General features: G+C 43.0%; 2 protein-coding genes and 1 pseudogene across 4 annotated transcripts in view; all 3 read left to right on the top strand.

The window, feature by feature from the left end:
* The first annotated feature begins 13472 nt into the window (after positions 1-13472).
* Positions 13473-46920, top strand: LOC140909025 (MFS-type transporter SLC18B1-like). 3 transcript variants are annotated; one of them, XM_073337348.1, is made up of 14 exons: positions 13473-13694; positions 16009-16148; positions 17529-17624; positions 19511-19584; positions 30639-30786; positions 32941-33097; positions 34781-34917; positions 36429-36530; positions 38359-38450; positions 39783-39878; positions 40776-40850; positions 42292-42385; positions 42491-42540; positions 42818-46920. In XM_073337348.1, the coding sequence occupies exons 1-14, from the start codon at positions 13649-13651 to the stop codon at positions 42882-42884; spliced, it is 1374 nt and encodes a 457-aa protein (XP_073193449.1). In that variant the 5' UTR covers positions 13473-13648; the 3' UTR covers positions 42885-46920. The 3 variants fall into 3 exon arrangements, with proteins under 3 accessions (XP_073193449.1, XP_073193448.1, XP_073193447.1); XM_073337347.1 differs by having other exon boundaries at positions 16003-16148; XM_073337346.1 differs by having other exon boundaries at positions 13473-13700; positions 16003-16148.
* Positions 46921-47005: 85 nt separating this feature from the next.
* On the top strand, positions 47006-61271 carry LOC140909026 (pantetheinase-like; annotated as a pseudogene).
* A 4890-nt stretch (positions 61272-66161) lies between these two features.
* VNN1 (vanin 1) overlaps positions 66162-71696 on the top strand; it is a 10109-nt gene continuing 4574 nt past the window's right edge. Inside the window, exons 1-4 of the mRNA XM_073337344.1 lie at positions 66162-66413; positions 66487-66617; positions 69225-69417; positions 70252-70543. Coding sequence (XP_073193445.1) covers positions 66201-66413; positions 66487-66617; positions 69225-69417; positions 70252-70543 — 829 coding nt within the window. The 5' untranslated portion in view covers positions 66162-66200. The remainder of the gene's footprint in view (positions 66414-66486; positions 66618-69224; positions 69418-70251; positions 70544-71696) is intronic.

The following is a 71696-nucleotide window of genomic DNA, read 5'->3' as shown; positions in this document are numbered from 1 at the left end:
CCTTTTTTAAAAAAAGTTTCAATTATACTGTATGTGTATATTATGAAAGGCTTCTCTCTCTCTCTTTCCACCGCCCTCCCCCCCGCCCCGATTTTCTTTTTTTCTGTTTCATCCTGGTTTTAATTTTTGGAAGATAAAAAACCAAAAAATTCAGGGGGTTTTTTGGGATAAAAACTGAAAACATGGAACACTAGTTACAATCTTAAAACTGCTGGACATTTTGGGGTTGCAAATACCTTAGCCAAGCTAAGAAAGAACTTCTATTGGGTAAAATGCAGGCAGGATGTAGAAAATTGGTGCAGGAAATGTGATACTTGTATTGCAAAGAAGGGACTCCCTAAAACTGGAAGAGCCCCTTTGCAGCAGCATCTTGTGAGGGCAGCAATGGCGAGCATTGCCATTGCCATTTTTGGGCCACTGCCTGAGTCAGAGACTAGCGATCAATACTTGCTAGTAGCTTTGGACAACTTCACAAAATGGCAGTAGCAGGAGCCCTAGTGAATGAATCCTCCACCAGATTTGGGGTCCTGGATGAGTTACACAAAGGAGATACTTTGAATCCAAAGTGTTTCAACAGGTCTGTGAGATTCTAGGGATTCACAAAACTTTCACCACCCTAACAGACTCAAGTCTGATGGGAGGGTGGAAAGGTTCAATCGGACTTCGGGAGTTCAGTTGGCTACCTTTGTGGAACAGAACCAAAGGAACTGGGATCAGCGTATCCCATTCCTTTGGCTTGCTTGTAGAATAGCTGTCAATGAGAGTATAAAGTGTTCTGCACTCAAAGTTGGGTATGAGCTAAGGACCCAGCAAACCTTTCATATGGAGTTCCTGAAGAGGAACAAAGGGATCTGGACTATTTGGAAACCCTAGAATCACACCTTAAAAATTTGAAGGTTGCCTCTGACAAAATGGAAAGGTTCTATGATGTAAGGTCACGTGGGGAAACTTAAAAGAGGGGACTTGGTCTTGTTCCATAATCCTACAAGAGCAAAGGAAAGGAGCCCTAGATTGGATAAACTGTGGGAAGGACCCTGTACGGTACTGACCTGAATACACAAAGTGGTGTAAAGGACCCAGTTGGGTCCCAGGATGAAACCCAAAGTTATCCATAAAAGCCACCTCAAGAGGTATCGGGGGGTGGGGGCGGGGACGGGACAAGATATAAGCATGACAGCCCCCTGAAACTGAGAATGTAGCTGTAGAAGTTGAGGCTGGGAAAGTTGTGAGGGAGCTGTCCTAGCCATCCAGCTCCACAGAAACAAATGACACACTTTAAGAACACACTGTAAGGAAGTCCAGGAATAGAAAAGTCCCAAGAGATTTGGGTGGGAATAAAAGTATTTTGAGCTGGGGATGTGAAACAAGCCTGACAGAAACGCATTGTACATAGTTGTAGATCGTTAACCTAATATTTTTAATTTGTTAAATAGTTTTTTCTCTTTGTTTGGGTCGTATAAGGTGTCACCATTTTGAGCACTTTCAGGCTGATGGGTGGAGTTACAACAGGGGGAGTGGTTATGCTGAGAGGTATGGTGACTGCCTGGATCACTAACCTTTGAGACTGGGTATGAACACACCCTTCAATTAGGGTAAGGATAAGTTAATCACAAGCCAAAAGGGGTTGTAAACTTGCCTGGGAGTTTTGGGCCAAGTGTCAGGCAAGGTTTTGCTGAGTATTGATTTAGATAAGGGTGCCTGTGTGTAGGCAGAAGAGAGAGGATCAGAGCCACACAAAAAGCCTGAAGGAGAAGCTGGAAGCATAGTGTATGACCCTGGAAGAAAACTTAGAAGAGTTTTTGGATTGGGGGGCAAGCTGAAAAGAGCCATGAGCAAAAGACATTGTTTCTTGCTATTTGATTCTTTCTACATTTAGAGAGAGACAGATGTTTGTACATCTTTGTAAATAAACAAAACTGCATCAAAGAAATCCCTGACTACCACCAATATTTCCTCCTAACTGAAACAATTTACTAATTTTTGGCTAGCCACTAAGGTTAAAAGGAGTGACAGTATTTATAAAGAGCCTGGGGCACCAAGACATGAGTTTGACATACCCTCATGGAGGTGGGTGGAGGTTTTTGTTTGTGCTCTTTCTTTGTGTTTGTTTTTCTCTTGGGACTGAGAGGGGCCAGACAGAAATCCATCTTCTCCAACCCATCCTAATCCATGTCTCCAATATTGCAACCAGTATAGGTAAGCCAGGCAAGGCAGATTAGTTTATCTTTTGTTTTATGAAAAATTTTCCCTGTGTTAAGAGGGAGATTTATTCCTGTTTTCTGTAACTTGAAGGTTTTGCTCAGAGGGGAATCCTCTGTGTTTTGAATCTGAATACCCTGTAAAGTATTTTCCATCCTGATTTTACAGAAGTGATTCTTTTACCTTTTCTTTAATTAAAATTCTTCTTTTAAGAACCTGATTGATTTTTCATTGTTCTTAAGATTCAAGAGTTTGGGTCTGTGTTCACCTGTACCAATTGGTGAGGATTTTTATCAAGCCTTCCCCAGGAAAGGGGATGTAGGGCTTGGGGGGATATTTTGGGAAAAGATGTCTCCAAGTGGTCTCTTTCCCTGTTCTTTGTTTAAAACGCTTGGTGGTGGCAGCATACTGTTCAAGGACAAGGCAAAGTTTGTACCTTGGGGAAACAACCTAAGCTGGTCAGAATAAGCTTAGGGGGTCTTTCATGCGGGTCGCCACATCTGTACCCTAGAGTTCAGAGTGGGTAAGGAACCCGGACATGGAAGATGGATGGAAAGGAGCTAGTGTCTGAGAGAGATCACTAGACCGAGGTGGGCAAGGAATGGGGAGAGGGCTGGCTTGTAATCATGGGGGCCTTTTGATGTAAGGAAGCTACAGCTATAAGGGGGGCAGTGATGGTATATGGAAAGTGTTAATCATATCCCTGAACGGATTGTTTTGATTGTTCCTCTCTGCCTTAATAATGGAGGCTTGGTTTACTGTTTCTTCCTTTCACAGCTCTAATCCCTCTCTCTGCAGCTTTCCCTGATTTCCTTATATTTGTGCCTCTTGCTCCACCTATGCCAACATTCTACCCTTGTCCCTTAGCTGAACTGAGGATCACCGTCAATGCCTCTTCCCACGTTGTCGTCATGTGGTTGTTTGAGGGGCAGCTTCTACAACAGAGTTTTTGTTTTTGTTTTTTGCTTTGCTGGAGGCGGATATGCAGAGATCACGGCTGTTCAGAGGAACCTTCTAACCTTACAGCTTAAGGCTCCTCCAACTCTATAGGAGGAATGCGATAAGGGTAAAATAATATCACTGCTCAGTCCCTGTGTGCGGCATAAGATAGGCCATCCAAATACATAGCTGGAGGGACAGATGCATGACTTTTTTGTTCTTGGTGACTGGGAAAGGATTTTAAAGTTTCTTAATCGCACTATAAGAAAATCATTCTATTCTAATCTGTTATATGGGGTTAGGGTTGCCAACTTTCTAATCACACAAAACTGAACTCCCCTGCCCTGCCCCTTCTCTGAGGCCATGTCTCTGCTTGCTCCATTTCCCCCCTCCCTCAATCACTCGCTCTCCCCCCACCCTCACTCACTTGCCCCAGGCTGGGGCAAGGGGTTGGGGTGCAGGAGGTGGGTGAGGGCTCCAGCTGGGGATGTGGACTCTGGGGTGGGGCCAGGGATGAAGGGTTTGGGGTGTGGGAGAGGGCTCTGGGCAGGGGTGTGTGTGGGGGTGAGGACTCTGGCCAGGGGTGCTGGTTCTGGGGTGGGGCCAGGAATGAGAGGTTTAGGGTGCAGGAGAGGTTCTGGGCTGGGGCCCAGGGGTTTGGAGTGCAGAGGTGGGTGCAGGCTCCAGCTGGGGGTGTGGGCTCTGGGTGAAGCCAGGGATGAGGAGTTTGGAGTGAAGGAGGGGGCTCGACTGGGGCAGGGGGATGGGGGGTGGGGGGTGAAGTCTCTGGCTGGGGGTGTGGGCTCTGGGTGGGGCTGGGGATGAGGGGTTTTGGGGTGCAGGAGTGGGCTCAGGGCTGGGGGAAGGGGTTGGGTTGTTTGGGGTGGGTGGGTGGGATCCGAGAGGGAGTTTGGGGGTGAGGGGTGGGATTCGGGTAGAGGTTTGGGGTGCGGGCTGTGGGGTCCCCGTGGCGCTTACCATGGCTCCCAGGAAGCAGCTGCCAGGTCCTTGCAGCCCCTAGGTGCATGGGCAGCCAGGGAGGCTCCATGCACTGCCCCTGCGCCCGCAGGCACTGCCCCTGCAGCTCCCATTTGTCGTGGTTCCTGGCCAATGGGTGCTGAGGAGTCAGTACTAGGGGGCAGGGACAGTGTGCGGAGCCTCTCTGGCTGCCCATGTGCCTAGGAGCTGCAAGGACCTGGTGGTTGCTTCGGGAGCTGTGTGGAGCTAGGGCGGGCAGGCAGGGAGCCTGCCTTAGCCCCGGGTCCCCACTATGCTACTGACCAGACTTTTAAAGGCCTCCAGGGTTCCTTTTTGACCGGGTGTTCTGGTCAAAAACCAGATGCCTGGCAACCGTATGGGTGGTGGTGGTCTAAAGTTAGATACTGGGAACATTTGTCCTTACATTGCTCTACTGGGAATCTTAATAATGTAGTTGTTGCCCAGATAGTATTGGTGATTGTGTATTAAAAATACCTGCTAGGCACATCAGACAGAGCTGGATGCTTTCTTACAAGCCTTCTCCTGCTATATTTGACAACCTGCATTGAGTCCGTACTGCTGAAGCAGCACTGTGGAATCTTTGGCAAGGACAGTGACCCACCACCACATATATGCCACTCACTTTCAGTGAGATTGGCATAAAGAAACAGATACTACATCATCAATCTCTAGTCCCCTTCCTAATTCCAAACTGCTCCCAAAGAACTTGGAGCAAATGCTGATATCGATTCTCTACTGCCTGGCAGGTATCATACCTTTCAGGTCAGTCAATATCTTCTTGGAAAACCATGAGTGAGAAAGGTATCTTAAACAAAGCCTTGAACCAAAACTGACTAGATTAAGTTTTAAATGTATGTTGTCACTTGTATTTGCCTCATAACCATTTCTAACTTCATTTCTTATACTTGAATTCACTTAAAACCCTACCTTATTTTGTTAATAAACTTTTATTTTTAATCTATTCCAATCCAGTGCTTTGTTTAAATTGAACCATTTGGTAATGCCAGTTAAGGTATCAAACTGTTGACTATTAACTCTGTATAGGAGCAACAAACCTTTAACATCTGAACGGTTCAGGAGAGGGCAATGTAGAACACACTTTTTCTGAGAAAATTCAGGACTGGAAGTGAGTTGGGATCAAGCTGCAAGTAGTAACACAAGCTGGTGGAAGCCAGTGAGAGACTGGTGTGTGGCTGACAGGCTGCTGGGGTCAGAGCTGCCCAACCAGGGCTGCAGCTATACACGGACTCTCAGTGTAATCTGCATGCTGGTAGGTTGTTTGTGAGGTTGGGAGCTATGACAGTGAAGCATTGCAAGGCACCCAAGATTGTGCAACAGGAGGTGACAACCCCTCACTGGTCTGGATTGCACCAGGGTATGTGACACATCCCACTTCAGAGTCTAAACAAATGCCTCTTTTGGATCACTTTCCCTTCTGGTCCACTCATACCCTTAATAATCTCTTGAGTGGAGTAATGCAAATGGAGCTCCTACAACAGAAGCGACCCCAGTATTACCTCCATCTCCACTCACAGGGGAATGGGGAGCCTCAGGTGTGGCTGTTAAACTGCCTTTTTGGCTCTCCATTTCTGATGCAGCCTGACTGTGGCAAAGCTCCACTGTACCCCGGCCCTCCTTGAGACCCCGTGCCTGAAGGTCAAGCCCTGCGAGCTATTGCCTCAGTAAGAGGACCTAGTCCCATACCCAGGGCTCCTTTTGGCAGCTGCTCCCCAGCAGCAGGGAGCTGCGAAGGAAGCTCTTTTTCCATTTGAACATGTACTCCTATTGCCTGTCCCTTCACTCCCTGCACTGCAGATACCAGGTCACCTTTGGCCTGGGGGCACACTCCCCACCCCTCTTCCTACCCCAGGAACATGGCTCATAACATTAGCTGATAGCATCTTTGGCCTGCTAAACCCAGGGTTGTGAGTTCAATCCTTGAGGGGCCCATTTAGGGGTCTGGGGCAAAAAATGGGGATTGGTCCTGCTTTGAGCAGGGGGTTGGACTAGATGACCTCCTGAGGTCCCTTCCAACCCTGGTATTCACAGATCAGTGAATCATAGAATAGTAACCTCTGCATCAGTCTCCAAACTGCCTCTTCCAGCATCATGTCCAGAGAACTTATGGGAGTGTAGCAAATTAGTTAATTTTATCATCCATTTATCATTGTATTATGTGGTATTATGGTCAGTTTATATGCTATTTCATATATAATCAATGTATGCTAAATAGATTTAAGTTGTAGGATTATAGACGTATAGGAGTGATAAGTATTTAGGAGCAATATGTATGAAATTCAATGTGGATAAATGCAAAGTAATGCACATTGGAAAACATCCCAAATATACATATGAAATGATGGGGTCTATTTTAGCTGTTACCACTCAAGAAAGAGATCTTGGAGTCACTGTGGATAGTTCTCTGAAAACATCCACTCACTGTGCAGCGGCAGTCAAAAAAGCAAACAGAATGTTGGACATCATTAAGAAAGGGATAGATAATAAAACAGAAAATATCATATTGCCTGTATATAAATCCATGGTACACCCACATCTTGAATACTGCGTGCAGATGTGGTCATCCCATTTCAAAATGGGTATATGGGAATTGGAAAAGGTTCAGAAAAGGGCAACAAAAATGTTTAGGGGTATGGAACGGCTTTTGTCTGAGGAGAGATTAATAAGACTGAGACTTTTCGGCTTGGAAAAGAGACAAAGGGGATATGATAGAGGTCTATAAAATCATGACTGTTATGGAGAAAGTAGATAAGGAAGTGTTTACTTCTTCTCATAATACAAGAACTAGGGGTCACCAAATGAAATTAATAGGCAGCAGGTTTAAAACAAACAAAAGGAAGTATTTCTTCACGCAACGCAGAGTCAACCTGTGGAACTCCTTGCCAGAGGATGTTATGAAAAGGCCAAGACTATAACAGGGTTCAAAAAAGAATTAGGTAAATTCATGGAGGATAGGTCCATTAATGGGCTATTAGCCAGGATGGGCTTTGATGGTTTTCCTAGCCTCTGTTTGCCAGAAGCTGGGAATGGGCGACCGGGCATGGATCACTTGATGGTTACCTGTTCTGTTCATTCCCTCTGGGGCACATGGCACTAGCCACTGTTGGAAGACAGGATACTAGGCTAGATGGACCTTTTGTCTGATCCAGTATGGCCGTTCTTACGTTCTTATGTGATTGTGTATTAGGTATATAAGTAAAACATGGCTGAAATGCAAGGCCTATCGATTGAGACCTGTAAGATTTTAGCTTAGCCATACTAGGTCATAGGTTTAAGAATGCTTAACGTGAGTGACCTAGGAATAATGCTATGCCTGTAAGGTCACAAGGTTTCTGCATAAGATGTTCTAATAGGTGAGGTTACGGAAAAATACATTGCAAAAACTGGAAATGTATTGTCTGAGACCATGAGACACCTGATTGTAACTTCTTAAAATGTCTGTCCTGACCATGATACAAAGCATGCATAAATGCTAATGAGAATAAGAGGAACTATGAACAACCTATGAAAAACAGGGTACCCCTGGGATTCATGGGGTGTGAAAGTACAGATAAGGGAAAGAAGGCTGACACCTTCATGCATACTCATAAGGTGTTAGGCATGGTCAGAATTACAATTACAGAATTATGCTGGCTGGGTAAGAATGGGAAGATCCAAGGGATAACCCCACAGGAAACCCTAGCAGGAACCATCCCTCTGGCAATGATGATCTATTGAGAGGTCCATCTAACCCTAGAATATCATTGAGGATGGGAGTATGACTACAATTATAATTATTGCATAGATTTTTATAGGATTTCTATATCCATGGGTAGTTGTCACTTTACTTATTGCTAAATTACATTTATGTCATGGAAGTCATGGAATCTGTGACTTCCAGAGACCTCTGAGACATTCTCTGCTTCAGCCCCAGGGACTCTGGAGCTGGCAGCCAGCAGGGTCCTGGCAGAGTTCCAGTGACAGGTGACAGCAGCGACAAGTGATGGGGGGCTCCCTGCAAGGTTCCAGCGACAGGTGACAGACTCCTGAGGGGGCCTTCCTCAGGGTTCCAGCGACGAGCGACAGCCTCGGTTGGGGAGGGAAGACGGTGGTGCCTCGGGTGAGCGGCTGGGGATGTCCCATTTTCTCTTTGGGATATATGGTCATCCTGCAGCTTCCAGCTGCTGCGGGCGGAGTGGGAACCCCACAGCTCCCAGCCACCATGATGGTGGAGGAAACCATGGAGCCACAGCAGCAAAAGTCACAGACAGGTCACAGCTTCAATTAATTTCTGTTTTATTGCCTGTGACATGTCCATGACTTTTACTAAAAATAACCAATACAAAAATCTTAGCCTTACTTATTGCTTTAACACCTGTAGTCAGTGGTGAGCTGGAACTGGTTCGTGCAAACCAGTTAAATTTTGAAGCCGGTTTAGAACAGGTTGTTAAAGGGGTGGGCAAACTCTGTCCTGTCCGGCCTGCCTGAGCTCTTGGCGGCGGGTCCTTCACTCGCTCCAGGTCTTTGGAGGCACTTTGGCAGCGGGTCCTTCAGTGCCACCGAAGACACGAAGCGGGTGAAGGACCTGCTGCCGAGGTGCCACCGAAGACCCAGAGCGATTGAAGGAACCGGTTCTTCAGCTTTTGGCAGCTCATCACTGCCTGTAGTACAGATAAGACTTTGCACTTGTGATTGTGTCCGTAGTCCTTATCCTTGGACTTCATGTGTTCCTAGAGCCACTAAATCTGAGAGAAGCATCAGATGCAGTTTCACTCTTGAGCTTGAAACTGTAGCAACTGGAGCTAAACCCAAGGTGGTGTAATACACATCATCACCAAATTCACTTTAAATAAAATAAAAGGATAGAGGAACACAAAGCCTCCTTCAGTCCCACCATCTATGACTGCAGCCATCTTGACAAGAAACAGAGGTAAGAACTATTTCTCTCTAGCTCCCCAACCAGATAGACTTTTGTTTTGGACTTTTAAGTTTTGGGAGTTTGGAATCTGGGTCCTGAGGTAAGAGCCATTAACCAGTTTTCCAGGTGTATGCAGTTCTGGTTGCCCCATCTCAGAGAAGATATATATTAGAATTGGAAAAGCAGTAGAGAAGGGGAACAAAACTTAGGGGTATGGAACAGCTTCCAGATGAGAAGAAATTTAAAAAGACAGAGGTTCATCTTAAAGAAAGGACTAAGGGGGGATATGATAGAGGTCTATAAAATCATGACCTGTGTAGAGCAAGTGAATAGGGAAGTGTTATTTACCCTTTCACATAACACATGGGATTCTATGGAGCAGGATCACCTAATGAAATTAATAGGCAGTATGTTTAAAACAACCCTAAGGAAGTGCTTCTTCACACAACACACAGTCAATCTGTGGAACTTGTTGCCATGGGATGCTGTGAGGGCCAAACATAAGTGGATTAAAAAAGAATTAGGTAAGTAAATGGAGGATAGGTCCTTCAATGGCTATTAGCCAAGATGGTCGGGGTGCAACCCTATGCTCTGGAGTTACCTAAATCTCCAACTGCCAGAAGCAACAGGACAACAGGGGATGGATCACTCCAAATTGCCCTGTTCTGTTCATTCCCTCTGAAGCATCTGGCATTTGTCACTGTTGGAATACAGGATACTGGGCTGGATGGCCCATTGGTCTGACTCAGTATGGATGTTTTTATGTTACGTTCTCTATTCATGGGGCTTCCTTAAGAGGGAGACATACCTGTGTTAATTAGTGTGTTGGTTTCTCATTAGTCTGATCTGAACAAGCACACTTGTTGATACCGAGGTAAGATAAAGTAGGGTGAGGTGTAGCTGCAATAGCACACCTGGCTACAAAGGAGTGCATAGGGTGACCCACCCCTGTATACATAAAAAGTTTCCATCACAATGTGCAGTGAATGATCATAAAAAAAAAAAAATCTACACAAATGCAAATGAACAAATAAGAGGGAAAAATAAGCCCTGAGAATATTGGTTTACCCTGTTATGTCATATTTACTTCCTGTTTAACACAGTTACTCTTCTGACTATATTGTGTGTGTCTCTGTTATTCCTTGGGAGTATCCAACTATCTGGCAAGTAACTCAAATTCTAACCACAGGGTAACTTTTCCTTCCAAGCTGCCTTGCTGATCTTGCCAGGAAGGAGAGAGGAGAGTGGAGGCACTGCCAAATAACGTTATCTGGGAAGAGAATAAGGAATTTAGCTCCTGCCGCTCTGGAGGCGGGATTCAGATAACCCCAGGCCTGTCCATCAAAATCCATAAAGAGATTGGCATTAAATGAGGTAACCAGGCGCATAGGAGCGCTACACAGATAACACCCCAGCATCCATCCCCACCCACCCAATATGCCCAGGTTCCTCTCTTCTTTGGATATCTTCTAAAATTCTTCCTCACTGCCATTGTTTTAGCAGAGGGAGCCAACTGGCCTGTTGCCTCATATGTGTCTTCATGGGAGCTGAATAACTTAGGTCTGCTTCTCAAAATACTGCTGGAAACTTTCGGGAGACTAGGCAGCCCGTGTGACCCCTCTGTTTAGCAGTAGATCATAAAAGCAGTTCAATGCTAGGCATGAAGTGCCCCATACTCCACCACATAGAAGAAAAATCCAGACCTTCTACCCAAATCTTGGCCCAGAGAAGTATGAACTGCCATTATTCATCTTAATGGGAAGTTGACTCTGAAACCTAATGATGACAACGTAAACATCAGTGTTAACCACTTCACTACTGATCAAAGCATACAGCAAAAAAGGTAGAATCATAGTTTGAAGATATACAGTCTACTGAAAATGACATTTCTTCTCAGCATCATGAATGGGTAAAGCCAGGGGTGCTGGAACAATTTATATAGAGGGGGTGCTAAGAGCCATTGAACTAGACTGTAAACCTTGTATATGATGGAAACCACTTCAAGCCAGGCGGTGTGGCAGCACCCCTACTTCAAACACCTATGGGTAAAACTTGACTTATAGGCAGTTTTTCTAAGTGTATCACCAGTTATATTTTTTTCCAGTATGACCCTAGGCTCCAGCTCGCTGAAATGTCTAAACCTCAGAGAACCTTTTTGTGAACATGGGCTGAGGTTCGTTGCTGGTTTTTGTTTTTTCATCATCATCAATCATCATCATCATGTTCCTATTATGCCTCTAACGTTTAGGGCTGTGACGAAGCTCCTCCACTCCTGTTTGTTTCTGGCAAATCTTTCAATGGTTCCCCAGCTGTGCCCCAGGTTTTTCAGCTCAGCTTCTACAGCTCTCTGCCATGTTGTTTTTGGGCAGGCTCATTTTCACTTGCCTTCAGGTGTCCATCTTATTGCTACTCTGGTGATGGAATCAGTTTCCATCTGAAGCACATGACCGATCCATCTCCAATGTCTCCTGGCAATGATGGTGCTTGGATCGTCTTGGCTGGATTGTGTCAATAGATCTTGGTTTGAGATTGTTCTGGGCCAAAAGATACAGAGGATTTTTCTGAGGCAGGTTGTATGGAATGATGACAGTTTGGATATGTCATACTTTCTCATTCCCCGGTATTCTGCACTATAAAGCAGTGTTGAAAGTGTGCAGCTCTGATAAATCTTGAGTTTGGTTTTGGTGTTGGTGTTGTATTTAAGCTCCTGAAGGTGTTCCTGGCTTTATTGATTTTGTTCCAGGTGTCCTGGCTTGTTCCACCATTCTGGCTGATGGTGGTGCCCAAGTATGTGAACGTTTCTACATTGGTGAGAACATAATCCTCTATCCGTACTGGTGATGGTGAGGCAATATTAAAGGTCATGATATCTCTTATTGCGGTTGATTTTTCAATCCAATTAGCTGGCTGAATGCATTGAGTCGAGTTTTTTCTTGTATACGGTGTTGCGTATGTGATAGGAGAGCGACATCATCAGCGAAGTCCAGGTCTTCAAGGGATGAGAAGAGTGTCCATTTAACACCTCTTGGCACGTCTTCTGTTGTACGCGGCATTATCCCGTCTATGGCAATGTTGAAGAGGATTGCAGATACGACACACCTCTGATGTACTCCTGTTTTGACTTCAAAAACTTTACTGAGAGAATTATACATCTAGTAAAGGAATTGCTGCTGAAAGGTGTTGTCATTACGATCTCCTATCAGCAACTCAGGGGGCTTTTTGCTATCAGAATTTTTCAGGGGGCTGGCAGGCAGCAGAAGAATATGGCTATGACTTAGTGTTGGGATACTTCATTGTAATCATAAAGAGAAAAAAGGTGGTAGGGGGAGCATAATGAGAGCTAATGTCTGGAAGCTGAAATTAGAGAAGATAATTTTTATTTTTTTTAACCAGGGAAGGTAATTAATCATTGTAACTATTTATCTAGGGATGCAATGAATTCTCCATCACTTAGTCTTTAAATCAGAATTGGATATCTTGCTAAAATATATGCTATAGCTCAACTGGAAGTTATGGTCTTGATGCAGAAATTTAGGGTTTCAATTCTTATAGACCAGTGGTTCCCAAACTTGTTCCGCTGCTTGTGCAGGGAAAGCCCCTGGTGGGCTGGGCTGGTTTGTTTACCTGCCACATCCGCAGGTTTGGCCGATTGTGGTTCCCAGTGGCTATGATTCGCTGCTCCAGGCCAGTGGGAGCTGCTGAAAGTGGTGGCCAGCACGTACCTCGGCCCGTGCCGCTTCCCGCAGCCCCCATTGGCCTGGAGCAGCAAACTGCGGCCAGTGGCAGCTGCGATCAGCCGAACCTGTGGACGCAGGCAGGTAAACAGGCCAGGCCTGGCCTGGCCCTCCAGGGGCTTTCCCTGCACAAGCAGCAGAACAAGTTTGGGAACCACTGTTATAGACTATTTCCCAGAGTCCTCCCTAAATGCTATAAAAACACCAGGGCAGTGGTTGAACATATTTACAGGTCTTGGCTCCAGACAGCTCCAGCTGAATTTAAGTCTGGCAGAAAATTACTGGGTGACGTTCTGGGGCTTGTGTTATGCAGAATGTTAGAGTAGACCATCATGATAGTCCTTCAGATTATAAACTCTATGAATCTTGTGTCATGGTCACTCCTACTTTGCTACATGCTAAGCACGCACCCTCCTCCCCGCAGCTCCCACAGGTTTGTCTGTCGGCTTGGGACACTGAATGGCAGAATAACCACAGAACATTTCCACCGGTGTGATTCCAGTGCTCAGGTGTAATGTCCCTCTTTTGCTGTGACGGTAAATTCGCAGCTGTTCTTTGTCACCCTTCACAAATTCTCAGGGTAGAAGAACAACAAATATGTCCTACAGCCGCTGATTGGCGGATTAAACAATTAGGGTGACGTAGCCTGTGTCTGCCCGTGGAAAACTGGGAGGGAACGGCCGTGTCAGCTGCTCCCCCGTGCGGCTAAGGAGCGGGTTTAGCGTGAGCTGGGCATGCTCACGACTAACAAGCGAGGCTGCTGCTCCTCTCGCAAGTCTTTCCCTATTCCCGTGCGAAATACCAGGATAGACATTTTTGTCTGGTGAAGCTACATCGGCTGCGGTATTCAGGACTCTTCGCAATGGGCAGCCAGGAAGCAGAGACCCAGGAGACTTTGCAAACCCCAGGTGGGAGTAAGGGAGTTTTTGGTTCTTTCGGATCCTGCTCTCTTTAACCTTCTTTAGTGTGTCCGCGGTGCTGTTTTCTCCGCCCCCTCCTTCCCCCCGCAAGGCAATTGGGCAATCGCTTCGCTCACCCAAGCAGTCTCCGAATCCTTTCGAGACTCCGGGCTGGCTCCTTTTTGTTTCGTTTAGTTATGGGGTTGTGTTTGCTGCTGAAGGAGTTTTCGGGATCACTTTGCAACTTGGGAGGGAGAAGATCTTCTCTTCCCACCCCGGTTATTTTCTTTTCCTGTTGTTGTTCTGCCACTAAAATGCACATCCGAAGAATTTAGGACTACTGTACAAAGATCTCTGGCACGTCTCGCCGTTCACGTGTAAACCTCTCACTGTTGAAATTAACCCATAGCATTCTGTTCTAGGGTAATGTGTTCAATTGGCTATTTCTTTTTATGGGACAGCTAACTGAAGCGCAACAGAAACTTGGTTCCTTTAGTAAAGGTTTATAAAACGATGACGTCGAAAGGTTTTTTGCTGGGTATTTAAAAACTCTCTGAAGCTAATTGCGACCCTAGCCAACTAATGAAAAGCCTTACTAGAGGGGCCTGAAGCCAAACCTGTTAAGTAACCATCCTAATTCACCTTGGATAAAGACATCCCTCCCTCCCTGGTAACCTCTTCTGGCCTCAACCTCACCCTGGAATACAGCAGGAGACCCCTCTCTCTGCCCACTTTTTAAAAAAAGAACAATTACTTTACCAAGTATGTAGCAAACAGAAAGGTTCAGGTCTTAATTCTTGTGTTCTGTGACCATGGCAAAAGAAAACAGTACAATTAAATACTATCGATTACAAAACTTTCTTTGAAGGATACAAAGAGCTGGTAGATGGCCTACACCTGTATTTTGAAAGTTTCTTACATGTTTATTTGTAAGCTGATTATTTCTGGGTCTCTGGGCTATAAAACAAAGTGTATGTGAGGGGTCAGGTGCAGACTTTTTATGGCATACGTAATGATCATTAATACTGTGTAGACAAAAGACTACAACTTTATATGCTAGAAGTTGTCAATTCACTTAAAGGTGCCCTGGGATCTGATCAGGCACTCAGTACTCCGGTGGGCAGTTCTTAGTCCCGCAAATAATCCCGTGGAGCTATGTATGAGTCAGGGCAACGGTGTTGGATCCTTTTGTCATTGATGCTGCAAGCTGCTCAGCTGTAAAAAGACACTGGGACTCTTAGGCCTTGGCTACACTTACAGATGTACAGCGCTGTGAGTTAAACCCCCCTTCCCTTTTCCTGAGTAGGGAAAGCGCTGCAGTCTGTCCACACTGACAGCTGACAGCGCACTGTCCTGGCCACATTTGCTGCTGCATTGGGAGGGGTGCATTGGGAGCAGCTATCCCAGCATTCAAGTGGCTGCAGTGTGCTTTTCAAATGGGGGGCGGGGTGTGGAGTGTGACAGGGAGCAGGGGGGAGAGAGAGAGAGTGGGTTTTTTGGGGTGCTGAGTGTGTCAGCTGAGCTGTCTTGTAAGTACAGACTTCCCCCGCCTCTCTCTCACTCACTGAAAGCATAGGGCAGCTGTTTCTTTTTTGCTCACAGAGGAGATAAGCAGCTGCTCACCGAAAGGGACCCCTCCCCCCCCCCCCCCGCCGCCTCTCTCTTAAAGCAAACATGAGCTGTGGGTGCTCCAAACGGGGCGCCCCTGCCTGCCTCTCACTCCGTCAAAGCAAAAAGTAGCTGTGTGTGTTGTTTTGATAAGCAGCCCCCAGGGCTTTGAGCGCACATCCGCCTCTGGAGTTGACCACAAAACAAGTTAAAAGAATCATGGCGTTTCCGGAGGTCAATCAGTGCCTAATAACGTTTCTCCCTGTTTACACTGGGGCTGGAGTGTCTCAGCCAATGCGCAACAGTTGTTAATCCTCTCCGGGAGGTGGAGTACCAGGAGCACTCCAGCCAGGGAGTCAGAGCACTCTATGTGCCTTGCCAGTGTGGACGGGGAGTAAGGTAGAGCGCTCTGGGAGGCTTTATTGCGGTATAACGTGCAAGTGTAGCCAAAGCCTGAGAAGTCAAAGGGACTCTGGGTGCCAGGGGCAGGCTATCTGTACAAATTAGGTTGCAGGGTTGGGGGAATCTTCATTTATGGTACAGTAATATATTGAGAAAATGATGGGATTAGGGCTCTTACTGGCAATTACCTTTTCCTGACCCATGGGTTTAGGTTACTAATTCCAAATTCCTGGAGGGCACATCTCTTGTAAACAGACAGCTTGAAATTGTGTCCCAGTTTATCAGAGCCTAATACAAATATTTGTAGTTTTAGAAAATGGCAGACCAGAAGTTCCCAGTGAAGAGTCAAGCAGGTTTACCAGAGATCAGCTCTTCACAATGGCAGCAACAGCTTGTTTGAACTTCAGTTCGATGATTTGCTATTCAATCCTGGGGCCCTTTTTTCCAAGAGAGGTAAACAATATACAGCTCTGCAAACTATTCAGATTTAAAAAAAAAATGGGAAATAACTTTAAAATATAATCCGATAATTTATATTGCAGCATCATCCCTAGAGGCTACATGTGAGCTCAAGCTCCTATTGTGCCAGGCGCTGTAAGAGACTGTTCCTGTCCCAAAGCACTTGCAGCCTATTTTAGATGAGACAGACAAACGGTAGAGAGAGGTGAAGTGATTTGCCCTACCTCACGTAGCAGGTCAGTTGGAGAACCAGGAATAAAACCCAGGTCTCTTGACTTCCATTCCAGTGCCCTATTAGATCACTCTTTTCTCCCCTGCCACCTCCAACTCATCCACTTAAGTCTTCCTCCTCAGCCTTTCCCACGCAAACGTTTGGCAGGCTGGCAGATAGGAAACCCACCTTTACTGTCACATTAAATTGAAAGAGTTGAGAAAAAAAATGCATGTAGAGCCCCATGACACTTCAGAGTAATCTTTTTAGAACAAATCCATTGCTGAGAGAGAGAGGCAGGCCCTGGTCTGTTGGCCAGATCAAGGGTTTTCTCCTTGAACATTCCAGTGTTCCACCCACCTGCCGCATGGAGTGATCTTCAAAGCTTGCCCGCAAATGGTGCATAGCCACCAGGATCTGTGAGAGGCCAGTGCTCTCTGTGCAGAGGCCTTGTACCTCTGTTCCAGTGCTGGAGTCACCCTGGTTCTTTTCCCCCTACTTTCTGAGCTCCACTGGCAATGCAGCTCCAGTGGAAAAGAAAAATACAGCTACCAAACCTATTACCTCTTCCCAGATAACTTCTGTAGGGCCAGTGGGGAGATGATGTCATCTTTCCCCCCTGCCCAGTCCACACTCCCTCCCCTGCATGGATCCCAAATTTGCAGGGTGTCCTCTGTGGCATCCTGGGATGTGGGGGTAGGGGAACTATGCTGTGGAGACAACACATTCCTTCATTAGCTCCTTTCTTGCAGGGGGGATGAGGTCTGTGCACACCAGGTTCCACCTGTGTACAGACTTAGGGAATGCGTTCTGTCCCTGAGTAAGGTCCAATTAGCTGGCCTGTAGTGCAACAAAGCAACTTAGAATTTCCATCCTTCACACCTGCTTCCACGTGGAGTAGATGCTGCTTCTGCTCCTAACTACAGAAATACTGAATTGTGGTGCAATTTTAAATTGTTGTCGAGTTACTGCTGAATCTCCCATTCTTTAAAAGAGAAAATGTTTTATGACCATACTGACAGGTACAATGAAAGAAGGATAAAGACGGAAGACTTGATTAGAAAGTATTGTCACCAGATGCTAACATTGTGTATGGTGCTTTGTTTTGTTTTTTTGTTTTGTCCATGTTCTGAATCTGGCTGTCGTGATGTTTCCTTTTACAGGCAGAGAAAAAGGGTGCCAGTGATGCAGTTGTTGGACTGATTTTTGGATGCTTTGCTTTATTCAATTTCTTGACTTCTTTAATAGTAGGCAATTATGTAAGTATCTTTAAAGTTTTCAGTACTGACTTAATTATGGAATAGGACCTAACAACCTTACTCAGAGCCTGGTCCAGACAAATCAGTTTATGAATGCTAGCACACACAGGCTTGCTTTTTTAGAGAAAAAGAGATGGGTATTTAGTGGATAGGGAAAGCTAACTTAGGCACTTTGAGACTCACTCCATCCTCTAGTAAATGTGTTTAGGTAGTCTTCCTATTTTCCAGTTGCTTTTACAGACATCCAGCATCCTCCTGGCAACGAAGAGCCTGGACACCTGTAAATTAAACTAGAAATAAGGAAGACATCCAGCAGCATGAGATCAAGTTGCTCTGCTGACCATCAGCAAGTGCTCCACAGTAGAGAAACCACTTTTCTAACAGATGGCACGTTTTTCTCTGTCTGAACATTCAGACAGTTAGTTTTGAAGCAATAAAAGTCTTTGTGCTGTTGTTAAAATAGTGGGTGGTTGCAGACAGAGCTCCAGCAAGAAGGGGTCAAAAACGCAACCAGAACACACTGTGATCAAAGCTCTCCTTTCCACTCTTTTTGGAGTACTTTTTTTTTTAAATTGCACTTTTGCTGGTCTTTTGGTACCTAAAGATTTGAAAAATGCCCACTAGTTCTTCCAAAATTGACAACCTCCTTAGGCACTCTCTTCATTGACTGCAGTCTGGCCTGTCATTGGGGATGGAGCTAAATCATTCAAGGAAAATGTTTTAAGGCTAGAGAATGTCTTCTAGGTTCCTACGCTAAATGTGGCTATCAAATATAATTCTTAAACCTATGTACAGGTTGCTTTAAGGCCACAGCTTGACTTTTTTAGGATTTTGAGATTAACTTTTCTGCTCTCTCTCCCCTTCCTTATCTAAAGAAACAAGGAAAGTCCTCTAGTCTTTTCAAGGAAAGTGGAATTAGACCTCTGGTGTCTCCCTCTAACTATACCTTCCAACCCTCTCTCTCAAAAAAAGGACACTTACAACAGACCACTGATGTATGGGAGGGAAAAGTGGGATACCCTGCTGTCTTCTCATCACTGCTGTCCTGTCTAGCATATTTACCCTATTGCCATGGTTTGAGTAGAAGGAGTTAACAAGTGCAAGTTCTAAGTTTACCTTATTCCTTTCTCCCCTCCATCAGTCTACATCCACCACCCTTTTCTTCCTGTGTTTCATATTATTTTCTCAGTATTCTCTCTCTCCTGCTACCTCCCCCACCCACACACACAGCTGAAGATATTCCTCTGGCTGAGCCAGGAGGCTGCCTCAGAGCTAGCTGTGGCTGGAGCTGTAGTTTTTGTGTATCTTGTCACTAGTCGGGAGTACATATGACTGCTTACCTTTCTGCTGTGAAGTCGGTGGGAGCTGTGGAGCAGTTGAGGCCTCCACTGGAGGTGCTGCTGTGTGAAACACACAATTCATTACCAATGCAATAGACAAGTGGGTAGCCCGTTGCAATGATTGGACATCTCAGGGTTTCACTGAAAGCTGGACAAACCACTGGTTTCAGTAAAACAGGCTGCTCTTTCTCTAACCCTGAACAATCCAAAGAAACTGAAATGTCTGCTCATGCTAAGGCAGGGTTAGAATGCAATTAGAAGCCCCACAGGGTTATATTGTTGAAGGTGACCTGGCCATAGGCTGTGCCCCCAGCCATCCATTTCCTAGCTGGCACAGTCTGTAGTGAAAGCAGGCCATGCTGTCTTGCCTCTGGCATTTCTGAGAATGGGGAGAAGTGAAGTGCATTCCCTTTGTCCTGTCAGTGATTTTTCTAGAGCGTGCACACAGTGTTTTGATTTCATAACAAAACTCCCCAAATAAGTTTCCTTCATAAAAGTGGACTTGAAATAATTTAAAATGTAATATTTATTCTTTACCAATTGCAGCTTGTACAAATTGGAGCCAAATTCATGTTTGTGGCTGGGATGTTTGTCTCAGGATGTGTTACAATTCTGTTTGGGTGAGTGTTGTTTTCTTGCATCTTATTTCTAGTGTGAAATTTGCATTGTGGTGTTAATTCTATGAAAAACAGATGGTCTTGCTATTAAAATTCAGGGCTAGGAGTCAAAAGACCTCAGCTCTGTTTCTGACCTTGAGCTGGTGACTTAACCTCTTTGCCTTAGTTTTCCTTCTCTGTAAAGTGGGAATAATACTTACCTAATTCATGGGGTTATGAGGCTTCTTTAGTACTCTGAGATCCTTGGCTGGAAGATGCCATCAATGTAATTTGCTATTATAGTTGTTGGAAAAACCTCAAGTAAGTATGGTAATAAGTGCATACAAAATCTAGCTCAGAAAATGGGATTTTAAATTGTTTTAAATCCACTTGGAAATCAGAAGCTTTGCCTGGCAATTGTAGGGGTTAAGGCACTAACTTGTGCAAAATGTTACTTTTAAAAAATAAAGCCATCTAGTCCTCATTGGGCAGCTGTAAAATCAAGTCTGCTTCGTGCGGATGCTTCTTGGCAAGACTATGAGGAGCAACAGAGGAAGGCACTGGAGTTCTTCACAGGGAGAAGGACCCTGTGCTGGCCACCTGCCCCCAAAGGATGGGGGAAGCTGGAGGAGGGCTAGAGACATTTCCCTCCCCTTCCCAGCAATAGGTGGTAGAAGATAAAATGCTCCTTTTCTCTTTCAGGTGGTAGGGGTATGTCTGAACTGCATTGTCAGCTTGGGACTGTGGGACCCAAGTCTCCAGACTAGGTATTTCTGAGCCTGTCCTTTTGCATGCACACTGCATAGTGAACATGGGCTTACAATTTCTGGAGCTGGGTCTCACAATCATGCTGACGCATCTGTATTGCACTACACAGACCCAAGTCAAACCTTGTGATTCTGGGGGCGTATCCCAGGCCTCTTAGTGAAATATCCAGCTGAAGGGACTTCCCTACACCCCCATGTATTTCCCCATCACCCCTACCCCCAGTGGTCAACTTGTTACATGCAGTGTTGCCAATTTAATCGGTTGGAAATTTGAATTTAAATTGAAATATTAATACACCCTTTAAATGCATATGCAGCATATGATAAAATACTTGTATCTGAAAAAAGCATAATAGGTTTGAAAAGTGTGAAAAAAGACTAGCTTCCTCAAATAGCTGTATTTTTTTTATGATCATGTCAGCACATTTGTTTTGGTGGTGACGGCTAACCTAATAATTTCAAATTATGACTTGCGAGCAAGGTCTCAATGAGCTCTCCCTGACAGCTAGTGATGAGCCTGGGGTAGGAGGAGAAGGATTCAGGACCAGACTGTATTTACATGAACACACCTACTCTACCTAAAAAGAAAAGGAGTACTTGTGGCACCTTAGAGACTAACAAATTTATTTGAGCATAAGCCTTTGTGAGCTACAGCTCACTTTATTGGATGCATGCAGTGGAAAATACAGTAGGGAGATTTTATATACACAGAGAACATGAAACAATGGGTGTTACTATACACACTGTAACAAGAGTGATCAGGTAAGGTGAGCTATTACCTCTTCTGCTGGTAATAGAGGTTGGGGTGTGGCAGGGGGTTGGGGTTCAGGGTGCGAGCTCCAACCTGGGGCCACTTACCTCGCAGCTCCCATGGAACGGGGAACTGCAGCCAATGGGAGCTTTGGGGGAGGTACCCACTGGCGAGGGCAGCATGCGGAGCCCTCTGTCCCCTCTCCCCCGGGGCTGCAGGGACCTGGTGCCGGCCGCTTCTGGGAGTGGTGCGGGGCCCCTGGCAATCCCTCGGGCCGTAGTTTGCCCACCCATGGGTTAAACGCATGCGGTGCAACAGTGAAAGACTCAGGAGTTGAAAGAGTGAAGAACTCTCACAACATTCAAAAAAAATGTGTACATGGCTGATGAATGCACTGATGCAAATGGGCATCGAGTATTAAGTCATTGTGTACGCTGATGTCAGTGGTAGGTCAATAGATGCATTTCTAGATGTTCAGGTTATAGAAGATACACATTGGCTGCATCTGTGACAATCCGCATCTTAGAATTAAATTCTTGTAAACTGAACCTCAAACAAATGGTTGGTTATGCATTTGATGGAGCTGCAAACTTCTCTGGAGACATAGTGGAGTACAAACTTTGCTCAGAGAAAAGTATAACCCTAATCTCTCCTATACACACTACAGAGGCCATCCACTCCAACTAGCAATAGTACCAGCTGTAGAATCTTCAAGACATTTAAAAAGCCATAAATGTAATGTCTTCATTATACTTGTGATTTAAAAAAAAAAGTCCAGAAAGACTGACCATCTTGGAAAAAATAGATACACTGGGACTGGAGTTCAAATTAGTCCAATCTGGTAATGCCCGCTGGCTTTCTCATGAATGACCTCTGGCTGTTGTCTTAATTACTGCAACAGTTATTACTCTCTTTGGAAAGTATCTAGCAAGGTAGGACCGATCTAAGTGGCGAGGCTGGTGGACTACTTTTGCTACTTTGTTCAGAGAAGACTATCACCATTCTCTCTTTTGTAAGTCTACTGTTGAAATCACTTAAAATTGACTGGAAATGTGCTACAAAAATAGTAGACCTTTGTCCAGCAATAGAAGCTACATTTGGATCAGTCAGAATGATACATTGAAAACATACCGGAAGAAGCAAAGACTTCAGTCCAGAAGTTGACTAATGAAGGCACTTGTATTGAATCCTTAAGTGAAGAGGACAAGATGTGTTTAAGCCAGCTGAAAAAGTATACAGACTTGATTCTTACAAATCTACAAGAGCTACTTCTGGTTTCTCTTCAACCTCTAAGTAGCTTTTTACAGATGACTGTCTTATAAAACACTGATAGTTGAGTGGAGTGGGGCACTACCAGCAATGGGGCTGCCTTCTGACCTGATCACATTAGAGAATTTGAACCTAGAGTGGAATATCATAGGATGAATGAATGAAGATTTGACTTCAGCTTCTTTATCATCACTCGTGGCTCAACCCAATCTTTGTGCTATGTTTCCTGGGATGAAAGAAGTAGGAATTTGTCTCTTGCTACTCCCAGTTACAACAGCTACAGCTGAATGTTCTTTTTCTTCATTGAATAGAAATTTTGTGTTCCGAAAGAAGTCACCTTCTACCTGATCATGTGAATGAACTAATGAGCATATCAATGGAAGGACTGGACCTGTGAGAGTCCGCCAAAGATGAACTTCTCAAATGCACTGCATTCATTAACAGAGTTGTGCAAACTTACAACAAGAAATCAAGAAGGATGTAGATGATGTGCTTCATACAAGGCTTGAGTAGCCAACTTTAATTTGTGTGATTTTTTTTTTTAAACTTGAGTTAAATCTAATAGAATGGTCATGAAATATTTTGCAATTTTTACTATGATGCCATACAGCCCACCTTTGCCCTCATGGTCTCACCCATCGTCAACCCTCACCCACCCTGTAAATTCAAACACTCCAACACCTCCATTTCTGGGGAAAACACTATTCCTGGGGAAAACACTGGCTGTAGCCACTCTAGGCCTTAGTTCATGGAGTATGAAAACTTGACTGTTCATTCCATGGCACTTGACCAGAAGTTGTCTCAGCCTGCCAACACACGCAGTGGAGCCATCTTTGCGTCTACACACTCCCAGCAACTGGAGCCACCGAGAAGGATGAAGCGCCTTTGGAAGAACTTGTCAAGCTTGCACTTTCACATCATGAGCAGAGCATCTATGAGACACTGGTGGACATCTTGGCAGCCATTTTTGTCCTATCAGAGGGACTTCTTGGAAGGGAAAACAGATGTAGCAGACTCCAACTAGTGGCTGTTGCTCGTGACTCTTGCTGTAGCCACAGATTTCCCATATGTAGATTGGTGTTTCTGGAGCAGGGCCATGAGCATAGACTGGGGGGAATCACATCATCATGCAGACCTGGGATGCCCAGCAGTGGCTCCAGAACTTTCACATGAAGCAGTTGATGTTTGTGCAGCTTTGTCAACCGCTTTACCTGACCCTGCAGTGTCAGGATGCACACATGAGGGAGGCCATGCTGGTCCAGAAGCAGGTTCCTATAGTCATCTGGTAGCTGGCTATCCCTGACTGCTATAGGTCTATAGCTGTCCAGTTTTGTGTTGGCAAATCAGCTGTGTTGGCAGCAGTTTGTGAGGCAGTCAGAACTGTGATTTACTCAAAGGTTAGTGGGCATAAACAAAGTCCCTGAAATAATTGCTGGTGTTGAGAAAATGGGCTTTCCAAAGTGTGATGTGGTCATAGGTGGGACTTGTGCCTTTAGTTTGCCCTCCTCGAGGAACATTTGAATGCACAAACCACAAAGAATTCTGCTCCATCATTGTGCAGTACCTGGTTGAACACAATGGCCAACTGATGGACTCTAATATGGGCTGTACTGGCAAAGTGTGTAATTCCAGGATTTTCCATAGATTGGGACTTTTCCTTCATGGACAATCTGGGACACTCTTCCCACCAAGTGATGTTGTTATAAATGGGTAACTGTCCCCACTGGGGGACCCTGTGTTGTACCCCCCTTTTGCCATGACATTTAAAACCGTACCCTGAGGTCAGAGCGTCTGGTAAAAGATGGCTAATTACATTCTCAGTAGCTGTAGAATGTGTAGTTGAATGTATTTGGTGGATTGTAATCCTGTTGGCGCTCTTTGCAGAACCATTTGAATGCCAAAGTTACCAAGGCCGTCTGCATTATTGTGACCTGCTGCATTCTGCATAATGTCTGTGAGGACTGAGTTGAGCCATTCCAACAGGAATGGACTCCGGATCCTGCTGGATTGCTTGACTGGTACACACAGCCAAAAAGTGCACCTGTCCTAACTGGAGCAGGATCCCTACATGCAATGGAAATCAGGGATGTTTTTTGTGCCCACATTGTGGGCTTGCACAACCCCAAGGATGAGAGTGAATGTAAGTGCATCATAATATAAACAGTGAGCGAAATACTATCTGTTACGAGATGGGTTCCCTTCACATATCTCACCAGGGATGGTGGTGTGATGGGTTATATCACAGAAACCCCCTTGGGGCTGCCAACTGATGTGCCAAGACTACTTCTGCCTCTGCTTTCGCTGCCAGCGTGGGACTCCAGCACCCTGTCTTGCTAAGCCAGACATGCCAGTCTGCTCCGACACAGACCCAGGATCTGAACCACGTGCCCCAAAGCTACAGCCTTAATTGCAAGCAACTTAAGAAGTGTTCCTGTCTTTAACACTCAGATGCCCAATTCCCAATGGGGTCTAAACCCCCAATAAATCCATTTTACCCTTTATAAAGCTTATACAGGGTAAACTCATAAATTGTTCGCCCTCTATAACACTGATAGAGAGAGATGCACAGCTGCTTGTGTCCGTTCTGCCCACCCCCCGGTATTAGTACATACTCGGGGTTAATTAATAAGTAAAAAGTAACTTTATTAAATACAGAAAGTAGGATTTAAGTGGTTCCAAGTAGTAACAGACAGAACAAAGTGAATTACCAAGCAAAATAAAATAGAACATGCAAGTCTATGTCTAATACAGTAAGAACTCTGAATACAGATAAAGATCTCACCCTTAGAGGAATTCTAGTAAGCTTTCTTTTACAGACTAGACTTCTTCTAGTCTGGGTCCAGCAACCACTCACACCTCCTGTAGTTGCTGCCCTTTGTTCCAGTTTCTTTCAGTTAGCCTCTCCACCCTCAAGGATGTCTCCTTAGCCAGCTGAAGACAAAATGGAGGGGTCTCCCACAGGCTTAAATAGACTTTCTCTTGTGGGTGGAGACTTCCTCCTCTCTCCTATGCAAAGTCCAGCTCCGAGATGGAGTCTCATGGGCAAGTCACCTGTCCATGCATGACTCAGAACTTAAAGGTGGCAGCCATGGTTCACATGCTTGCTTGAACATCCTCAGGTAGATTTCTCATGTGGATTGGAGCCTTACAAGATTCATTGTCCTTTAAGTGTTTCTGGAGTGGGCACCTAATTTGCACATTTCTTTCTCAAGAAGCTGACCAAATGCTCTACTAAGGCTGCTTAGAAATCAAGCCAGTATTCACAACTTCAAATACAAAAAGGATACATGCATACAAATAGGATTAATAGATTCAGTAGATCATAACCTTGACATAGATATGTTACAGGGCATATGTAGCATAAAACATATTCCAGTTAAGTCAATCAGTCATTCAGTCTATATATATAAAAAGCATATTTCCATGGGGTACAAATCATAGGTGGTTCTAATGAATTTGAACTTATGGATGCAGTGGAATATATTGCTGTGCATTATTTATCTTTATTGTATAAAATAGGCATGTGATTTAACCCACTGTTTGTGGATTGCTATGTAGGTCAGCTTTAGTAAAGATAATAAACCGTTCCCATGACTCCACATTTGTGTGGAAATAAAATCACTTTATTTCTAGACATGCATCTAGTAACTGACTACATATAAAACACTCCAAGCTCTGTTTCACTAATTCTTAGTGTCCTGTGTCCCTCTGCTCTTTAGCTCTTCTAGTGTGTGCTGCGTGCACTGGCCTGTGCTGCACCAGAGTAGAGGAGTGAACAGGGTACACTTGTCCTCTCCACGTAATGTTTATTCCTTGTGGCATGGACACCCAATCACAGAATTGTGCAATTCTCTGATATGGTGGCACTGTACCATGGTGGGGACTCATGGAATGGGGTAAAACAGGAGGGGCTGGAGTCATGGAGTTCGCTGTCATGAACACAAGCAGTCTCTCAACCAGTTATTTCTGCTGTACTCTAGTTTCCTCTCTCAAGCGCTGTTCGTGTTCCAGAAATTGCACTGCCAATCTCTCCTCATGCGGTGCAGCCTCTTTTTGCCTGACACCTGGCCATTGGTATTGAAGTTGCTGGCTGGCCTTATTCAGGATCTCCATCATTCTTTATGTACCTGTTTTATTGACAGATAGGAGTGTGCCCCCTTCACAAGGCTCATGGTTGGCTATGGTAGCCCTGCAGGGGTGGAAGGGCATGCCAAGCCTAATGAAAGAACACATTATTGTCAGAGTATTTATTTAAAAAAAAAAAGTAAGTTTTTGACTTCATCTGTAGCATCTGGAATCTCAAGATCAAAAACTGATACTCTGGTTTATTATATTTAGATAACGTTAAGTTCTCAGACACTACTGAGAGTTGAGCAGAGCAGAAAGCAGTCACATGTTATGGTAAAGTCCAATTTACAAGATCAATTTAAATTATAAAATTACAGATCATTTTCCCCTTACGGGTGTCGGGGAGGAGACCACTTACCATGGATTACTCTGCTTGTTTTTGCAATTCTCTTAGGCTGTCTACTTTTAGGAGGACATAACACTTCTGGCAATTCCTGAATGTCAAAGGGATCTTGTGTTCCAAGCTACTGGAGGCAAGCCAGCTGTATATGCTAAAGAGCTTTTAGGCTTATGGTCACTGACCAGCAATCTACAAGAGGAGGGGGCTAGTGACCTACAGAGGAGCCCTAATTAATAACCTTTCCCCTGAAATGTGACCACCCAATTGGAGTTCCTGCTTCAAGAAAGTTTGCAAATGGGATTGAGTGAAAAGTCATGAGCAAATAAACAGGATGCTGTTATCCTGCAGATGTATTACAGCCCACCCAGAAAGCACCCTGCATTCAGGCAGTGACCCTGGTGCAAGCTTGGATTTACAATACAACCCCTATGGACTACATACTGGATGACTTGGACTCCTAATACAGCATCCATGGAGCGTATAGACACCCCAGGACAGGACAGACTTATAATAGGATATACATCACTTAAATAACATCCCCTTTCCCCTGGGATCGTACTTATGTAACAAGGGACTTCAAAGCATCCCCCTCTCCTCCAACTCATCATATGGCACCCATGGACGACATACAACTCCCCCAGCATATTTCAGAGTATTAATAAGGCTCTGGGAGGGAGTTTGGGGGCGGGGTGTGGGAGGAGGGAGAGGGTTGCAGGCTCTGGGAGGGTGTTTGGGGGCTGTGGGGTGTATGGGGGAAGGGGGTGTAGGCTCTGGGAGAGGGTCGGGGGGGTGCGGTGCTTAGCTGGGGCTCCAAGGCAGGGCAGGCTGCCGCCCCCCAGGTACCGTCCCCGCAGCTTCCCATTGGCCGCGGGGGCAGCACGAGGAGGCACAGCCCTGCCCCGCCCTGGGGCAGCAGGGAGGAGCTGGCAGCCACATGGAGTGAGCAGGCAGGAAGCCGCTCAGCTCCGCTGTACTGCCAGTGATGGGTGGGGCCCCAGGGCATTTTAAATCGCCCAGGGGACATGCATGGGGGGTGGGGGGCTGGGGGAGCACCGGGGGTGGTATGTGGGGCCAAGGGAGAGACCTGGCGCCAAAATTGCTGGAGCCCCGTGGGCCACATTGGGGAGGTTCTTGGGCCGCAGATGGCCTGCGGGCCGGGAGTTTGAGACCCCTGGTTCTGGCAGGCCTTCCATCATTAGTTGATACAGTATATGCTGCTACCCCTGGCTTGTAATAATAATTTTTACTAAGGCATAAGCTGAAAATCTATCCTATCCGTATATTAATAACAAACATGGGGTCAGAAACTTACCAGGCTCTGGCACTACTGCCTTCTCTGCATTTGCTGCTGCGGGCTGTTCCTCTGGGCTGTCCTCAAACAGCATCTCTGAATGTGCTCTGTCTGCTCTGGGAGCAAAGCCTCTTCAGAGACCATTGTAAGTACCAGAGAGTCACTGCCTGAGCTTAATCCAGTGGCTGCTGGCTCTCCTTTGATGCTGCCTGAGACTTGGGGGTTGTACGGATTGTCAGGTAGCACCATGGGCTCAGTGGTCAGCGCAGCTCCCTTTATCCTGCCAAATGCCTCATAGAAGAGGCAGGGAGTTCCCAGAGGTGTGGCTGTCATCTCTGACTTTGCTGTAGTTGGTCTTGAGCTGATTGATTCTCTCTCTGCATTGACCAGCAGTCTGGGGGCTCCCCAACACCACACACTTCCTCAACATTTCCTGGTACACATGATCATTTCTGGTACTCTTGATGAAGTCAGACATCTTGTTCATCTCACACCAGAAATTAACCAGAATCTGACTGTGTTCCTGAGGCCACCTAGCAGTGCACGTGGTGTGGGGCTTGTTGTGATAATTGGGCCTACAAATTTACCCTAATTGTGAGTTTGAACTGTAAAAAGTGAGTGTAAATTCATATGATGTCACAGTAACCTATTCTAACAATGTTGTAACGAGTGCAAGAGAACCAGTCAAAGGAGCTCTAGTAGCCTAAACCACAGAGGCCCCACTGATATAATTCAAAGACTGTTGAAACTGTGCTTGGCTTATGAACGGGAGATGTGAAGTTAATATACCAAAATTCAGATATTAGGACTAATTGGTGAACAAAATAATAAGGGTAGAGGCTATTCTGCCCATCACTCCCTTTTTGGGGTCCTTAATTTTGTGTGTGTGTGTGTGGGGAAAGTCTGAAACAACAAAAATACAGACAAACTACTGCAGTGAGCTTCACCATCATAGCTGTTCCTCCTCCCCCATCATTTTCTGGGGCGCTTGGCCTTCCTGATCCTGATCCTGAGAGGTGTCCTGACTAGAATGGGCCGAGAGAGAGGGACCCAGTTGACATCGCCACCCCTGCCAGCTCCAGCTGAATCCCAAACACCACCTGGGATGATCTTTGATACGATCGAAGAGACTGTCAAACAAGGGGCCTTTTTCTTCTAAAATTGGACTTCAGCAACAACATTGAGCTGAGATGGCTGGAGATTTCCTCACTGCTGCAGTTGAAGTCCAATTTTAGAAGAAAAAGGCCCCTTGTTTGATAGTCTCTTCGATGGTATCAAGGACCGTAATGACTGTCCGTTTGGGGAAAAGAGAAGAAGTTAGGTGAGAAGGTTTGGAGATTTCCTAACTTTTTCTCTTTTCCCCCCCAAAAGGACGGTTATTACTGTCTTTAATACCGTCAAAGAGACTCAAACAACATGGGGTTTATTTTTCTTCTGAAAACTCTCTACAGGGAAAGAGGACAAGGGATGTTTAAATGAAAGCCTTATTTAATATTTTACATTTCAGGTGCTTTAACTGTTTTTTAACTTTTTTGTATCTTTAACAAAAGGTTAAAAGGATATTTAATGATGTGTTTGCTATGGTGCTAAGGAGGGTGAAGTCTCTGTATCTCAAGTCCCACACCTTGTTTTATGCTATTTAATGTTAAATAGTGACTGGGTTATGCTAAAACCTTTGGCTGATTTATTCCATGTATATTAATACAACCAACTGCTTCTTGGTGCTGGGCATAGTGAACACAGGATATGGTTGAACCCAGTTCAACGGTCAGCATGGAAAGGAAGGATTGCTTCCAAGGCCTGGGAACTGAGTGGTAGTTTTGGACACGAAGGTCTGAGAAACACATGCCCAGAGGATTGTGGTACAGTGGTGACAGACTCCTTGGCCACAAGTCTAGGGACCCAGGATTGAGCTGCATCCATGCTGCAAAAAGACAGGGCTTGGACCTCAATCATAGCAGGGCTTGGGCTAACTCTCACCCCACCCCACCACACACAATCCCACTTGGTGGGTCCTAAGACCCAGGTCCTGAGAGCTTACTGACTCAAGTCAGAATATTTTTGTGTGGATGGTAGAGAAGAATGGGGTAAGGACTCAAGACTGGGTCTGAGGCTGGGTTTATAATGCAGTGTTAGGCATAACCAGAGATACTGGAGCTTCAAATATATACTGGTCATAAGCAGATACAAAAAAGCTGGAGTCCCTAAGCAAGGTCCAGAGGCAGCACCTTCCACAGCAACTGGGAGTGAAAGTGATGAGCTTCTTACCAGGACTTTGGATCTAGTCTCTGATGTGAAGAGAGCCTACATTGGCTGCTTGATGTCTAAACTTTTCAGGTTCTTTCTTTATATGATGATATACATATGTGATAGGTAGGTAAAAGAGATTCCCATTTGACAGAGGGCAAGTGACTTGCCCTGTGCTTTGACCACTGGACCATGCTGTCTCTAGAAGAAGTTTACCTTACAGTTGTATTTTAAGGATTTTGGTTTTTATTTTGCTAAATTTCATTTGTTTCCTTGTTCTTTCAGTCTTTTGGACAGAGCACCTGATGGGCCAGTATTCATTGGTTTGTGTTTTCTGGTTAGAGCGATGGATGCCATAGGCTTTGCTGCAGCAGCGACAGCTTCATTTTCTGTTCTTGCAAAGGCTTTTCCCAATAACATAGCTACAGTAATGGTATGTACAGAACTACACATTATGGAAGAACGTCCAGAATAAAAATGTTTTAATGACTCTCCTACATCTTTATGCATTTTGCACTGTAACCATACAGCTGGTGTCAAGGGTCTACCATATGCTCCTCCAGCTTAAAAAAAACCCAAACAACCCCCCAAACAAAAATCTCTAATTTAAATTAAAATGCTATATGCCTGAAGGAATAAACATGCTTCGGGTGCAACACAAGTGATGCAGGTCCTGGATCAATGGAAGGAATGAGGATGGAAAACTGAGCTCATTCAGTAACTTATGCAGGAGTATTAGAAAATAAGTCGTCATGACTTTCTGAGGATTAGTTGAGGAGGGATTTTTAATATATTCTTCTTGTGATCCATTTGCCAGTGTTGTTTGAAACATGGGTAGGATACTTACAACGTACAACTCAAAAGCTTTTGAGATTAAGTGGTGCGTTTTTAGTCTTCATGAAAACTGAATTCCGTATGGCATATGACCTAACCCGACAAAGGGAAATGGCCTGGCTTATCATTTGACAAGATCAAATCTTCTATTTCCCTATCCAAGGCCTTAGGTCATGAAGGTACTTAAAGATGGACTTGTTGAACTAGGGCCTCTGGCACCTGTCAGTCTTGTTCCGCCATGAGAGATAACAGAGAATGGCATATGTGATGTCTGTGAAAAATAACTAGAATCATCGTTTCCTGTGTTAGCAGCTAGACTCACAGAAGTAGACTGCCACACAGACATTACAGCATTGTGACATTAAAAAAAGTGAGCCCCCTTATTTAAACAAATTCAACTACCTGAAAGGGGGTTCCAAAGAGGATGGATCTAGACTGTTCTCAGTGGTAGCTGATGACAGAACAAGGAGCAATGGTCTCAAGTTGCAGTGCGGGAGGTTTAGGTTGGATGTTAGAAAAAACTTTTTCACTAGGACGGTGGTGAAACACTGGAATTCGTTACCTTGGGAGGTGGTGGAATCTCTTTCCTTAGATGTTTTTAAGGTCAGGCTTGACAAAGCCGTGGCTGGGATGATTTAGTTGGGGATCGGTCCTACTTTGAGCAGGGGATTGGACTAGATGACCTCCTGAGGTCCCTTCCAACCCCGATATTCTATGATTCTATGAAATTAACTCAAAAGAGAACAAGGGGAGACTTAAGTCTGGCATACATTTAAATTTTATCAGGATTTTAATTATGGGCAGCTTCCTGCCTGCTCGATCCACGTGGCTTTTTTACATCAAAAATAGGTATACTGGTAAAACCCCTCGTGTGGATACAGGTATACTAGTGTAAAGGTGATTTCTACCTGTGTAATTATTCTTCTTCCTGCAAAGGAATAATTATACTGGTGAAAGCACTACCCATATAGTGCAAGCAGTACATCTTTCTAGTGTAGACATGCCCTTATGTGAGCTTTCTTGTCACTGTTCTATCACTTCCCAGTGGATATTATGGCTAAATACTCTTTTTCAGGAAAATTTATTGGTCTAGATATAAGCTGATCAAATAATGTAACGTATGTTGGCAATGGGGACTAATGGTACTACAACAGGAGGAGATGAAGTCCATGTAGGCCCTCTTCATACTGTTCTTTGAGGTCACATCCGATAAAAGAATCCAAACTTAATGGGTCAAACATATCTCTGTTGTAACTTGATGGACTTCATTAGATAGTTGCAGGGGCTAAACTTGACCAATTGTATGTAGGTAGAAAAGTTATTTAACTTAAGGCATCTTTCACCCAAGCCCCAAAGAGGTGACTTAATGATAATTCATTGCAATATGCTTACTAAGTTCTCCCCTTCAGGTTCTAATGTAATTTTGTATTTGGGAAGTGTAGTCACTTCATTGCTGGCATCCCTGCAGATGTACTGGGTATATGGAACATCACAGGAACTGGGGACATTAGGCGGCATGTGAGTGGCTAAGACTGAAAAAGTAAGAAGAACACTTGGTCTTCCTCTTAAAAGCTCACTTAGCTTTTATCCAGACAATTTTTCAGACTCCCTTTGCTGTACTTGCATGTAAAGATTTTTGTTTATGGCTATGATTTGTTCTAGCTCTTGATCAATGACAGAGCCTAGCTTCTATCTACTAACCTTTGTTCTCTCTCTCTCTCCTTCTCCCCCTTCTTCCCCACCCCCTCCTTAGGGCAGCCTTGAAATTTTTACAGGGCTTGGATTAGTGCTGGGCCCACCTGTAGGTGGTTTTTTGTATCAGTCCTTTGGCTATGAAATCCCTTTCATAGTGCTAGGATGCTTAGTGCTGATCCTGGTGCCTCTGAACGTGTACCTCTTACCAAAATACGGTAGGCTCTTTTCCTTCCTCTTCCTTTGGTCAATATTTCAAATTTGAGATGGATGGATAGATACATACTCTACATACATGAGGAATTAAAGGGTTTTACTAGCTATCCTTATGAGATCCCTGGAGCTCATTGAAGCACAAGACCTCTGTGGCAAAACTGCAACTGATTTTAATGGTGCAGGATCAGGTCCTTGTTGAACATAACTAAAAATCATGGATGCACATGGCTTGGAATGAATCTCCTTTCTTGTGTCCATCCCCATAAATACTAGCTTTCTCTGTTGCATTGAACCGAAGTGAGATTTTTCTACATGATGTCTCTCTTTGGGACTTTTAAACAATAAGTTGTCTTAGGGTACGTCTACACTGAAAAACAAACCCCACAGTGGCGAGTCTCAGAGCCTGGATCAACTGACTTGGGCTCATGCTACTGGGCTAAAAATAGCAGTGTAGATGTTCCCGCTTAGATTGGAGCCTGGGCTCTGAAACCCATGGAGGGTCTCAGAGTCCCCACTCCTGCCTGAGCAGGAACGTCTACACTGCTATTTTTAGCCTAGTAGCACAAGTTCAAGTAGTTGACCAAGCCTCTGAGACTTGCCATTGTGGGTCTTTTTTGCAGCATAGATATATGCTTTGCCTCACCATGCTACTGAGCAAGTTGGAGGCTTACAGTACCGAGGACAAAGGGATTCCTATGTATTGCATTCCACGATGCAAGATACATTGCACATGTGGAAGAGAATCCAGCTGCATGCATGTTGTGATTGCATTTCATTAGATCAAGTTTGGATGGCCTAGTTTTGGGGAGAAAAAGGTAGCCGGGAGGGATCAGTCGATGTAGCATAAACAGCCTATGTTAAGATAGTCGTCATATTGCTGGAGGATGAAACAAATGGAAGAGTACAGGTGTGATAACATTGGAGGATAAGAGGAACTGCATAGCTAAAGACTCTAATCTTTTTAGAAAGCCCCAAAGGGGGAGGATGGCAACTATGACAAATCACAGGAGAGGAAGCACCACCTATATATATGAGTCTGTATCCTGCTAACTACTGTTAGATGAAATACACCGGTTAACCATTTGTCTGACTTCGGAAGATGCTTATAGCTTGGATATAAATACTCTGAATTATGCAACTTTGGAATTTTGCAGTGTGGAAGTCCATTGTACAAAGAGCAATAGGCTCTGATCTTGTAGATTATAATGCATGTGAGTAGCAGTCTCATTGTACGCACAATGAGACCATACACATATTGAAGTGTATGCAGGATCAGGCCCATGGAGCATAATTTAGAAATGTAAAACATCGCAATGGCACCTGAAAAGTGGTTGCATTTCTTATATTTGTCTATTCTATCATCTTAGTCACTCAATAAGCACTTGTCCAATTACTTCATTCTAAACTGAAAGTGTTAAGTAGGAAAATTTAAGTTCCGATTGCTTTCTTCATTTGTCTAGTTTCCAAGCTGGAGGCTAAAAAAAAATTCTGGTCTTGTAACAATGTCCCAGGATGACCTGTAACATTCTAAATTTTGCTTCAATTTGTGTATGAGAGGACTACCTTCAAAGCAGTGGGAGAGGGAGAATACTGAATCTCAGAAGCAAGAAAGTGGGTTATAAGCATATCAAATTAAACACAATCCATGTACCAAAGAACAGTTTCTTTTCTTTTTTAAACAACAGATGCAATCGCTACCAAGGACTCGTTCTGGATGCTCATTACTCTGCCAAAAGTTGTACTTCTCTGTTTTACTATATTTTCACTAAGTGCATGTTTAGGCTTTCTGGATCCCACTATGTCACTGTTCGTTTCAGAGAAGGTGAGTCATCTTAATGTGTAAGAGATGGGTTAATGACTTCAGCAGTATGGAGTACTTTAATCCAAATATTTTAAAATCAATGTTTTAATAAATCCTATTCTATCAAATGTGCTTATTGTCCGTGTTATCTGAGCCTGATATTGTATTGCTGATTCTTACCTGTTTCCTGTCTCTGGCTAGGTATGTACAGATAATGCATGTGAATGTCAGGGGGTTCACTTGCATTTGATTGAGTAAGAAGAGTATTTTCAGACTTTGCAATAGCTGCCATTCTGGAATATTTGAACTGACTGAACTCCTTAAATATAAATTTATGAATTGTTGATGGCATTGTAGCATTGGCCTATAAAACTAGGGAAAGTCAAATGGCAAGTGAACAAAACTCTACGACATTCTAACTTACTTAAGAATGGTCATACTGGGTCAGACCAAAGGTCCATCTAGTCCAGTATCCTGTCTTCCGACGGTGGTCAATGTCAGCTGCCCCAGAGGGAATGAACAGAACAGGTAATCATCAAGTGATCCACACCCTGTCACCCATTCCCAGCTTCTGGCAAACAGAGCCTAGGGACACCATCCCTGCCTATCCTGGCTAATAGATATTGATGGGCCTATCCTCCATGAGTTTATCTAGTTCTTTTTTGAACCCTGTTATAGTCTTGGCCTTCACAACATCCTCTGGCAAAGAGTTCCACAGGTTGACAGTACGTTGTGTGAAGAAATACTTCCTTTTGTTCGTTTTAAACCTGCTGCCCATTAATTTCATTTGATGACCTCTAGTTCTTGTGTTATTTACTCCTTCTCATAACACTTCCTTATTTACTTTCTCCATACCAGTCATGATATCCCCCTCCCCCTTAGTCATCTCTTTTCCAAGATGAAAAATCCCAATCTTATTACTTTCTCCTCATATGGAAGCCATTCCGTACCCCTCATCATTTTTGTTGCCCTCAGAATGCTTCTCATTCTGTGGTTGCAGCTACAGGGAGACGCCTTTCCTCTCTTTTCCCCATTCACTGTGCTGAATATCTTTTCGTCTGACTTTTTAGAAAAATCAAATCTTTGGCTTTTAAACGGCGGGGAAAAAAGTATTTTCAAGGCAAGTCATGCTGTAAAATAAATGCACCAAATAGGAAGCTATAAATACATAGTATTCTACTAACTGTTAGCAAAACTAAAAATTGAAGGTGTAAATGCAAGAATTACTTAATACCAATCTCTGAGATTTAGACTTCAAACAGCCTAGATTAAGTGTCAGCATTCTGGATTGGGGGCAAATCTGTTTCCTTTTGAGATTAGACTTGAACTGTGTATATCAGTGGAGTGATGGAACCTGATGAACTGAAGATATTTGGGATAGGGGAGGGAATTGAAAATCTACAGCTGATATCCAAGTATTGAAAAATACAAAATAGGAAAAAGAATGATGACTTCAGCCACTTAACTTAAAATGTGATGATAATGGAATACTTTGCTAATTCCATGCTTTTTGTAAAAAATTTATTTTACAGTTCAAATTACCAGCTGGTTATGTGGGGTTAGTATTCCTAGGTTTGGCACTCTCCTACGCCCTGTCTTCACCATTGCTTGGGTTTCTAAGTGATAAAATGCCGGTAAGTACAATCTCTAATTGCTTGTATGGTGTCCTCTGTCCATGGCTAATTTAAATATGCAAAATAAAAAAAAAACAGATGTCTCTATTCTGAAGTCCTAGACCCAGACCCCCATTCTGCACAGGGCCTTCACACCTGCACTGAATCCCATTTTCCTCAAGTCAATGGAACTTTAAAAGGGCTCACCTGCATGGATCCCTTTGCAGGCTTGGGTGCTATAATAAATCCATACACTTGTCCATCATGTTTACTGTATGTATGTTGTAGCTGGTATAGAGCAGGATTTTAGGTGGGTGAATACCTCTGACTCACTATTTCAAGTAGAGCTGGTGGCAGGAGATTATGGGGCAGTGAACAAACTATCATGACATTGTCTTTTTCCTCTCAGAAAAATGTTTTGGCCCACTGTATCTTCACATTCTTAGTAACAGTCTCACTGTATGAATATATTTCAAATGAGCTCAAGATATGTGCACGGTGTAGGACAAGGGTAGCCAACCTGTGGCTCTGGAGCCACATGCAGCTCTTCAGAAGTTTAATATGCGGCTCCTTGTCTAGGCACCGACTCTGGGGTTGGAGCTACAGGCGCGAACTTTTCAATGTGCCGGGGGTGCTCACTGCTCAAACCCTGGCTCTGCCCCCACTCCACCCCTTCCCACCCCCTCCCCGGAGCCTGCAGTGGCTGTGCTCCTCCTCCCCTGAGCCTCCTGCACTCCACAAAACAGCTGATCAGGGGGTGCGGGGAGGGAAGGGGGAGGTGCTGGTGGGTGGGAGGCGCTGGGACCAGGGTGGGGGAGCTGATGGTGGTCTGCTGACGTATTACTGTGGCTCTTTGGCAATGTACATTGGTAAATTCGGCTCCTTCTCAGGCTCAGGTTGGCCACCCCTGGTGTAGGAGATTTTGGTGACAGCCTTTTACCTTTGGAGATCCTTATCCAGGCCTTACCTGATCACAAGTGAAAATGTGTCCACTGTTTTTTGATATAGTGCAGATCACTTTTTTACTACTTTTGGCTGTCGCTAATTGGCTGAGGAAAATAGGAAAAGCAGAAGCATTGTATGCCCAAAATGAGGGTGCATTGTCAACTTTCACTTGACAGTAGTGAGAGCCATTAATCTCACATCAGCATCACATGTACACTTTTACTTGTTTCATTTATGCTGCAGAAAAGTAGGACTTGAATCATTCTGCTTGTGGAACCCAAGCTTTGGGCCCCTGGTAGCAGAGTCTGCTTGGAATGGGGGCCCAGTGGCTTGAGATGCCCTCACCTCCTGAAAGCCTCCTGATACTATCTGCATAGTATGGAGCAATTGCCAGGGAGTGGGCATGACCTAGGAAGTGTACTGATCACTGCTTCTCCCATGCTTCTCCTTCTGGCAGAGGTCCTGTGGAGCCCCAGTTATAATGTAAAACAGCTTTCCCCAGTGGCCACTTCTAACAGCTGATTTTAGGGGGTCTGAGGTAGTCAAGCTAAACTCTAAATTCCTCTCTGGTACCTGTCATAACTACAGCATGTTCTTACACTGGGAATAGGCAATACTGTGGCACCATAACTAATGTTGAGTTTAATGACCTGTCCTGTGATATGGGGGAGAGAATATTAATTTCCCCCAGACAATTATTCTAAATCCCTCTCTCCACTTCACCGTGTGAGGTATGAGCTGCTTCTGAAGGAAGGGAAATGCATCTGAATGAGTTTCAAGTATCTTCCTTTCTCTGGTGGTCCAGAAGCACCTTAACCAAATTATTTTTGCGTATGTGCTAGCTTAACAGATAAGAGTTTGGTTGGGTTTGGATTTCTTCAGACCTTTGATTTCTCTTTCACAGCACCTAAGGAAATGGTTGTTGGTCTTTGGGGGCTTACTGACAGCACTGTCCTTTTTCCTGTTAGGACCTGCTCCCATCTTGCACATTGAAAGGTACAGTTTACTGCCTTTTATCTCTATCTAATACTTGTTAACTGAGCCTCTTCAGAGTTGTATCTGCTCACTTTAGTCTGTGTGTAGGGTGGAGAATAATAAAGTTTAGTTTTCTTATTACTGGTAAGTTCTCCAGGACCAACATAGCTGTGGGAGAGCAAAGTGATTTATTTTGTGGCTTATGCACCTTAAGAACTAACTATGGCTATGCCTTCACTGGGGGGAGAGAATCCCACTGAGAGCCATCTTGATGTAATATCCAAGGGGAAACAGGTAATGTGTTTTTTGACCTCAGTGTAGCTAGGTGGGGTATAGGCTATAGCCTGCATTTGGTATTTACCTCAACTAGCTACACTGAGGTAAAAAAACTACAGTGCCTGTCTCTCCCTGGATATTTGACATTTGAAATGCCTCTCAATGGAAAATCATTGGCAAAAAAATGTGAAGACCATCTGCATTTTTTTTGTAAAGCCACCTGTCCTAGCCCTCTTATCTGCAAATGACATACTCTGTTACATCTGTGAAACAACACTGATGGCCAGGGTTGCTAAGATGTAGAGCCTTTTTTCCCTAACTTTTGAAGAAGAACATAACCAATTTCAAACATTTGTGGGCGGAGGGGTGAATGGAGGAAAAATCTCAGGAAACTAGCTTGGGGCTTGTCACCACTTACCGGGCGATTGATACGTGGCAGTCGATCCACTGGGTTTTCGATTTAGCGGGTCTAGTGAAGACCCACTAAATTGACCACTGATCGCTCTCCCGTCGACTCCGGTACTCCATCAGAGTGAGAAACATAAGGTAAGTCGACAGGAGAGTTTCTCCTGTCGACCGAGCATGGTGTAGACACCACAATAAGTAGGTTATTCATGTAGCTGGAGTTGTGTAACTTAGGTTGACTTAACTCCATAGTGTAGACCTGCCCTTATAAGGTTTTTTCCCCTCCTCTATAATTACACTGGTGTAACTTGAATTTAACAATCCCAGAATGAATTTGCAGGGTCAGCAGTTGGTAAAACCATTCTGTGTTTATAAACTGAACTTCTTGCATAAGGAAATCATTGATGCAATGAACATGGAATCACAGAATTCTTTATTTTTCACAAAGTCCATTTTTCAGACTGGAGCTGCACTCTTAAGAAATCTCTTCTGTCAAAATATGTAGAAGAATTTACTAGGTAATTTTAAAATGAATATTACAGCTAATGATGCTTTGAAGGGAAAACTAGTCTCTTTGAATCATGGAGAGCTGGTGTAACAGTCCTAAATAATGAAAATAAGGCTTTATTTGAAAGGAATGGTATAAAATTTCTTCAAATGCTTATTTTGCAGCAAACTCTGGATGTTTGTCCTAATGCTGATTTTGATTGGCTTTTCCCTTGGGATGTCTGCTATCCCACTGTTCCCTGAGATGCTCCATTGTGTTTAGTAAGTAATCCTGTCCATCACAACTTTAATTATTACTACTACTGGAAGCTGTTCAAACAATTTTCAACCACCATTTCATTCTCTGAGTGGGAGAAAGTAATTAATTGTTGGTCTGAGCCTGAGACGTTGGGTAAAACTTTCAAAAGAGCCTAAGTCACTTTTTCAAGTGTCTTTCTTTTTTTAAAAAAAAAAAAAAGAGGAGGAGAGATCTGGGGTTCTATATCACTTAAGCACTTTTGATTTTTACATATTGGTAAGGGGGTGTAATGGCCTCATTAGAGTCATAGGGTCCAGGTGGTTTTGGTGGTTTGCATAGCAGGCCACAAGACTGATGTGTATATATTTATTAAAGGGACTTTTATTTCAGGTCATTGGAAGGGTTAATATCCAGCAAATATCATTAGCTCTCTGGGAGACCCCACAGCAACAATTCTATCCGCAGGCGTCAGGATTACTTAAAATACAGTTTCCCGTCTCTCATGCTGCTTGGCCATAGTGGGTTGAGGTCCTCTTGGTTCCATGTTTAGCCAAAATGCATTTCTCCTTGGAACCAAGGGCTTTCCCCTTTTTCAGACCCATCTGTCAGCTTTCCTTCTCCTGTGCCCCACAAGACTCACTGTGTATGACTTGAAAATCCAGTTATCACACTGCCAATGGGGATGACACTGTAGTGCTGGAAATTTCACGTAGCATTGTCCTTACCTTCCTTCTCCCAGGGAGGTGGTGCCAGATGGCTTAATAGGCAAGATATGGGGCAGAAAGCTGTGGATCCTCCTTGGAGAGAGGCTTCTCTGTGCTGGATGCACTTGTGTTCACGTTAATGTATTTTCCAGTCATGGAGCACTTTAAAAGGCAAGTCGTGTGCCTAGTGGAAATAACCTGTCTGTCTTTCTCCAGTGAGAATGGATTCGAGGAGGGGTTAAGTGTGTTAGGACTGGTGTCTGGGCTCTTCAGTGCAATGTGGTCACTTGGGTAGGTACACAGTCACTGTCTATAAACTTCTTTTGTATTTTGGTCATAAAGTTGTTGGGCTGCTTAAATGTGTAAAAAGGCCTGCTTGCCCTGTAGTGCCCCCTGCTGGCCAAATATGGCTCTTCAATGTCCTGCCTCAGTTTCCTCAGCTCTCAGGGCCCCCTCAGAATGCCACACGTTTGGGTAGCATTTACCAGGATTTTAGTCTGCCCCACTTTATCATCCGTATTGGCAGCTGATGGGATTCTGTCTTCTGAGTGACTGAAATGCTCGCTATCCTGCTTAGTGCTGGACCGTTGAGAACAATGCTGGGAGTTCATCAACAGCCTGGTGGACATAGTACAGATACGTGCAGTTCATGGTCACCCACACCAGTTCTCTCCTGTTACTAAATACGTCTTTAAGTTGTGTACATTGAAGCAGCTTTTTGAAACTGTCTCTACTTCACAGTTCTAATAAGGGCATCACAGCATGGGTGGGTTATAAACCCCTGACAATAACTAGGCCGCTGGTGTTTTGTGACGAGTGTTGGCTACACAAATGATAACTGTTTCAGTGCTAGAGTGTACTTCCCCCATCTGTTTGTATCTATCTGTCATGTCAGCTTACGCTTAAATTTGAAGCTGTTAGCAGTGGCATTGCGGCCACTTCGTATAGTGGGGGTGTTGAGAACCATTGAACAAAACTGTAAAACCTGTATAAGATGGAAACCACTTCAAGCCAGGGGGTGCTGCTGCACCACCAGTGCTCCTAGTTCCAGCACCTCTGGGTCTTTGGTGCAGAGACCATCTATGAAGGGGGCCTAACACAGTGGGTCTGGCTCTCTAGGGACTGCATCAATACAAGTAATAAAAAATATTAATGTATCAACTCAGTCTTGGACAGTGAAACTATACTGAGTTACCTCCCTCTCTGTTTTCCATTAACTTCACAAGAAGTGAAGTCAATTGTAAACAGACAGTAACGTTGTGCGACTGCATGAGAATGACACTGCACCGTACTTTCAGTACTGTACTAGTCACATTGAAGTCGGTGACCCTGGTAAGATGCTCAGCACCCCAGAAAACTGGGCACCTGTATAAACAGGTTAATTTTAAACACAAGGCCCCACTGCTGCATTAAGTTCTAGCACAAGCCTCTGCACAGTCCCATTGAGATCAGCGGGGCTCTGCATGAGCTCAGGAGTTTGAAAACAGAGGCTTGTTTTTATTTTGAGTGGCTTTTTTTCCCGTCCACTAAATCTGAGTTTGGTGCATGGACTACAGTGACAGAGTCCCTGTGTCAATTACCTCTTGTGCTGTACCGGGGCAACCCTGTGCCATCTGTACATTAGCTATAGATCTGAAACCTCTTGTCTCAACATATTGTAATAAAAACTCTTACCTGTGACCTTTGCAATCTGTTCTTTGAGGTACCCATACTTCTTCTCTGATATTTTTAGAGCTTTTGTAGGACCAACATTAGGTGGATTCCTAAATGAGAGGCTGGGGTTTGAATGGGCTGCTACCATACAAGGAGGATGGGCGTTACTAAGTGTAAGTAAAGCTAGCATTCTTGCTTGTTGCTTTTATTGCAGACTGCAACTGTAAAATATAACACAAATATGACAACTGTAATAATTGGTGTCCATTTCTTTAAAGGGACTAGCTATTGGAATATTCTATATCCTAGAGGCCTCACGAAAAGGAAGGTACTGTGGGACTTTTACATCCATTTCAAACCAGTTTTAAAAGGTTTTCATTAAGGAAAATATAGATTCCCCCCTCCCCCCCCCCACCATACTTCTGTTTCTTCACACAATCAGCCTAGTAATGAGAGACTTTAAACATTTCTGGGGGCACAGAATGCACTTCCATTTGTTTTGGGTTTTTTGTTTGTTTGTTAAATAATGCTAGCATTATGTATGCAAAAGTATCCAGAAGCTCTGTCAAACTGTTTCCTTTTTCCTTCCTTGTCTTCTTGAACAGATCCAATTTGCAGACCCCTCTGGGCACAAATGAAGAAAGCGTTCACCTATTGGCTAGTGAGACATAGCCAGGAATACTTCTGGATCAGCATTTTTTTTTATTTTTTTTTTAAAGTGAACTTAGTGGACTTAACACCCAAACACATTGTTGCATAATTCTAGAGCTGGGAGAGCCACTTCCCATAATGCATAACGTGGATTATTTGTAATTGCAACATATTGCCACATTGCTATTCTGGTGCTCTATTTAAATACTGCATGCCTTTCTTTTGGATGTTCCTGCTGTGGATTGGTTGAACTGGTAAATCAGATGTCAGCCTGCTTCTGTGTTCACAGTACAGTGCACTGAAGAGAGATTTTTACACAATGTGAAAGAACTATGTTTCAGAGTGTTCTGTTCCTGTACTTGAATCTGCTAGGGACAAACCCAGACAGTCTGTCACTACCATGTTTTATTGTAATGTGTGTTTTCCTTTTTCTAAAAGGAAGTTAATGGTTAAAATATATCTGATAACATTAGATGTTCAAAGGGAATGTGAAACAGTGAGCATAATGCTCTGTTAAATAAAACCAGGTAACTTCTTATTTCTAAATTCAGTGAATTTCTGTAGCCAAATGAGATTACAAGTGAGGATGGAAAGGAAGTCAGCCATCTCCCATGTCCTCCTATTAAACATAGGAGTGGGAAGAAAAGGCAAATCTTGGGGAATGGGAGAGCTGAATTTATATGCTAGGTCATATTCAGTAAGTACAGCATTGCACCTGTTTAGACCAGGACTGAATTTGACCCATGATGGAAAGGGAATTGGGTCAAATTAGTCTGCATTTCTATTGGGTGTGTAGCCCATAGGGCTAGCTTTAGCATTTATTTTATTCAGCAATAATGTAAGGAAACTACAGGCCTGTATCCTATAAAACATTGGCTTCAGCAGTTAGCTTAAGGCTTTAGGTCTATGAAATTAAGCCATTTATCTGTGCCAAGTGGTCACCCCTAAGTTTTGGGGAACTGAGAATAGTGTATAAGGGGGAAGTTTGTCAATAATGACACCAGCCAACCACAGGAACATGAGCTAACATCAGCTTGTGGATATCTTAGGATGGGAACATCTGCAGATGTCTGAACACAAGGGTGCCATGGCAATGAATTGATGTATATGATGAGTTGAGATCATTAATATACTAACCTACAGGAGAAGGGCAGCCCAACATTAGTAGGGTGAGGAGATACAAATAAGGAAGAGGGGAGAAACATCTGCTGAATATGCATGAGATATAGTGGTATCAGCTAACATAAAAGTATCCCAGTCTGTGGGCAGGAGGAGAGAGAGAGATGTTCAGATGTATTCTCTGTCTACCTTGCTGGGTTAGAGTATTTGTGACTTTGCTAAATGTATTAAACTATTGTAAATACAGAAGGGTTCCTAAACTCTGTGTGTGTCACAACTCTGCACATCAGGGTTCCCAACCAAACAGTAATCTCAGTAATACTGGACCTGATCTTGGGACAAGAACCTGTCAAACCTCAGAGTGTGAACTGGGAATTCTTAAATAATCCATATAATTAATATACAATTCATAGATCAGGCTACAGGCGACTTACCTCTGCAACTATGGCAGAGTTTATTTCTTCAATATATAGAAAGTACATGCAAGATTCCCATCTCAAAAAGCTCTGAGCTTATAATCCGGAACATCCAGTCAGCCTCACCCCTTGAGAGCAGCCAGCAGCATTCTAATGATAAATCCCACCTCTACTGTAGACTTCCCTAAATCCTGGAGGAATGGAGGGGCTTGGAAGGCAAGGTAAGAGTGAGGGGAGTGAGTGCCAAACTTCAGGAGCTGTCACAGAGATTGACCTGCCAACAGCATTTCTGCTGTATATCAAGAGGATTTCAAGCACCAGCTGACCACAACTGTGGTCTTTTCTTTGAAAAGAAAAACGGGGGGGAGGGGAGGAGCTTCAGGGTGAGGGAGGGAAGGAGGTTGGTGTAGATAGAGCCCTGCACAGACACAAAATTTGTATCCGCGTCCAATCCACAAACATTGTCCGCAGCTATAAAGCGGATATCTAGATTTGCAGGGCTCTACGTGTAGGCCCACTTTACCTTTAGATTGATTGCTCTGCTAACACAATCCTGCATTCCTTTCACAGTTAGGTTTATTCCTACAAGCTTTAACATGGTTTGTCTCCTTGATAGATGCAGAAACTTGAAATTTCTTTGATTAACTTTAAACATTGTTGAATATAAATAGCTAAATATGTACATTTTATTTCCGAGCATCCTGCCTACAACACTTTTGTAGCTATATCTTAATACTCAGTAAAGGTGCAAACAAGTTTGTAATAACTTAAAAAATAAGTTACTGTGATGGTTTTGCTCTACTCCCTGCAGACAGGGCTCCTCCTCTTGGAGGTTCTGAGGAATAGCTCACTGGGTCAACACCCCTTACTGCGGTTGCTCACTGTCTCTCCACCTCTCTCTTTGTCTGCAGCCCCTCTCTTGCCCCAGGAGGTGCTGCAGCCTCTTTGTGACTCAGCTCTCCAGCCAAATCACTCTGTGTTCCCCCCGCCTTCCAGGGTTTTACCTGAAGTCCTTCTGCACAAAAAGTCCCAGGCAGTCTTCTCCAGCATTGCCCTGATGGTGCCAGTTCCTCAAGGGTGGGTACAGGAACTCAGGGCCACCCTCTACTCTGGGTTCCAGTCCATGGTCCCTCAACCCAAGCATTTCTGGACTTTCCTCTCACAGCTCTTACTGCTTCTTTCATAGACTGCTTCCTACAACTCCTGGTTTTCCTCCTTGCCCTGAGTGTACCAGCTCCAAACCCTCTTCCCAGGGAGTGACTGCCCTTTCCCAGCAGCAACCCCTGTCTGTTGCCAGCTTCCTGGCTTTATAAGCCCCACTATTCCTGCAGAAGCTGAACCTGCTTGCAATCAATTCCCTGCTCCCTTGCTCTTCCTCCAGGTGCAGCCTATGGAGTTATTAGGCCTACCTGTCAACCTTAACCCCTTCCAGTCCTGTGTGGGATGGACACCCTATCACAGTTATAGTAATTTTATTAATACCATATTTTGCATCAATATTAAGGTCTCTGTCCCACAAATGTCATCTTGAGATTTCTTTTAGAACAGGAAACTTTGGAATTTTACTTGTTCCATTTTAGAAAGAACATTTTTCTGAAACGTCAGTTTATTTATAGCCACATCTACTAGTCAGACTTAGAGAGCGGTGTTATACACCATCCAAGCATTTGGCAGGGTCAGGCCTTACACTGTAAAATCTTCAGGACAAAAGCTTAATCATGTTAATTTTGTCCACCAAGTAGTCCCACTAATTTCATCTAGACTACACAGGAACATTAAAGAGGAAGGGTGGTCCAATGGTTAAGGTGCTAGGCTGCTACTCTAGAGATCCAGGTTCAATTCTCTGCCTTCCTGGAAAAATTTATTTTGATTAAAAACAAGACCCACAAAACAATTTAGATTATAGCACATAACCAGTTCCCTACAAAAACAAAAAAACCTCTTTTTATTCAATATTTTACTGCTGGAACCATTTTAAAGAGGCTACCACCACTCCTCTCTTTCTGCTACCAACAATAAGAATAACAACACAAATAGGCTAATAGTAATAACACATAATGTTTTATTGCACAGAAGTTGGTATAGTATTAAAAGTTGGTTCTGACTATTATATAGCCCTAAGCATTATTTTTATTCTCCCTTCACTTCAGGAGTATGCAGCTCTGGATATTTTTAATCAATAGGCGAACCAATGTATTGACCAGAATGAGTAGTTAAAGGCTGGTTTGGTGCGGGGTTTTCAGCAGTATTATGTTATTCTCACTTAGTTCTATTATATGCAATATTTTTGTTCTCTGTGCTACTATGGAACTGAATATTCTGTTTTATATTAATAATTAACTCTTTTATTGCCTGGAACAAGCAGTTAAAGGTTAGTTTGGACTGTTTTTTTCATAACTAGTATGTTGCTCTCTGTTGCATTACATGTATCATTTTCGTCCCTTGTGCCACTTTATAACAGAACGTCGGGGCAGTTTTAGTAATAAAGCTATTTATTGCCTGTAATGGCCAGTTAAAGCTCAGTTTGGCTGGGTTGTTCATTCGTACTCTGTTATTCTCACTTGTTTGTGTAATTCTGGTTGTCTGTCCAACTTTGAAACCTACTGTTCCGGGGCATTTTAAAAATGGCTCTGGACCAGAACAGGTTAATGAGAGTGTGCTATTAACTGGTTCTCATTACTAAAATATTCTCAAGGTTGTCTGACTGGATCTGTTAATTTTAAAATCAGTTTTATTTTTTAAAATGCCATAGTGGGCAGTTCAGCATTTACCCCTCCCATGAAATCCTGTTTGGTTTACTCGTGCAAACAGTTCTACTGTAGTAAATAAATTATTTGTGTGATTTAAGGCAGAAGGGTTTAGCCCAGCATGTGTAAGTAACTGGATCCTGCTGTGATTTCACCGTACTTGGTTTTTCTACTGAGCTGGCTAGCCTTGAATTCACACCATCGTCTCTGCCATAGACAGGCAGTGTTTCTAAATCAGCAGTACGGTCTTTCTGCAGCTTTTGCCCAGTGAGTTCTATGGCAAAAAAAGGTAATTAAAATGGCACAGCATTACTTGTGCAGGCCTTTTGTTCTTCGTGGTATAAGACTTTCTAGATGTGATAACTGTGTTGCACAATGTGGAGTTCCTGTAACAGAGTCCCGTGATTAAAGAGTCCCGTGATTAAATAGGTAATGAAGGTTTCCAAAGTGAGGCCATCAGTTTTCTGATTTAACCCCCTCACCTTGCCTGCCCTTGCAGTCATTTGAGCAAGTACCAAGTTTCAAACATGGTCTATTCCCAGCCGCATGTTTATGCTACTTTTAATTTTTACTTTGTCTGTCCTGAAGGCCTGTGCCTTGGACAGCTACATTGCAGTTGTGTACGAGCACTCAGTTATATTGTCAGAGGACACCAAAATACCGGTTTCTCCTGAAGATGCTTTGATGCTGATGAACAAAAATATGGATATTTGTGGAAGGGGCCATCAAAGCAGCAGCCCTGCGGGTACTGTCATTGGCTATTCTGTACTGAGATGTATTTATTTAAGTGGAGACTTATTTAATTTAGTCTGTTTTGCCAGGATGCACGTATCATTGTGACTCCTGAAGATGGTATTTATGGCTGGGTTTTCACAAGAGAAACCATTTACCCCTATCTTGAGGACATCCCAGATCCACAGGTGAACTGGATTCCATGTACTGAGCCTGAAAGGTATTGTCTTTGCTACTAAAAGGGGGAGTGGGATGGTGGGGGAGAGGCAAAAATCTCCATTCAGCCGTGGAGATGAGCGAATTCATAAGGGCTTGGTTTCAGTGGTAGCTGTGTTAGTCTGTATCAGCAAAAAAACCCGAGGCACTTCAGAGACTAACAAATTAACCTGTGGCACTTCAGAGACTAACAAATTTATTTGGGCATAAGCTTTCATGGACTAGAACCCACATCATCAGATGTATGTCATAAAAGATACAGGAGCAGGTATATATACACGAAAGGATGTGGGTTGCTTTACCAAGTGTTAGGTCAGTCTAACGAGAGTAGCCTAATCACAAGAACGTACTATCTGATAAGTTTTTCATGATTTGTTTTTTCCCCATAAAGTATAGTCTAATATACAGGTTTCAGAGTAGTAGCCATGTTAGTCTGTATTCGCAAAAAGAAAAGGAGGACTTGTGGCACGTTAGAGACTAACAAATTTATTTGAGCATAAGCTTTTGTGAGCTACAGCTTACTTCATCGGATGCATCATTAGTCTAATTACAGTTTCTCGGTTTCATTTAATGTACTCGTTGGGTTCAATGCTTATTTGAAAGAAAAACATGAAATGCAAGTTATAAGGGCTCTGCTTTTTCAATGAGCTCTATGTGGGAGCTGGGACACGATCAGGACCTAAGAAATGTTCACTATTGAAATGGGGGAAACCTGCTCCAAGGTTTAAAAAATAAATCCTATAATCTGTGTTTTTATCTGAACCCCAGTTGAGCAATGAGCTGTGACATAATGATCTTTTGTTAGTGCTTGAACGCATTTTTGGTGATTAAGTAAAAGTCAAAATCCAGTCAGTGTTAACTGGCGATCCTTGTAACCAGGTCCTAAGAGATATTCTGTGATGTCACAGTGCAATAATTTATGAAGAGCAAATATGAAAGAAATATTTCTAAGATGAAGGAATAACTTTATTTTAATAGGTTTAGGGTGCATTTAAGGGAAAATAATCCAAATAACTTTATGCATTTTAGTACTAATATGTTAACAGTGTAAAGAAAAACACGACTGAACAAACAAAAATCAAAATTCAACTTGAATTACTTCAAAGAAGGACTTTCAGACCCTAATAATTTAAAGTCCTTGGTTTTTTTTAAGCAATTGCTATCTCTGTATCAGAGTGCCCTGTTTAGCAGAATTGGGAAATGATTATAAAGTAACGGAAGCTGTCAACCTTTTTTTTTCCTTTGTAAACTGTAACATTAGTTGAGATCATAAAATTTCAGTTTTTAAAATTATTTATTTTTCAATGATCTTAAGACACATCACATCATCTTTAGTATTTTAATATGGTAGGATTACAGGAATCTCCTCAATCAATAGCTAATCATAGGAAAGGAAGGACCTCGAGAGGTCTTCTAGTCCAGTCCCCTGCACTCATGCCAGGACTAAGTATGATCTAGACCACTCCTGAGAGGTGTTTGTCTAATAAAAGGCAGTGATGTAATTTGGACACATCAGGGTACAATCCAGACAAATGAGTAGCTGTCACCCCGCCCTTAACTTGGGGTGTCCTTTACTCTGCTTTGTTGATGTAGCCTCCAGATAATCTGGACCGCTCACAAACAGCAGCAGCAAGTCACTCCCAACTGTGTATGCTGCAGCCTGCCAACCACACCCTGATTTGTGTTCCAGGGTGACACCTGCAACACCTCCCTCTCCTATATTTTCCCCTAGAAATGTATGTCCTGTGCTGCTCAACCCCCTCCTGGACAAGACAGTCATAAAAAAGTCTATTTCTTTAATAGAAATAATATGCACACATATTTGTTACCCCAAATTGAGTTTCCCAGTTACTTCAATTTAAACACACTGGATTAGATTAAAACACTAAAACAAGTTTATAAACTAACAAGTGAGAGATTTTAAGTGAATACAAGTAATGAGGTATAAAAATTAGATACAAGAAAAATAAATATAAAACACAACTGGTACTTGTTAAATTTAACTGTGTTAAATTCAAAGCAAAATTGTTCTCACCACATGTTCTCAGAAGTCTTACTGGCCAAACTTCTTAGGCCAGGACCCCTTCTTCTATGTAATGGTTGCTTCCTTTGTCCCTTCTCACTTAGTTAATCAATGGACACAGTGAGAGGAAGGAGGTGGGGTGCCTTGGGGTGTCTTCCCCCTTCTTTTTATAAGATGCATTTCCAGCTGGGAGCATGGCAACAGGCAGTCTGTGTGGAAGGGAACTCCATGCTGCTTCTTTGTTAAGATTTTTTTTTTTTTTTTTTTTTTTTGCCCCTGCCCCCTTTCTTGCCAAAGAATGGCCACTTAGCAGGTAATGGCCTGTTGACCTTGTTTACACCTAGCTGAGGCACTCTGAGGAACTGGTTTGGCCACTTCCCAGACTCTTCTGGAAAACATACTTTTACTCATGATCTCAGCTCATGTTTATAACTTCACATATAACGCTGCTATGTGAATTTTGCCACGATATTATATTGATCAGCAAATGATGAGTTTTTAAATGATATCTCCTAAGGCATACTTTGTACAAAGACTGTTACAATAGCGTGTAGAGTGTGGACATGAGTACATCCCGTCACAGTAATGTCAATACAGGACAGCAATAGTGCTTGGCTACAATTAATGATTAATAATATATAGTCATAGAAATATTTGTTAATGTTTTGCCACTAGGTGGTACTAGAAGAACGAGTCAGTTTGTTTTCTCATCTACACAAGGGTGATTTTCCCCAGCGGTGTTGGATTGCAGATATTCCACCATCACTTGCGGCTAAGTCAAGCCAGAGTTTAGCCATTCTAATGTTTATAATACAGTAAATACTGGCTTTGTGTTTCAGCTGTGTTTACCTTTAAAATATTGTTGTGACTGTTTGAGCAATGACATGGTAATCAATATTGTACAAAAGTAAAGAGATTTGGAGTTAAATACTAGCTCCATTGAAGTCCAATGGCAAAAATTTCCACTGATTTTACTGGGGCCAAGATTTTGCCCAACAATTTGTATAGTGAGGGTGCTGTGAGCCATTGAACCCAACTAAATCCTGTATATAATGGAAACCACTTCAAGACAGGGGGTGCTGCAGCATCCCCCAAACCCATAGTTCCCTGCATCAAAGAATTTGCAATCCAAAGCGGAAACAAGCAAAAGAAACTCAGATATTTTTGAGCTGGAGATTTAGACTGAAGTGGGTCTTGTTTAAAGGCTTAAACATAGTTATGGGTTCCTAGAGAAAATGTTTAATACATCTTGGACCATCTTTCAATAATTTAATTTAAAAAAAGCTGTATGTACATTAATCTCTGCAAACTATTATGGAACAGCCCCAAATTTTAAAATAAGTTTAAAAACTCACTTACCTCATATGAGGTAGCATGGTGTGTGTGCATGTGTCCAGGCGCCTAGACAAAAAACTCAGTTAAGATAGAAACCACATGAAAATTTAAGGGTAAAAAACATTACAAAGGTATTTCAGTTATCCCAGAAACTAGCATTATAAATAGAGTTGGGAGAATGACTGACTGATTTTTTGTTTGGTTGGTTGGTTTGCTGGCAGTTTGGAATAATTAAAAAAACAAACAAACAAAAACTCCAACCCTTTGGTTCAGGTAAAACTCCAATTTTATTTATTTATTTTTTAAAATTTTGACTAATGGAAAATGTCTGTTCCAAGTTCACCAAAATGTTTTATGTTACATGAAGTGTTTTTGTTTCTGGGCATTTTAAGGGCTAGATTTACAAAATTGGGGGTTAGGGGAAGGAAAGGTGGTGGTGTTGGTACACATCCCTCCCCCCAATAACCTGTAGCCCAAGGTTAGGTTATTCACCAGGGATGGTATTGGTTACTTAAGGTAGGTCTCCGTCAGCCTTTCCTGTTGAAACTGTTCAACTTTGTGTAAAATATTTGAATGCTCATTGGGCCAGAGGACAACTCTGTAGCCTGGTGATTTTGCCCATGTCTAATTATAAACTCAGGGAAACTCAAGAGTTTCAAAGCAATTCAAACCTGTTAAGGTGTGGAAATGTACAATTTAAGCACTCAAACAATGTTAATTCCTGCCCTGTAGTGATGCCATTCAATAACCATACAGTTATGACAAGGGCATTGTAGTGTTTGTGGTCATAGATTAAATTAAATTGATTTTTAAAGATACATTGATTTTTTTACCCCATTTTCCCCACTTATGGTATAGAGGCCGGGCAAAAGAATGAAGGGATTTGCATGAACAGAATAAAAACTTCCTTCTGCAACGAGCTCCAAGCAGGTTCCAGGGTCTGCTTATGTGGAGCTTATTGTAGGATCAGAGCCTAAGAAATGTTCAGCATTAAGATAGGTGGTACCTGCTCAAAGATAAGATGGCACACAACATGTGCAATTGTTCCTGAACTCAGATTGAACAGTGAGATGTGACATTGTCCTTATCTTATATTTTGGTAACTAGTTAAACATTTGGATTTCAAGAATAAGCAAACAAACAAAACCCATACATCCTCCCCGGGATGTTTGTGGGGTGGGACAAAGGAGGGTTTGTTGTAATGTTGTTCTTTCACTTTTCCTCTTTCCCAAACCTCATTTCTGGCACTTAGTTTTGGCATTTCCTAATTGTGGAACCATAATAATGTTTGTTTATTTGTTGTGTGAATACACGTACATGTGTGTGGGGTTTTTTTCAGTGGAACCCAAACCCAATTCCTTGTGAGAGGAATCTAGTCTAAGACGAAAATGAGGTGTGGTGTGTGTGGGGAGAGACTGGAAGCACAATATCAAACTGTTCTGTCCAGTTAGGATAACCCATACTGGCACAAAGGGAGACTTCTGGATTTTATTCTGAACACTTTGATAGACTCACCAATGGTCTATTCTGTACTTTCATTTGGTTACCCTACAACAGCAGTCTTCTAATTAAAATGATTAACTTAAATCCATCCTTCTTCTTCTCCAAAGTCTAAGAATTTTTTTTTTTTTAAATTTCTCACTGACCATTAAATTTGCTCCGCACCAGTGCAGGAAAGACTCAGCTGCATGGCAAGCAGCAGTGCTATCTATGTGGTTGCCAATATTGGGGACAAGAAGCCATGTAATTCCAGTGATCCCAAGTGCCCCAGCGATGGTCACTATCAGTACAATACTACATTGTCTTTGATTCAGAAGGAAATTGGTGGCACGCTACCATAAGGTAAGAAATAAACAACTTTGCACAGTTCAGTGCAGTAATTAACTCCTTTTAATGATATCTAGCATTTTCCCCCAAATTCTATAACTAAAACTATTGTGGAATGTATTTCGTGGTATGCAGAGGATCGGAGTGTAATGCCATGTTAAAGCAGGAAAGGTCACGTTTTCAGTGTCTGTAGTCAGAGGAATTCGTTTTCCCAGCCAGAGCTGCAGAATCTGAGCTGAGGAAGCTTTAACCCCTATTTGTCAAAACATTAACCTTAAATGTTCCAGTCCAATCTAGTTCTTGCTTCAATGGGCAGCCACAATTGACTGCTCTTTCACAAAACTTATAAAGGGCAGAAAATTAATGCCAAAAAATTAGCGTGAACCCCAGGCAATACCTACTTGGACTCTCTTAGGGCTTGTCTACACTGGCACTTTACAGTGCTGCAACTTTCTCGCTCGTGGGAAAGGGGGGGGAAACACCCCCCTGAGCGCAGCAAGTTTCAGCACTGTAAAGCACCAGTGTAGACAGTGCACCAGCGCTGGGAGCTGCGCTCCCCACTCTGGTAGGGGTTTTTTAGAGCACTGGGAGAGCTCTCCCCCATGGCAGCACTTTAGCTTTGCCGGTGTAGACTACCCTTAAGCAGCTGGTGACTTAAGTAGTCAGCTGAACTTGTGAGGCCGTACATTCAATTTGATGGTATTTCTTTGTTTGGGTGTAATGCAATAGCTTCTGAATGCCACATCCAATCAATTCCAAAGTTACAGGGAATGTTCTAGGCATCAGTGGGAAGAACCCTATGGATTTTGGTGAAAATTAGGAAAACCTGAAGGGTATAAATCTGATTAGCAGAGCCAGCAGCTGCAACCACTTTTGTAATTGTCTGTAGAACAAAGAACCAATTGACAGCAACCATTAATACTGTCCAGCATAAGAGCTTCCCCATCTCCGCTCTCTCCATCCTCCCGGTTGTTTAAAGTGTAATGCCCTGAAAGAGAAAGGAAAACATGAGAATAAGAATAGTGGTAGGAGGAAATAAGGAGCCATGAAGGTGCACACAAAGCCTCTGGTATGGGGCGGGGGGGGCTAGGAGGGAATGGAGGACACAAAGAACCCTGACATTAGGGTGTCTCTGAAATGGAGGGGGATGGGAGGATGGTAATGAAGAAGCTGGGTGGGGAGGAGTGCAAAGAGCCACGGGTGTGTGCACCCTCCTTCGCCTCTTGGCTCAGTGTGCAATGCTCAGCCTACAGATGCAACAAATCATGTCGCTCTCTAGTAAGGAATTATGAGAACAAACGGTGAAACTACAGTAAGTTCCCCAAACTTAAATTTATATGTAACTAAAATCATGGTTTAAAAGCAAGGACACTAGAAATGCTAGCCACTAACTTGCTGTATCACTTTTTCTGCTATTGTTGAAATTTAATTTGAGCTCCCAAAAGGCCATTTGGTCCCATTTATAAATATGAAGGGACAATCTCTGTGGGGTATGAAAAATCCAATATTTCATAAACTTCCTACCAATGAATAAATGCAAATACCATTCACGGAAGAGAAAAGGGAATCCTGTATAGTCCTGTCTGACTTTCCTTTGTATCGTAATCCAGCCTCTTTCGATGTGGAAAAAAATAGAATTTAACAGAAACATAGACTCTGTGTTCCCTGTATTTATGTAAACAATTTAACTGCACTGAGTTCTGATTTATATGGCCTAATATATTTCCTTTCTCTCTTTCCCATAAACAGCACAACCTCTTTGTGACAGAAACTCAGTTCGATTACCCTAAGGAGCCAGAGTTTGTCACCTTCAATACATCCTTTGGAAAGTTTGGCATTTTCACTTGTGCGGACATACTTTTCCATGATCCCGCTGTGGTCCTGGTGAGCAAGTTACAAGTGGATACTGTGCTGTTCCCGACAGCATGGATGAATACTCTACCACTTTTGTCTGCTTGTCAGTTCCACTCTGCATGGGCTATGGGAATGGGTGTCAATTTTCTTTCAGCGAATACACACAACTCCAGTTTAGATATGACAGGTAATTTACAATCTTGGGTTAACTGATTTGGCATCTTAGGCCCTGATCCTGCAAACTCTTATGCACCTGCTTCAAGTTCAGCATGTGAATAGTCTAACTGACTTCAGTAGAGCTACTCATATACTTAAATTTATGTATGCGTGTAAGTGTTTGGAGGATCTGAGTCTTAGTAATGAATGTTTACAGATAGAGCAGAAATAAAATGTTAAATTCAGAACGAAGGGATTTTTTAGGTTAATCTGTAGAATTTAAATTCCTTGTAAAGTAATAATTGCTGAAGTTCGATTTTACAGTTCAATGTAGTCTCACCACAGACCTTGATTTCAGAAATCCCATGTAACTATTGTTTGTTAATCTGATATAACAAACTTGTATCTCCACTAGATAGAGACTTAGTACTGATGAATACTCTTAATTGAGTTGTGATGGCTGATTTTCATGCAATATCTGTTTGCTTTATAAACTAGTGTAAAACTTTTTTTATAGACTTGTGTTCATTGACATTTTTTTTCAGACAGTTGCTAGGATTCATACATTGTAGTTGTGTTATGTTCATTGTCACAGAGCAATAGCGTAGTATACAATATGATATCTGTTAAGGATGGGCCTAACACTTGCATAACTATTACATTAATATGAACAGACTTGTCATTCCTTTTTCATATATGAGGCTTTTCCAATTTATAGCTTAGTATTACTGTGGGGGAGCATTTCCAGCTGATAGCTAGCACTAAACTTTTTGCTACTTGGGCTCTTTATTTAGGCATCTTCACAGCCATCTCCACTGATTTTGAGTCATTGCTATGCTAAAGTTAGATGGCCCCATTCTTTCCTCAGACATGTTTTTTGGGGGTGGGTGGGTGGGATGTTTTTGGTATTGTAAAATATAAAAATGATAGCCACACATTTAAGACCTACGTGGAGGTTCAAAGGTAAGGGATTTCTTGGCACATGTTTTCCTAAAATGTTGTATTTGCTTTACAGTGTTACCGGCCACTCTGCCAAATAAAAACTGCATAAGAGAGACAAGACCAAATTCAACAAGGAATATAAGAGTGTAATTTACACCTTCCTTCCCAATCACTGTAATTTACAACAGTTTAGTCACACTTACTAGCATGTGATTTATCGCCCATTACATGTCACTTACCTGCTGTGAAACCTTTGAATTTGGCCTTGTTCCCATTGACATCAATGAGCATTAGACCAGGCTTATAGTGTGTAAAAGCTTTAATTTTGATTTTAAAATAGTTCTGACAATAACAGAATAAAACTCTGCACATGTTTAACGTGTGATGATAAAGTGCATAATATGAAATGGGTAATTCCTTTCTGATTAAAAGCTCCCTCTTGTCTTTCACACACAGGGAGTGGCATCTATGCACCAAATGGACCCAGGGCATTTCATTACAATACAGAAATAGAACGGTCACCACCTGGTTGCAGAGCTGATTTCACACCCTCGTCTTTCTCCCACTTACCCTATTGTTGTCAACTAGAGCTCATATACCACAAGCATCAAACGATTCTCACCAGATGACCATGATTTCAGCGGAGTCATTTACTTTGATCAGTTCACCTTCACTGAACTCACTAAGCCTGAAGGAAATCGTACACTTTGCCAGAAGGACCTTTGCTGTCATTTGAGCTACAGGATGGCGGAGAAGCGAGAAGATGAAGTTTATGTGCTGGGTGCTTTTGATGGCCTTCAAGTTGTTGAAAGAGAATACTATCCGCAGGTAAAGCTTTTCTCTTTATTTCTGATGGGGTAGGGTGGCGGAGGGCTGGAACATCCCTTTTCCATTTGGAGCTCTTCACATCTGCCCCAAGGGATAGTTAGATACTTCATCACACAGTGCTTTTCTTAAAACAAATGTTTGAGAAATAGGATGCTATTAACCCCACAGGTCGTCTTTACCCAGTTTAGGATCTTGATGCTTCCTGTTCTTTCTCTGATGTAAGTGATCAGAGGTGTGTGATGTCTTTTCCCAGCCAAAGGCCTGGATTTATCTTTGATTATAAGGGTTCAGAGAAGTTGGTGTCTGAACCTGGAAGGGAAGGCACACAGCCCCTCCCTAAAACCCATACTAACTTTAGGAGGACAGCCTGTTGCAGTGCTTCATGACTCAGCAGATATGCTCTATCCTGTGGGACAGCTTGTTTCAGCTGTGAACATTTTGCAACAGGTTGAAGCGATGCTTATGCTGATACGACTTTTTTATGTATTACTGGGATTGCAAGCTAATGTATCTAAGAAACAGGGATATAATCCACTCTTTACACACAGCTTTTGAGTTTGTTCTTATTTCCAGTGTAGTACCATTTCTACAGCATTGTGTAAGCCTAAATGGATCCTTCTGTGTAGGACAGGCAAATATCCCCATTTCACTGATAATGAAACTGAGACAGAGCTGAAGTGATTTGTTCAGGCCACAAATTGTGTCAACTGCAGAGCTATAGTTGAGTGGATAAATACACCCACACACCGGTGGCACAGGTGAAGCATTCTGTTGAATTACAAGGCATCAGAGCATCCATGGGTCTGACTTAATTACATGAGTAAATATTTTTATAATGCCTTGACAATGAGAGGCTTTTCCTGCTGTCTAAGCCTGGCTCTTGTTTACTGTAAGCTCTCCAAATGTATCCCCTCTGTTTCTTCCCCATAGATATGCACACTACTGAAGTGTAAAAGCACAGACTTGAAAACTTGTGGGTACCTAGTGGCTACTGCTGAAACCAGCTCTGACACATTCTCTCTCAGCGGCATGTTTGCCACTAGCTACGTCTTTCCAGATGTCTTGCTCACTGGGGTTCAGCTGGTGCCTGGAGAATTTCAGGTAAAAGGATGCCCTTGAGCTGTTTCAGACTTGCATTTCAAAGGATCTTACCCTAAGATGACAAAGGCTGGTGCTAAACATAAAAAGTGTCCAACAGTGACAGCTTGGGTATGCTTAGAGGCCTTCTGCTCTTGGTAATTGGCTTGAGTCAGAGATTGGGTTGTACATTACATGCCTTTTTTCCAAGCTAAACTGAAATACGTGAACATATGAATGTTGTCCACACACTGCTTTGTTAATGGTACTGTTTATCTTTCTTCTGTCAAACTAGGTATTAAGTGATGGATGTCTGATAAACCAGAATGGCACTTCTAAACCAGTCCTGTCAGTGACACTCTTTGGGAGGTGGTATGAAAAGGACCCTCCGCACCCACCACAAGGTTTCCCAGGATGTGGCTATTGATGCTTTTTAGCCTTCTCAGAATAGGAACATCCTGAAATGTTAATCTGTGTTAACTACAGTCATTATCTAGTATCTTTTATTTTTCATATTCCGCAATGTGAATATATTCTGTCTAGTCAGTGCACATTACTTTATTGCCACGATTCCATTAGAAAACCAATTAATTGGACAGCAGCTCTGCATCTTTATTAACTGTTAGCCTCTACTTGCTACTGGCTTGATCTTGCTGCCATTCAAATTGATAGAAAAACTTCCACTAACTTCAATATGGTGGGATCAAGCCCTTTATCAGCAGATATTGGCCTGAGCAACAAAACTCACTTTAGAACCTGGATTTTTAATCCCCTTAAAACTTTTACTTTGCGAGTTGGGGTAGAGGTCAATTCTGGGATTTTGTTCAGGCCCACATCTAAACAAAACTGCTGATAAATCAGAGATTCATATAAACTATTAATTAGATCCATTCTTCTGAGTTGTCAATCCAATACCTTCCACGAGTACTATAATTACTTTGAAAAAGAGAAAAAATTGAAATCCTTCAATTATACAATGTAGTTACATTTTCAAAAAACATAGTCTTCAAACAGTGATCTGTACCCATGCAATAAGTCCTGAAAAAGCCAGGAAATGTCCAATAGCGTACATGCAGGTCTTTGTACCCTCACTATTTCTAATGCACCCATCACAATCAAAATAGCAAGATAAAAAAAAAAAGGATTTGGGTGTGTTCTGTTGAATGATCTGTGTTTTTTAGGGTCCTACATATACTTAACCATATGGTTAACTTGACTTGTATTAGTTGTTCTGTTGTAGTCCGTGTACTCACGTGTGTAACTTCATATGTCTGAGTGTTCACATGAGTGAGGCCTATACTTTACTGGAAGTAGAACATATGAACTTCTTCTTTCTGGAGTGATTTAAATGGGGTGTTTGTTTTTTGACTCAGTTACTTTTCAAATTAAGATATGAGTATCCATTTTCTAATTATAATTAAATGCAATTGTTTAAGATGAAAAAAACCCTGCATTCAGATTGTGGTCTTCAGCAATTTTTATTTCTGCTTTTATTTTGTAGACGTACTTAATCAGGTATTCAACTATTGCACATGTGACCAAGGTTAAACATCATAAGATAGACTCACATTTTAGTCTGTATGCTGTCACTAAAATACAACCACCCTACATAACCCCAAAGGCAGCCAGAATAAAGAGAATGGGAAAAACTCTTTTTAACTCAGGTTTCAGAGTAGCAGCCGTGTTAGTCTGTATCCGCAAAAACAAGAGGAGTGCTTGTGGCACTTTGGAGACTAACCAATTTATTTGAGTATAAGCTTTCATGAGCTACAGCTCATTGGATGCATTCAGTGGAAAATACAGTTACTGTATACTATGGGAGCAGAAGTGATTTGAAAAAATCCCAGGAAGAAAGGGAGAATGGAGGATATATGGATCAGTTGGAGGGGAAAAACGTCAAGTTTAAGATAAGGTGAGATTCCCCATACCAAGACAAAGAAACCTCTGTAAGGAAAGGCTTGAATAAGACTTGTGATTCCAGATTCCAAGATTCATTCTGCCTCTGAGAAATTGCCTTGTTGAACCTAGTTTCTTTCTGTGACACCACACTATCAACAGCCTCTGTTTCCCCAGGACAAGTCAGGTCTTAGCATGCCGCACTAATCAGGTTTTCTTGCTTCACTTTAAATCAAACTAAATAGTGTCAAGCTCTTAGGCCAATGCTGATGCATCCAATGAAGAGAGCTGTAGCTCACAAAAGCTTATGCTCAAATAAATTTGTTAGTCTCTAAGGTGCCACAAGTACTCCTTTTCTTCCGACATATCGCTTCATAGGCCCAGTTTATGCAAGATGCTGAGCCCCTTTTGTCTTACGAGGAGTTAAAGGGACTCAACTCCTCACTGTATGTGCTCCTCAACCTTTTAAGCCACCATTCTTAATTGGGAAAAGCACTGTCTGTCTGATACCTGTCATAATCCCCACATCAGAGGGAAGAGATATTACCCTGTGTGATTTTGGGCAAGTCATTTTTCTGTGGGAGAGCAAGGAATTGAACCAAAATCCCTGAGTCCCACTCCAGTGCCTTAACTGCAAAACAGTCCTCCTCTTCTCAGTGCAGTGTGTGCTGTGTATTGCTTCTGAAGGATGGGTGACGCTAAGCATTCCTTTATTCACACCCTACACACTATTGTAGTAGTCTTTGTACAAGATGTCATAAATATAAAGGGAAGGGTAACCACCTTTCTGTATACAGAACTATAAAATCCCTCCTAGCCAGAGGCAAAAGCCTTTCACCTGTAAAGGGTTAAGAAGCTAAGATAACCTCGCTGGCACCTGACCAAAATGACCAATGAGGAGACAAGATTCTTTCAAAGCTGGAGGCGGGAGGGAACAAAGGGTCTGTCTGTGTGATACTTTTGCCAGGACCAGGTCAGGAATGCTCTTCAGAACTCCTGTAAAAAGTTAGTAAGCAATCTAGCTAGAAATGCGTTAGATGTTCTTTTGTTTAATGGCTGGTAAAATAGCTGTGCTGAATGGAATGTACATTCCTGTTTTTGTGTCTTTTTGTAACTTAAGGTTTTGCCTAGAGGGATTCTCTGTGTTTTGAATCTGATTACCCTGTAAGATATTTACCATCCTGATTTTACAGAGGTGTTTGTTTTACTTTTGCTTTAATTAAAATTCTTCTTTTAAGAACCTGATTGCTTTTTCATTGTTCTTAAGATCCGAGGGTTTGGGTCTGTGTTCACCTGTATAAATTGGTGAGGGGGGTCTTTCATGCAGGTCCCCACATCTGTACCCTAGAGTTCAGAGTAGGGAAGGAAGCTTGACACAAGATATGCCTTGTGAAGTATCATTTGAAAACTAATAACTCAGTGATAATAATATTTTTGTGTTGTATGTATGTGATGGGTATTAAGAGTTATGAATATATGCTGGAATTGTGCCTGAAGAGTGTGTAACTAGGTATGGCAGGGGAACTTGTTAAACAGGTTTATCCTAAACAAAATGTGTTTACCTCAATTTACATATAAGCATTAAACAAACCCATCAAGCTAACAAGGGATGGAGGTAAATCTCACAATAAGAAGTTGCGGAGAAGACAGCATGTATACCCAGAAGAAGAGAGAAGCTTGGTCTGGGTTTTACTTTTCAGAAGAATTCATTTCGAAGGCTTACTGGTATGGGCGTGGGTGAACCGTGGGCTTGGGGAGGCTAGCCCCTGCCAGCCTGCCCCTTCTGTCTGGGGCGCCGCCCCTTCCCCCACCGGAGCCCAGAGGCCCCTCCCCCAGCCCTGGAGCACCAGGCAGGCAGCGTGGCCCCGAACCCCAGAGCGGCGGGCGGGCAGACAGGTGTGTTGAAGTCTGTGGCTGATCATGGCCCTCAGCATGCTGGGTGGGCAGGCAGCATGAGCACCAGCTCCAGCCGCCCAGAGCCCCTGGCTGCAGGCCAGCTCCTACTAGCCCCAGCCCAGGGCAAGGGTGTTGGAGCTCTCCCAAAAGTGGGCATGCCACTGCCCTGGGGCCCTGGTCACAGGGGAAGGAAGAGCTGCAGCAGAGCATGGCGGGAAGCAGGAGGAGGTCTGGGGGAGGAGTGTGGGCAGGGCCATGCAGGGAGTTTGGGTAGGCTGAGCCTTCCCCTGCCTATAATACCCGCTGCAGTATAAAGACGGGGGGCTGAACAACAAGTGATAAGCAATTGAATCAACTGATTGTATACAACATTACTGTATTATAAAAGTGTATAGAGAGAACTTTTCTGAAAGCTAATAGCACACTGGTGATTAATATCTGTGAAATGTGTGTGTTAACACTATAAGGAAATATGGGTACTTAATTATATTCTGTATTAAAGTCTGTGGTCAAACATGGAGAAACAGTTTCCCTCCCAGACGGGAGAGAAGGCAGCTATTTACCTGTCTGCATGATGGAGCATGGTGTAACCAGAAACAATGGAAGCCATATTTACATAAAAATCATACAGGGTGATGGGAAGCCCACAGGAAGGGAAAAACATCCTCAGGTCATCTTGCCTCTTGAACTTTGGAAGACATAAGCAAGGACAGAGACATCTTTGAAATCCATCACAAGACAGGCACAAGAGGCCTGAGCTCTTGCAAGATGAGAAAGATAAGTACTTCAACCAAAGGCAGGGGGATTGAAGTCTCTGGAACTGACTGTAGATGAGAAACTTGCTTAAGCAAAACTCTTTCACCTGGGAAGACAAGGGAAGCTAGCACCTTTGTACTTTAGTAGAAGGTCCTGATTGAGGTAAAGTCAGCTATGGCTCAGAAGAAGAATGACTGGTGAGAGAAACCATCTTGAAAAAAGTCTGTATCTTGTTGGATTAGGTTTTAGACTTTTTTAGATGCCTGTTTTCACTTTTATTAGCTTGTAACTCTATCTCTTGGATTTTAAGTGAGTTCAAGTGTATCTTGTATTGTTAGTAAAATTTGTTTTACTATTAATGTAAACCACCAGAGCATGGGCAGCAGGCAGACTTCCCCCCCGCCCCCCCTTCGGGTAAGCTAGCCCCACAGCAGGAGCCCTGAGCCTCCCCACGCCCCTCCTGCGGACAGAGATGTCCTGGGCCAGCAGAACCCCAACCCGCCCTCCCGCCACCACCATAGAAGCCCTCTGCTGACCCCAGCTGTGCTGACTGACCGACCCAAGCCAGAGGCCAGTCCCAGCCACGCTTGGCCGGGTGACTGGCCCCAGCCATGGCAGCCAGCCAGTCTACCAATTTGAGTCCTGGGCTGGCCCAAGCCACAGGCCAGAGAATGGGGAAAGGCAGTGTTCCTGGTCTCCCAAGACCCCCAGAAACCCAGCAGAAGAGTGCTGAGCTTTTTATATGCACCTTTTATATGCGCTTTTTATATGCGACGTTCTGCGGTGGCTGAGGAGGCATCCAGGGAGAATACTGATGAACCCAGGAAGCTGAATAGCAGATACCACTGCCTCAGCTGCCCCGGAACCTGCATAGCCCATAATAATAAGCAAAAACCTGCAACATGGTGTCCCGCAGCAGTGGCTCTGCCAGGGGAGGCTTAGCCTTCCCTGGCCTATTATATCTGCTGCCCATGCACCATAGCTGTTGTTTAAATGGAAGGGTGTATTTACCCCAGTTAATAAGCTGTGTTGTGCTCTTGTGTCTTTAGAAATACAAACGAGCCCTATTATTTCTCTGAACTGTCGAGGCGAGAGCAAGACATTGCAGAGCACACAATTATGGGGAGGTCCAGGACTGGGAGTGTATTGGGATCACCCTGCAAGTAGTAACCAAGGGTGGTGGAAGCCCGAGTGGAGCAGTGGGACTGAAGACAGGATGATGGGTTCAGAGCCACTGAACCAGAGCTGTCTAGCACACAGACAGAAACTCAGGGTTTGACCTGCATGCTCATAGGCTGGTTGTGAGCATCCCAGGTTGGGAGCAACAACAGCAAAGCATTGTGAGGCACCAGAGCTGCAGGGCAAGTGGTGACACAACTTCTCACTGCTCTGAATTGCACCCTAGAACATGACAGTATGCATAACCAAGTAGCTTGAAAAGTAAGATCATTTCTATAAAATTTGTCAATTTACCCTTTTATTCTGTCTGGTTTTATTCAACTAAAACACTCATTGTATTCGGCCACATATGAACATGTGTCCAGAAGCAAGGACTACAACAGAGCTAGTCTCCAGGCCGCCTCATCAATACAGCTGGCCTGCAGCAGACTGCCTGATTGGCTGGAGAAGCCAGCAGGCTGGCTCTTAATCCAGCAGCAGCTCCTCGCTGCCTGCTCAGTGCTCATGCCCAACACTGTGACTTGTCCTGTGTTACTTGTTTGTTTCCGTTGCTCACCTCCAGATTGACCTTCAGCTCTAGCTTCTGACTGCTGACTCTGGCTCCACCCCTCGTTCCAATGCTTGGTTTCCTGCACCTGTTGTGACCACAAGGCTAGGCCACCTGACTGAGTGTGAGGAGCTACAGCTGGTTCTTACAGTTTTCCATGCCAATCTGAAGGGCAAAAAATGAACTCATTTCAGGGAGGCTTCCAATTTACCAAAAACATGGAATATTAGTTGCTTCCTTTTTAAAGGACCATATCTGCAGCCAAAAACTGAATAGCTGACATCCTTGTCTAGACCTCTTGTTAGCAATAGTGCATCTAAATTAGTGCGGAACTTTTTAAATGTAAACACAGCAAAAGACACACTGTGCTCGGCACTGCTTTAAAACCACGCTCGACGCTGGTTTTGTAATATTCTTAATAAGTATGGAGAGCTTATATTTAACAACAAAAATGATTTTAAATTAAACATGGCATGACACAGCAATGAGAGCCTGCTGTAAACTTCCGCCAGCCACAGTCTGTTCTGTCCCCTGCAGTCCAGAACCCTTCCTTCCTATATTGGAGATGAGCAAGAACTGGCTATTTAATTCCATGGGAAACTTCACATTGCTAGAAGAAAATCATTTGGAATTGGAACAAGAAGTTAGAAATGAAAAATTTTGCACAGAACAGCTTTTTTTTAAAAAAAAAAAATAAATTCTAGGCAGGGAGTAAACCAGCCAGGGAGGTGGCCATCCAGACAACCCATTAAAGGGGGATTCTGGGAACTGAGCAGCCTGCTAGATGCCTGGCCAGCTGGCCGGCAGGCTGGCAAGAAACCAGGCTGGGCAAGCTAGTCAGTCAGTTTACCTGACTGATTTTGTTGCTAGTTTCAATGGAATCAACACATTCCAGTGGGATTCTGTTGAAACAGCATTTTCCAAAGAAAAACTATGAGTCAGAAAATTTGTTGACCTGCTCTAGCCAAAATAGAGACTGAACTTTGGTCTCTGCAGTCACTCTGTGTGGGTTTAGTGCACCCGTTCTTATTGGCTACCCTAGTGTAAACAAAACTAAAGAGGCCAAACTGTCTTCATTTTGCTCACTGAGATTGGGATTACTCACATGAGCAAGGTGAGCTGGATTTGGTTCAAGATGTATTTAAGTTCCCCAGCTATGTTTAAAAGAGCAGCATAAATTGTTTAAATGTTGGCCTACTCTCGTCAATTTGGGCTCCTGACAGCTCTGTGTTCTTGGATCAGTTCTGAGAGACATTCTGTGGCCTTCCTTGTCACTTTACAAAACTGTGTGTTAATGTTTATTCTGAGGGCAGCTGGTACAAAAGACAAGACAACATACAATTCAAACTACTACCTGTGTGAATTGCACAAGTTTGTCTAGAATTGGCCTTAATGGGAGTTGGACTGGACCCAAGCACCAACCTGGTACAAATTCTACTTTGCACAAGTCTACTGAAGTCAATGGAATTGCACATTATAGCAAAGCAGAATTTGGGCCTCTATTTCTAGACAGATGTCGTTTAGTGTGTCCCTTTGGCACAGTTATTCTCATGTCAGTGATTCAGTGAATATCACTCCCCTGTTTAACTGTGTAGATGGTTTGTTGTTTTTTTTTTTTGTTTTTTTACCTGTGGTAATCTTGTTACACAATGCTGTGTTTTCCCAGATAATTTCACAGAGAATTGTTGCCAAAGTAAACTAATAAGAAAGCTGGACTTTGCCACCTGTCTTCTTTTCTCCTTTACCCTTCAGAAACTTGCTCTGTTTTCCATTTACCACTGAGCATCAGCAATGATCATGTTCCAGCCTCATATATATGCTACGGTTTTTATACTCTCAATCCTTCAGGCCTTTGCCTTGGACAGCTACATTGCAGCAGTGTATGAGCACTCTGTTATATTGCCAGATGTCACTGGGAGTCCTGTTTCATCTGACGAGGCTTTGACGCTAATGAACAAAAATATGGATGTTTTGGAAGGGGCCATCAAAGCAGCAGCCCAACAGGTATTGTCTCTTAATTTTCTTGGTTATTTGTTTTGTTCTTGGTGGTAAGTGCTTAATTTAGCTGTTGTTTCAGGGTGCACATATCATTGTGACTCCTGAAGATGCCATTTATGGCTGGGTCTTCAAAAGAGACACCATTTTCCCCTATCTTGAAGACATTCCAGATCCACAAGTAAACTGGATTCCCTGCACTGACCCTGAAAGGTATCCCTTATGAAGTGTCTTCCAAATAGCTTTAAAATAATGTGTTAATGGTCTGAAGAGAAGTGGATTAATGATAAATGCAGAAGACCTGAGAGGTCTTTTGAATTTGACTCCAAGATTATTGTACACAACAGTTAAATAACCGAATGTCTGTCTAAAATGTTCTGCTTGTAGGAGAAGCAGATAACATGGGTTTTCAAAACTGGCATTGTTGGTGGAACAGAGGAGGCAAAGGGGTAACATGATAAGAAACAAGTGCAGATATGGAGCTTTCGGGGTGGGGGATAAGCTATGAAGAGCTTTAGAGGTATGTACAAAAGATGTGTACTTGTAGTGTAGAAGGGGGAACAAGTAGAGGAGGGGAAGTAACAGGGTCAAAATAACAGGAACAATAACTTCTCCATTGGAAAAGTAACACATACACTTTATCAGGTTGTCGAAGTCTACGTTACTGAAGTCAGAGTTAAAAGTTTGCATTATAGTTCAATTGCGAGGAATGGGGTGTGTGGGGGATGGGTTACTGAACATACTGGAGGTTTCTGAGACGTATGCATATAGGGGCAGAGTCTCTTTGGCTATGTCAGCACAGGAGCTGAGAGTATGCTTCCCAGCGCAGGTAGACAGACACATGCTAGCACTGCTTGAGCTAATGATCTAAAAGTGGCCGCAGTGGCTCACGCTAGCCACCCACATACATCACCAGGGCTTGGGTATGATTGTACCCCTGGGAGCTGACTGACGCCCCCAGTCAGTGTGTTGTATGTGTGGTGGGGGGTACAGTGTATTCAATACATCTTAACTGGAGCTTTCATTGCTTTTAAGGTTTTGCGTGGCTGAGTATTGGTCTTAACCATCCTTAAGTGGGTTTAACTAATTTTTTTGTTTGAAGGAGCAGACAGAATGTCTTTTGGTATGTAAGCCATGCCTCTAAATCGATTAGAATATTTGTGAAAGGATTAATTTTCATATTAGTTTACATAGGATCTCACTTAAATCCAATTTGTAAAATATAGACTCCTTATCTAACCTTTGTGTATAATTTTACATGCATTTCTGTCCCCATTGCGTGAAAGACGAGGCTTTTAAAGATGAGGGTTATATGGGATTATACCATCCCCTAGGCTCTGATTACCGTGTTTGCAGGTACTGAACTCGCAAGTCTGTTGTCAGCCTGCTGAATGGGGAAGAAGCATGATATTTCAATCCTGCCTGTGTCTCAAGATTCATGAGGAATTCTCAGAGCATTTGCACAGGTCTGGGGCATTTGTGCTGAGGATCAACCTTCCATGCTGCTACTACAGCTCTCTCCTACTCGCCCTGCTGCCACACAGTAGCACATGAAGCTGTACCTAGAATTTTGGATGTGTAATTGAACATTTCTATGAATTTAAAGGGAAACCGTTGTGTGTGTGTGTGTGTGTGTAACAATTTGCTAGTCAATAGCACCACAGAAGTCTCTCTCCATTCTTTTTCTTTTAAAGGGGCAGATGAACCAATTTTAGTAGTTTGAAATGAATGTTTTGGACACACTTGAACTCAGCCCCATGAGCCATCATCTTGGCTATAGTTTTAATTGTTTTTTTTTAATAATGCATTATATTTATAGTGACAGGTAAAGGCTGCTGCTCATGTTTTGAAGATCAATGTAAAAACCAGACTATGATCACACATGTGAAGAGAGGTGCACTGTCTGGGGGAACCTGAAGAATAAGGAAAGCAGGCCCTGCTCCCTCCATCCTTTCCCATTAAACAAAAAGCAAGGCAAGGAGAGGGATTCAACATGCATTTCTTTATATGCTAAATATTTATACTGCTGTACGAAGTTGGGAGAAATTTTTTCAACAAGTAGATTTTTTTTGTTGAAAAATGCATTTTTTGGTACTCTAAAACTATTCACAAACTCGACAAATAGAGCTAAGAAAAACAACTTTTTTTGATAAAGTCAAAATGTTTCATTCCTACTTTTCGTTTCAAAATAAATTAAAATTTGGCCAATTTAAAACACACACATACATGATGAAAACACCCCAAAATATCTGAATCAAAATATAAAACTAAAAATTCATTTTGAGTCAACACAAAATGAATCAAAAACATAAAATATTTGAAAACAGTTTTTAGTTTTTTCAATCTGATGACCAATTTAGGAAAAAATTGGTTATCTTTCAAATTGAACTGACAAATCCATACTACATTCAGCTCTACTGTAATAGCCCCCGTCCAGTTTCAGGCAATCGTGGTAGGTGCTGTACAAATACCTAGGGGGATTCACACCCTGTTCCACGCAGCTGACATTCTAAGGCCTCCATCCTGCTGTAGGATCATTGAGAGCAGACCCTTCCTTCCACCCATGCAGAAGTCCACTGAGGTCAAGGAGCTGTCCGTGAATTCTGATAGTCTGCCTGCACAGCTCCAATTGCAGGATTAAAAAATAAAAAGCCTCCTAATACTCAGCTGCTCCATAACAGCTGCTGCTCTAAACGCCAGTGTGCCATTCAAATATTAACTTTGAAGCCTATTTTCTCATTTTTTTTCAGCTTTGAATTTAGTTTGATCCTGGGTTATTTTTTTGTTTTATGCATTTTCCTTTTGCCAAAAATGAACTAGATTTACTCCTGCGGCAGTGCAGGAAAGGCTCAGCTGCATGGCAAGAAATAACTCTATCTATGTGGTTGCCAATATTGGAGACAAGAAGCCATGTAATTCCAGTGATCCCAAGTGCCCCAGCGATGGTCACTATCAATACAATACTAATGTTGTCTTTGACTCAGAAGGGAAATTGGTGGCACGCTACCATAAGGTAAGAAATAACATTACACTGTTCTTTTCTGTCAGTCTGGGAGGGAAATCTCTCAAGGTGTCAACATTTTTAAACTGCACTGGGAGGATTAGTTGAAACGGGATGGGGGCAGGAGAGTGCTGCTAGGCTGGAAGGTGTTAATGGCTGTCATCAACCAGTTCTTTGATCTACACACAATTTCAAATGTGGTTAAAGCTGCTAGCTCTACTAACCATATATCTCCCTTTACCCCCTTCTGATTTTCCTGATTTTCACCAAAATCAATAGGGATCTGACCATTGATGCCTAGAACATCCCCTGAAATTTTGGAGTTGATCAGGTGTGGTGTTCAAAAGTTATCGCATAACAGACAGAGAAATATCATTAAGTAGAGTGTTAGATCAGGCTTCACTCAACTGGTTATTGGGACGGACTTGGAAATGTAGAGTATGTTTACACTGCAATAAAAGGCCTGCATCACCCCCGCATGGCTGGACCAAATCAGCTGACATGTACTTGGGCTGTGGGGAATTGCAGACATTCGGATTGAGCTCTGAGATCCACCGCCTTGCGGGGTTTCAGGCCCAGGCTCCAGCCCAAGCCCGAATGTCTATGCTGCCATTTTTATCCCATAGCCCAAACTCCGTGAGCCCAAGCCAGCTGACCCAGGCTCTGAGACTTGGTGCCATGGTTTTTTTATTGCAGTGTAGATATACCTTTACATGTTCAATATGAAGACGTTTAGATTTTTTTTCTTTTTAAATGCAGGTCACCTTTAACAGTTTTATAAAATGTTTCCAGGTTATTGCATTAGGTGCCTTTTAACGGTGTTCTTCCTATGGTTTGTTTTGTCAGTATAATCTCTTTATGTCAGAAACTCAGTTTGATTCCCCCAAGGAGCCAGAGATTGTCACTTTCAACACATCCTTTGGAAAGTTCGGCATTTTCACTTGCTTCGACATACTTTTTCATGACCCTGCTGTGACTCTGGTGAGCAAGTTACATGTGGATACTGTGCTGTTTCCCACTGCTTGGATGAATGTCCTACCACATTTGACTGCTATTGAATTCCACTCTGCCTGGGCTATGGGGATGCATGTCAATTTCCTTGCGGCTGATACACACAACACCAGCATGGCTATGACAGGTAATTTGCTGTTTGGGGTTAAGTGAATTATTTTTGTAATACTTTTTTCATGCCCATCTTGATTATCATACACATTGTAAGGAGAGTGATCGCTTTAGATAAGCTATTACCAACAGGAGAGTGGGTTTGTGGGGGTGGGGGGGGGAGAAAACCTGGATTTGTGCTGGAAATGGCCCACCTTGATTATCATACACATTGTAAGGAGAGTGATCACTTTAGATAAGCTATTACCAGCAGGAGAGTGGGGTGGGGGGAGAGAGAACCTTTTGTAGAGATGAACACCCATTTTTTCATGGTTTGTGTGTATAAAAACATCTTCTGTATTTTCCACAGTATGCATCCGATGAAGTGAGCTGTAGCTCACGAAAGCTTATGCTCAAATAAATTGGTTAGTCTCTAAGGTGCCACAAGTACTCCTTTTCTTTTTGTAATACTGGCTCTTTAGTCTCTGTCTCTTCTTTGAGATTATTTTATGCTGCACAATGTATTTCTTCTGAAGCCAAAAACCACCATGGTAGCCTCATTCCTAATTTCGATATTCCTGATGGCAAATGAGGACAGAGCAAAACTCACTGTGTTTTTGCTTTTTATGTTTTTTCCTCTCTCCTTCCTAGCTTCTCAGGAACTTCCTTTGTTCTTTTTATTGACTTGCTGTGCATGAACAAAATCTTGCAGCTTCTTTGCTTGGCTTCTCTGAGCCATTAAATCTGGCTTTTTGCTGATAAACAGTCCTCTTCAATCTCCCTTCTCAACACATATCACTAGGTTGCCTTCACCCTCAAATGCTCTCTAGTTCAGCTAGTTCACACAAAATTTTCAATAGCTAAAGAACAAAACCCATTCTAGATTACTATAAAATACAGTCATAACGCTGGGTAATAAATGAAAACCAGCATGCAAGATTCCATTTATACTAACCAAACGCAAGACTAGTTTGTAGCACCATTCAGCAATGTTCAGCCCCTTAGAACCAAGTTTTCAGGGCTGTCACGAGCACTGTTCTTCTCCCACTTATTTTAAAACAATGTGACCTTGTGTTTACTGAGAACTAAGTAAATGGAATATGATCTTTTAGCAAAGGACCACATTTGCATTTTGAAACCTATTAGATCTCATGCTTGCATGATTTTAGGGTAGGGTCACTGATCGTATT

Source organism: Lepidochelys kempii, chromosome 3, assembly GCF_965140265.1.
Source record: "Lepidochelys kempii isolate rLepKem1 chromosome 3, rLepKem1.hap2, whole genome shotgun sequence".
Classification (NCBI taxonomy): Eukaryota; Metazoa; Chordata; order Testudines; family Cheloniidae; genus Lepidochelys; species Lepidochelys kempii.
Note: the sequence above shows the minus strand (reverse complement) of the source record. Positions and strands in the feature narration are given on the sequence as shown.

Bases quoted from the DNA above. Each gene is read 5' to 3' on its own strand.
- LOC140909025 (XM_073337346.1), top strand. From the start codon at position 13,649: ATGGGCAGCCAGGAAGCAGAGACCCAGGAGACTTTGCAAACCCCAGGT. The intron at 17,625-19,510 runs GTAAGTATCTTT...TACCAATTGCAG, and splicing joins CTTTAATAGTAGGCAATTAT to CTTGTACAAATTGGAGCCAA. The intron at 42,386-42,490 runs GTAAGTAAAGCT...ATTTCTTTAAAG, and splicing joins GAGGATGGGCGTTACTAAGT to GGACTAGCTATTGGAATATT.